Source organism: Xenopus laevis, chromosome 7L (genome assembly GCF_017654675.1).
Source record: "Xenopus laevis strain J_2021 chromosome 7L, Xenopus_laevis_v10.1, whole genome shotgun sequence".
NCBI lineage: Eukaryota > Metazoa > Chordata > Amphibia > Anura > Pipidae > Xenopus > Xenopus laevis.
Window position 1 is genome coordinate 137,505,619 of NC_054383.1, and position 60,948 is coordinate 137,566,566.

Consider the following 60,948-nt stretch of genomic DNA (forward strand, 5'->3'; position numbering starts at 1 on the left):
GCTCTACCTCTGCTCTCCTTGACCCGTCTGAACCACCCTCCACTCCGCCTTCCACCTTGACCACCTGTTCCCATTCCCAGTCATCTGCCACCAGCCAAGTTTCTGTGAAGGCCATGTTTGAGCGTAAGAAGCCAATGTCTGACTGTCACCCCCTTGCCCGGCGTCTGACAGCTGGCTTGTCTGCACTCTTAGCCCGCCAGCTTTTACCATACCAGCTGGTGGACTCTGAGGCCTTCCGCAAATTTGTAGCAATTGGGACACCGCAGTGGAAGGTACCCAGCCGCAATTTTTTTTCTAAAAAGGGAATACCACACCTGTACCAACATGTGCAGAGCCAAGTTACCGCATCTCTGTCACTTAGTGTTGGGCCAAAGGTCCATATGACTACTGACGCATGGTCCTCCAAGCATGGTCAGGGCAGGTATGTCACCTACACTGCCCACTGGGTGAACTTGGTAATGGCTGGGAAGCAGGGAATGGGTAGCTCAACAACAACAGTGGAGTTGGTGTCACCGCCACGGATTGCACGCGGTTCTGCCACCACCTCTACTCCTCCATCGCTCTCTACCTCGTCTTCTTCTTCTTCTTACTCTGCTGCTGGGTCCTCCTTCTCCTCCTCCACACCTGTGCACCCCCAGCTCCCCCTAGGCTATTCGACGTGCCAGGTACGCCGTTGTCACGCTGTCTTGGGGATGACGTGCCTGGAAAGCAAAAACCATACCGGATCTGTACTCCTGTCATCTCTGCAGTCACAGGCCGATCGGTGGCTGACCCCACACCAACTGCAGATCGGAAAAGTGGTGTGTGACAATGGAAGCAATCTGTTGGCAGCGTTGAGACTAGGCAATTTAACACATGTGCCCTGCATGGCACATGTGTTAAATTTAATAGTCCAACGTTTTGTCTCCAAGTACCCAGGATTCCAGGACGTTCTCACCCAGTCCAGAAAGGTGTCGGCCCATTTCAGACGTTCCTACACAGCCATGGCACGCCTTGCTGACATTCAGCAGCGCTACAACATGCCAGTCAGGCGTTTGATTTCTGACAGCCAGACTCGCTGGAATTCAACGCTCCTTATGTTGGAACGTCTGCTGCAACAACAAAGGGCCGTCAACGAGTACCTTTTTGAACTGGGTGGTAGGACTGGATCTGCACAGCTGGGGATTTTTTCCCCCGTTACTGGGTGCTTATGCGCGATGCCTGCAGGCTCATGCGACCTTTTGAAGAGGTGACAAATATGGTCAGTCGCACCGAAGGCACCATCAGCGACCTAATACCCTTCGCTTTCTTCCTGGAGCGTGCCGTGCGACGAGTGACAGATGAGGCTGTAGACCAGCGTGACGAGGAGCTGGAAGCGCACGATTTCTGGTCGGAATCACCAGAACGAACCCAGGCACCTGCTGCAACGCAGGGAGAGGTGCCAGAAGTGGAGTCAGAGGAGGAAGGTGGCTTTGTGGAGGAGGAGGAGGAGGACCAACAGGAGCAGGCTTCCCAGGGGGCTAGTGGTGACCTTTTGGGGACCCCTGGTCTTGTACGTGGCTGGGGGGAGGAGACCGTGGATGATGCAGTCCTTGATAATGAGGAAGCGGAGATGGATAGCTCTGCATCCAACCTTGTGAGAATGGGGTCTTTCATGCTGTCATGCCTGTTGAAGGACCCCCGTATCAAGAGGCTTAAGGAGAAGGACCTGTACTGGGTCGCAACGCTACTAGACCCTCGGTACAAGCATAAAGTGTCAGAAATGTTACCAACATACCACAAGTCCGAAAAGATGCGGCATTTACAAACCAGCCTGCAAAACATGTTGTACAATGCTTTTAAGGGTGATGTCACTTCAGGAACTCATCAACATTCCAGGGGCAGAGGTGCCAGTAATCCTGCCACGAGCACACCTGCAAGGACAAAGCCCTTTGGCCAGTCTGTAACGTCAGACATGCAAATGTTTTTCTGTCCAAGGCAGCGCCACAACCCTTCTGGATCCACCCTCAAAGAACGCCTCGACCGGCAGGTAGCGGACTACCTGGCATTAACTGCAGATATCGACACTCTGAGGAGCGATGAACCCCTGGACTACTGGGTGCGCAGGCTTGATCTGTGGCCAGAGCTGTCACAATTTGCCATGAACCTCTTGTCTTGCCCAGCCTCAAGTGTGCTCTCAGAAAGGACCTTCAGTGCAGCAGGAGGGATTGTAACTGAGAAGAGAACTCGCCTAGGTCACAAAAGTGTCGATTACCTGACCTTTATTAAAATGAATGAGGGGTGGATCTCGGAGGGTTACTGCACGCCGGAAGACTTGTTCTGACTTCTATGCAGCTGTCCTTCTCTTCAAGCCTCATGACTCCACACACAGCTGTCCTTTAGCGTCCTCCTCCTCCCTCCGCCACCGTTACAAACTAGGGTGCAAACCCTACTGGTTTAATTTTTCTGGCCTCTGTGCTTCAGTGGCTGCAACCAAAAAAACTGGGCAAACAATGTCTACAAGGTCAACGTATGGCAAAAAATGACTATTTTCAGCATTTATATGGCATATTTTTTCTGGCAACTGTGCTTCAGTGGCTGCATCCAAAAAAAATGCATATTTTCTGCATTTATATGGCATAATTTTTCTGGCCTCTGTGCTTCAGTGGCTGCAACCAAAAAAATGCATATTTTCTGCATTTATATGGCATAATTTTTCTGGCCTCTGTGCTTCAGTGGCTGCAACCAAAAAAATTTATATTTTCAGCATTTATATGGCATAATTTTTCTGGCAACTGTGCTTCAGTGGCTGCGACCAAAAAAATGACTATTTTCAGCATTTATATGGCATATTTTTTCTGGCCTCTGTGCTTCAGTGGCTGCGGCCAAAAAAACTGGGCAAACAATGCCTACAAGGTCAACGACGTTGACCTTGTAGGCATTGTTTGCCCAGTTTTTTTGGCCGCAGCCACTGAAGCACAGAGGCCAGAAAAAATATGCCATATAAATGCTGAAAATAGTCATTTTTTGCCATACGTTGACTCAACGTATATGGCAAAAAATGACTATTTTCAGCATTTATATGGCATATTTTTTCTGGCAACTGTGCTTCAGTGGCTGCGACCAAAAAAATGCATATTTTCTGCATTTATATGGCATAATTTTTCTGGCCTCTGTGCTTCAGTGGCTGCAACCAAAAAAATTTATATTTTCAGCATTTATATGGCATAATTTTTCTGTCAACTGTGCTTCAGTGGCTGCGACCAAAAAAATGCATATTTTCTGCATTTATATGGCATAATTTTTCTGGCCTCTGTGCTTCAGTGGCTGCAACCAAAAAAATTTATATTTTCAGCATTTATATGGCATAATTTTTCTGGCAACTGTGCTTCAGTGGCTGCGTCCAAAAAAACTGGGCAAACAATGTCTACAAGGTCAACGTATGGCGAAAAATGACTATTTTCAGCATTTATATGGCATATTTTTTTCTGGCAACTGTGCTTCAGTGGCTGCGTCCAAAAAAACTGGGCAAACAATGCCTACAAGGTCAACGTATGGCAGTTGTTTAAAGAGAACAGCAGATTACTAGCCAGCAAAGCTACCTAAGCTAAAATGTCCCTCAAATCCCTGCAGACTTCTGTCCCTCCAATACAGAGCAGTATCAAGCAGATTACTAGCCAGCAAACTTACTATCATCTGTCCCTGAAATCACTAACAGCTCTCCCCCTACACTATCTCTTCCAAGCACACACAGGCAGATTTTTCAGATACATTTTTGCCCTTGATCCCCCTCTGGCATGCCACTGTCCAGGTCGTTGCACCCTTTAAACAACTTTAAAATCATTTTTCTGGCCAGAAATGTCTTTTCTAGATGTTAAAGTTCGCCTTCCCATTGAAGTCTATGGGGTTCGCGAACCGTTCGCGAACCGCTCGCGTTTTTGCGCAAGTTCGCGAATATGTTCGCGAACTTTTTTTCCGACGTTCGCTACATCCCTATTTATATATAGTGATTATATCCCCTTATATATTTATATATATAGTCATCATATCCCCCTTATATATTTATATATAGTGATCATATCCCCTTATATATTTATATATAGTGATCATACCCCCATATATATTTATATATAGTGATCATATCCCCTTATATATTTATATTTAGTGATCATATCCCCCTTATATATTTATATATAGTGATCATACCCCCATATATATTTATATTTAGTGATCATATCCCCCTTATATATTTATATATAGTGATCATATCCCCCTTATATATTTATATATAGTGATCATATCCCCTTATATATTTATATATAGTGATCATACCCCCATATATATTTATATATAGTGATCATATCCCCTTATATATTTATATATAGTGATCATATCCCCCTTATATATTTATATATAGTGATCATATCCCCTTATATATTTATATATAGTGATCATATCCACTTATATATTTATATATAGTGATCATATCCCCCTTATATATTTATATATAATGATCATATCCCCCTTATATATTTATATATAGTGATCATATCCCCCTTATATATTTATATATAGTGATCATATCCCCTTATATATTTATATATAGTGATCATATCCCCTTATATATTTATATATAGTGATCATATCCCCCTTATATATTTATATATAGTGATCATACCCCCATATATATTTATATATAGTGATCATATCCCCTTATATATTTATATATAGTGATCATATCCCCCTTATATATTTATATATAGTGATCATATCCCCTTATATATTTATATATAGTGATCATATCCCCTTATATATTTATATATAGTGATCATATCCCCCTTATATATTTATATATAGTGATCATATCCCCTTATATATTTATATATAGTGATCATATCCCCTTATATATTTATATATAGTGATCATATCCCCCTTATATATTTATATATAGTGATCATATCCCCTTATATATTTATATATAGTGATCATATCCCCTTATATATTTATATATAGTGATCATATCCCCCTTATATATTTATATATAGTGATCATATCCCCTTATATATTTATATATAGTGATCATATCTCCCTTATATATTTATATGTAGTGATCATATCCCCCTTAACTGTCTCTTCTCCAGTGTAACCAATCACAACTTGCCTTTCCCCATAACTGATCCCTCCCATTCCCTTTATCAGCCCGTGTTTGTGCTACTTCTCTATGTGCAGGCAGGGCCGCCATCAGGGGGGGACAGGGGGGACAAGCGTACCAGGCCCGGGCATGAAGGGGGGCCCGGCAGCGCTGCATTTTTTTGAAGATCTGGGCCCCCCTTACGAGCGCCCGAGCCGTACGTCTTGCCTCTTCAGTGCCGAATGCGGAAGTGCCGAAAAGCCGAAGCCGATGCGACGAAAAGACCCGAAGTCACGGAAAAAGCCGAAGTCACGAAGCGCCGAAAAGACCCGAAGTCACGAAAACAGCCAAAGCCGAAGTCCTGAAGCGGTGAAAAGACCCGAAGTCACGAAAGGAGGCGAAGTTGAAGTACTGAAGCCATGAGTTCAATTCTACTGAACACCAGTTTGTGTTTTTTTTTTTTTTTAATCCCCTGGCCACCAATGTATTATTTTAATATTCTATAGGCCCCTGCCACCAATCTTTTTTTAAAACTTTTGTTTTTGGGGCCCCAATTTTTTTTGAACTCGTAAGGGGCCCCTTGCCACCATTGTTTTTTTTTGGGTTTTTTTTTTAAAAAAAAAATTAATTTTCTTTTTGGTGGCCCCAAATTTTTTTAACTTGTAAGGGGGCCCCTGCCACCAGTTTTTTTTTTTTTTCAAAAAAAAATTATTTTTTTTTAAAATTTTTTTGGGGCCCCAATTTGTTTTTAACTTGTAAGGGGGCCCCTGCCACCATTTTTTTTTTTTCAAAAAAATTTTTTTTCTCCAAATTTTTTTTTGGGGCCCCAATTTGTTTTTAACTTATAAGGGGGCCCCTGCCGCCAATGTTTTTTTTTTTTTTCAAAAAAAAATTTATTTTTTTTCAAATTTTTTTTTGGGGCCCCAATTTGTTTTTAACTTAGAAGGGGGCCCCTGCCACCAATGTTTGTTTATTTTTTAGTTTTTTTTACATTTTTTTTGTTGGGGCCCCAAGTTTTTTTTAACAGGGGGCCCCTGCCACCAATGTTTTTAAAAAAAAAAAATTTTAATTTTTTTTTTTTGGGGCCCCAATGTTTTTTATAAGGGGGCCCTGACCATCAATAGCTTTTTACAACTTGTGTGGGGGGGGTTACTTTTTTAGCGCTGATGTCTGTGTGGTCTTTTAACTGCGATGTGGGCGGGATATGGGGCGGAGCTTGGTCGTCAGTGTGGGCGGGGCCCAGGGGGCCCCAAAAATTTTGTTGTACGGGGCCCCGTGATTTCTAATGGCGGCCCTGTGTGCAGGAATAGAAACATTGTAGACTTAATAAAAACATTGTAAAGAAAAGGAAAACAAACACAAATCGCCACTTTATTTGCTCATTTCCTTGTCTCACACGTCGGTCGCTGGTCTGATTGTTTATAAGACAAACTGGTTTCACTTGACCCTGGACCCCCATTCCTGGGGCAGTTTCTCTCTCATGAGTCGTTAGTGTGAAGGACAAGCTGACCCTACACTCAGGGGCCCGAGGGAACTGACCAGACACAGGGACATCAGTGGACTCTGAGCTGCCACAGACTTTGGACAAACTTCTTACAAACAATAGAGCGACTCACAAGAAGAACTTGACCAACAACTTTCCTCTCATATCCTCCTGCCCCACGAGCCAATCTCTCGATCCCTCTAAATCATTATCTGAAAACAATATGAATATTCTTCTTTGTCATTAAAGGATAAGTATCATTTATTTCTATAACCGTTCCGCCTCTCTATTGCAATTGTAAATGACTTTGCCACTTGCAGTACCACTTTTCACCACTGCCGAGAGCAAATCTGTTTCATGGGACAGCGCCACTGCCTGTAGGTCAAGTAATGACTGGAAACAGAATCCTCCCAGAACTGGACAGAACCAACGGAGGAAATGAATAGGAATAAAGGTGAAACTTGCCCTTGACACCTGTATGAACCTATTTCAGTCGAGGGGAGATTTCCTGGTCCCCTGCACCTGCTCCGCGACTCTGCTGCTTCCTTCTCTTGTGGTTGGAGATGTATTTGCTTTAGATTCAGCTTTTATCCTTATCCTTCTCTCATGTTCCTGGCGCTTTGATGTCTGCAAGGAAATAATCTCTCCTTATATCCACCCTCTTTATCTGCCTTTGTGTGTCCTTTAACTCTGCCCGGCGTGACATTAAATAGTAGGGCTTGTCTGCCTGTGAGGCCTGGCACTGTTACCTGCAGCCCGGCAGTAAATACAGGTGTTACTCTGTTAGTGGATTAGGGGCAGGAGAGGGGGCTTTTATCTATTACTCATCTGATAATTCACTCTAATTGCCCCCTGGACAGTGTGGGACCGGGTTAAAGGTGGCGGCAATCAGTCCATTGGTTGGACTCTAATACATCACTGACCCATGGGTTTCAGAAGATACTTTAGTACAGGGCCTACTCACTAAGGGGCAAATTCATCAAGGGTCGAATATCGAGGGTTAATTAACCCTCGATATTCGACTGGGAATGAAAATACTTCGACTTCGAATATCGAAGGATTTTGCGAACGATCGAAGGAATAATAGTTCGATCGATTAAATCCTTCGATTCGAAGGATTTTAATCCAACGATCGAAGGATTATCCTTCGACCAAAAAAACGTAGGCAAGCCTATGGGGACCTTCCCCATAGCTTTTAGGTGGCGAACTAGGGGGTCGAAGTTTTTTCTTAAGGAGACAGTACTTCGACTATCGAATGGTCGAATAGTTGAACGATTTTTAGTTCGAACCCTTCGATTCGAAGTCGAAGTCGAAGGTCGAAGTAGCCCATTCGATGGTCGAAGCAGCCAAAAAAACACTTCGAAATTCGAAGTATTTTTTCTTCTATTCCTTTACTCGAAGTTAGTGAATTGGCCCCTAAGTGTTGGGCAGTGCCAGTGATCCACATCCAATGGGCCCAGGATCCACCAATGAAAACCATGCTCTGGAGCACAGCACATTGTGATTGGACAGGAGCCCCAGCTGTGGAATTAGTGCAGGAACTACTAGAGGTTTTGATGAAGATGGAACCCATGAGAGATTACCTGTCTCTCTTGAATATTGTATGGGGAATACTTGTGACCATATACATCCCCCCCCAGTGATTGGATGTGCACAGAACACCGAGAGAGGTTGTGTGACTCTAAAGTTGGATTTCAACTGCCCCTCTTGACCAAGTTGGTCATCTCTTTGCCTATGCATGGAGCCAAACCCATGCTCCCACCCAAGTGATATCATTAAGGCTTATCAAAGCAAGCTGTAACATTGCTATCAACATTGACCCCAGCACAAGGTTCCCCAAATAACATGTTGGCCTGGGATCCAGAGGATCAGATAGACCCAACTCAACTGGAAACATCTTCAGCCAAACAGACTGACCAATGAATGACTCTAGCAGAGGTCCCTGAGACACCATTTAGTGCTCAGCTATTGTGGGTGCAAAGATGGATATCAGTTAGGAACTGGCACACATTGGCCACTGCAGATGGGAGGATTATGGATCTGTGGGAGGAAAATATCTCATACGTTATAATTTAACAGCTGGTGAGTCTGTAGGATATTGCCAAGTATCTCCCTAGTGTCCAGCATCTGGGCTTAATTACTGCTCATTAAGACTTGTTTTACTGCAATGAGCTGGGCACAAACATAAGCTTCTCATCTCCTTCATGCCTTGCACCCAAATAACCTGCACCTCCACCTCATTGATGGCACCGATCACCCTAAAATGAATGTGGAAGATGTTGAGAGCAGACCAATAGTTGGAGAGTTGAAGGTTGGATTCTACAGGATGGGGCCCTTCGAGGGGATCTTGTTATCTGCGCCATTATCTGCTCCCCCCATGCTAGAGGCATCCTGGGAGCTCATTCCTTTCCTTCTGATGCCAGTGATCATGGCACCACCCAATGGGTCATTGAGGGGTGATGAGACAAGTGGACAACAAGGTCTGGTCTTCTAACCTGAGGGCCCCCACACCCAGCAGTTCTGTTCCAGATGGGGGCTGGTCACTAGGGTTGACACCTTTTTTGGAAATAAATACCAGCCTTCCTGTATATTTAGATTTTTTCCCTATTAATAAGATTGGGGTCAAGCATCATTTTTACCGGGGAGGCTGGTAAAATACTGGCCAGGTGGCAACCCTACTGGTCACCCCTTTACCTGCCATCTTAACCCTGTGCTCCCTGGGCCCCAGCAGCAGCAGCAGCAGGTACACAAAGACCTTTGTCTATTGAGTCCTCTGTGTGTCCCTAGGGCCCAATGGTTGTATAGGAAGAAGCAGCAACCTCAGGTTAGGGCCACACCTGCTGCCTGACTAGTACAGTAACAATGCCTGGAATTAGATATATATATCTCTAATAATGCACCTATATATATATACATATATATATCCCTGTTATACATTGATAGAAGGCCCTGCCTGAAATATGTTGGTGTAGAATGAGCCCCGTGTGTCATCAGACAACAAGTTCACCTGTTTCCAACCAGTGATGTTAAAGGGGCACAGAAATTTGCTTTTTTAACACCATTCTATAAATATGTCCCTTTCTGTGAGCAGTTGGGGAATGTAGGGGAATCTCAGCACTGCGCCCCATTATCTGATCCAAGTCCCGAGGGGGGGGGTGCATTAAGCTTTCCTGTGTCCCTTGTTCTACTGTGTTTGTTCAGGTTTCATTTACCTGCAGGTTCCACTTACCCTCCACTCACAGAGCCAAAATAAATAGCCCTCCCTTTGTTTAAGGTTTCAGGAAACAGTGTAAGTGGCTTTTCGTCGCTTTCTCTCCTTTCAGTAAAGTGTAACGTTGGCCACAGACGAAGCTTGTTGTGCAGGTCGGACTACGACACTCACCCCCCCGGGGGGCCACGCGCTGATAACTAACAGAAGTGTCAACTTGTTCAAGCGCCCCTGAGTATTGTTGGCTCCACGGCATGGGATCTGCTCATTAGCTGTTGCTAAACTACAATTCCCAGCAAGCCAGAGCTGGAGTTAGTGTAGAGAGCTATGGGTCTCCCCTGGGTGGGGGGGTTAAATAAGTCATCGGCATCTAACCTGTGGTCCCTTAGCTGTTGTGTAACTACAACACTTAGATTCTCTCAATACTGGTGAACCCGTAGCCAAAAAGAGCATTCGGAAGTTTATATGGCAGGTGAACCTGTAGCCAATCAGAGCATTAGAATGTGTATATGGCAGGTGAGCCCGCAGCCAATCAGAGAATTGGAATATTTAAAATGTCAGGCCAACCCGTAGCCAATCAGAGCATTAGAATGTTTATCTGGCAGATGAACCCATAGCCAATCAGAGCATTAGAATGTTTAAAATGTCAGAATATTTAAATATGAGCATTAGAATATTTAAAATGTCAGGCCAACCCGTAGCCAATCAGAGCATTAGAATGTTTATATGGCAGGCAAATCCATAACCAATCAGAAAATTATAATGTTTATGTGGCAGGCAAACCCGTAACCAATCAAAACATTAGAATGTTTATATGGCAGGTGAACCTGTAGCCAATTAGAGCATTAGAATGTTTATATGGCAGACAAGCCCGTAGCCAATCAGAGCATTAGAATGTTTATATGGCTGGCGAACCCGTAGCCAATCAGAACATTAGAATGTTTATATGGCAGGCAAACCCGTAGCCAATCAGAACATTAGAATGTTTATATGGCAGACAAACCCGTAGCCAATCAGAACATTAAAATGTTTAAAATGTCAGGCGAACCCGTAACCAATCAGAGCATTAGAATGTTTATATGGCAGGGGAACCCGTAGCCAATCAGAACATTAGAATGTTTATACGGCAGGCGAACCCGTAGCCAATCAGAGCATTAGAAAGTTTATATGGCAGGTGAACCTGTAGCCAATCAGAGCATTAGAATGTTTATATGGCAGACGAGCCTGTAGCCAATCAGAGCATTAGAATGTTTATATGGCAGGCAAAACCATAACCAATCAGAAAATTATAATGTTTATGTGGCAGGCAAACCCGTAACCAATCAAAACATTAGAATGTTTATATGGCAGGCGAACCCGTAGCCAATCAGAACATTAGAATGTTTAAAATGTTAGCCGAACCTGTAGCCAATCAGAGCATTAGAATGGTTATATGGCAGGCGAAACCCGTAGCCAATCAGAGCATTATAATTTTTATATGGCAGACGAGCCTGTAGCCAATCAGAACATTAGAATGTTTATATGGCAGGCGAGCCATTATCCAATCAGAACATTAGAATGTGTATATGCCAGATGAACCCATGGCCAATCAGAGCATTAGAATGTTGATATGTCAGGTGAACGCACATTCCTTGGTCCAGAGGGGGTGAGAATTTGGGGCTCTGTTTCTTCAATTAAGTTAGAAACTTTGTTTCTTTTTCTGGCTGTTCAGTGCAGAGAAAATAGGGACTTTCAGGTACAAATGAGGGACTGCAGGTTGAGCTGTCAAAAGAGGGACTGTCCCTCCGAAAAAGGGATAGTTGGGAGGTATGTTCACAGCATTTTTCTATATAGATTTAGAGACTGATGAATGCTGGGAGTTGTAGTCTCAAGGGGATCAAGGTTAAGAAACAAAGGTTTAGGAGAAAGAGAAGCACTTTGGGATGGATGTGGGTGGCCAATGAATCAAGTGACCAGGGCCAGATTTACATAGTGGGTGCCCCTAGGCCCACTGCCGTTCATCGCCCCTGTCCTCCCCTTCCCAATGGCAGTTCTTACACTAGATGTCCATGACACCCCTTATTGCTTGAGGTGTCGCCAACTATTCTTCCAAACTAGACAGACGCACGCCAACATCCCGTCACCATGTCAGACTCCGCATTCCAAAACTGTTGTCGTGCCAGTGCCAAAGCTCATGTACTGGGGCTGGGGAAGCCAAAATGCCACTCGCTGACACTTTATAAATCCAGCAAAGTCTCAGGGTGGGACTGGCACATGGTGATTATGAGCTGAAGCACCTGGTGCAGAGAAAGGACGGGTAAACCCATTGCTTTCTGTATAGGGGTGACCTGCAGCTCTCTGCCACTTGTCTGACTACAACTCCCAGCTGTCGGCTGCATGGACAATAAACCCTGTAGAGCTGTGGTTCACAGGCTGGGGACTGTGTGATCCATTTGATGGAAGTGGGGTTACCAGTCTAAGGCCAGTCAGAGAGAGAGAGAGAGACAGAGATGATAGATAGATAGACAGAGAGAGAGAGAGAGAGAGAGAGAGAGACATTATCCCCCAAAATGCAGGTGTGGGGGGGATGTGCAGGTGCCCAGACTATAAGCAGCTCCGGCTCAGCTCTGATCCCTGTATTTTCCAGTTTCCGGACACCTTGGAAGTGCACAGGAATCCGGGGCGGAACAGCAAATACAATGAGAAGTGTTTGTTGGCCCAGAAGCTTCTTTATCTCATGCCTGGGGGGGGGGGAATTGCTTTGCAAATAACACAGAGGTGGGGGCTGCTGTACACGGGGAGATGATAATTCAGCTCTTTGTCTGATCTGAGAGGAACTGGATGTTGTAGGAGAGGCTGAAATCTTATAAATAAAACACTTGTTAACATATATCCAACCTGCAGGCCTTCAGCTACTGATGAACTACAACTCCCACAATCCCACTGACATGTTGTAGGGACCACCAATCAAATGTGGTATATTGGCTCCCCCTCCACTGACCCCAGGCCTACAAGTCGGGTCCAGTCGAATGGGTTAAAATATAAGGAGCCTGGGCCCCTTATAGTCACAGAGTCTGCTCCCCCTATTGTTACAGAGTGTGATATATCAGTGGCACAAATAGAGATTATAGACCCCTGTGCACAATTATTAGCACCCCATGCAGGGAGATTCCTGGTCATGTAACTGATCCAACTGAAGTCAATGAGGTGAGAAAAACTTGGTCATGTGAAAAGAAAGCTCCTAATTGGGTGAGAATTAAGTGCAAGATGAGGAATAAGAGCCCAACAGGGGTGAGAATGAGTGGAACTCAGAGAAAGATTGGTGCTGATGGGGTGAGAATGAGTGGAGCTGAAGGGATGAGAGTGTGGAGTTTATGGCGTGAGAATGAGTGAAGCTGATCGGGAGACGCTGATTGGGTGAGAATGAGTGGAGTTTTTTGGGTGAGAATAAGTGGAGCTGAAAAAGTGAGAACGAGAAGAGCTGATTGGGTAAGAATGAGTGGAGCTGATTGGGTGAAAATGAGTGGAGTTGGTGTAGTGAGAATGAGAGGAGCAGCTTGGGAGAGAATGAGAGGAGCCAATGGGGGTTAGGATAAGTGGAGCTAAAGGGGTGAGAATGTGTGGAGTTTATGGAGTGAGAATGAGTGAAGATGATGGGGTGAGAATGAGTGGAGCTGATTGGGTAAGAATGAGTGGAGCTGATGGGGTGCGATTAAGTGGAACTGGTGGGTTGAGAATGAGTGGAGCTGATGGAATGAGAATGAGTGGAGCTGATTGGGTGAGAATGAGCGGAGTTGATGAAGTGAGAATGAGAGGAGCAGATTGGGAGAGAATGTGAAGAGCTGATTGGGTGAGAATGAGTGGAGCTGATTGAGTGAGAATGTGTGGATCTAATTGGGTAAGAATGAGTGGAGCTGATTGAGTGAGAATGTGTGGATCTGATTGGGTAAGAATGAGTGGAGCTGATTGAGTGAGAATGTGTGGATCTGATGGGGTGCGATTAAGTGGAACTGGTGGGTTGAGAATGAGTGGAGCTGATGGAATGAGAATGAGTGGAGCTGATTGGGTGAGAATGAGCGGAGTTGATGAAGTGAGAATGAGAGGAGCAGATTGGGAGAGAATGTGAAGAGCTGATTGGGTGAGAATGAGTGGAGCTGATTGAGTGAGAATGTGTGGATCTAATTGGGTAAGAATGAGTGGAGCTGATTGAGTGAGAATGTGTGGATCTGATTGGGTAAGAATGAGTGGAGCTGATTGAGTGAGAATGTGTGGATCTGATTGGGTGAGAATGAGTGGAGCTGACGGTGTGTGAACAAGTGGAGCGGATGGGGTGAGAATGAGAGGAGTAGAGGAAGAGAGAGGACAAATCAGGGACATTTAATGCATACAATATAAAACATATTATGAATAAAAAATATATTATGAATTCAGGGACAAATAATGAATAAAATATCAAATATATTGTGAATTTCCAGTTGGTCTTGTACTAAAATATTTATTGTTATTATTTTGTGTTACTGTCTTTCTATTCTGTCCCCTCTCATCCATCATCCATTTGGCCATTCTCAGCTCTTCCTGGTTGCTAGGTTAAGTTCAACCCTAGTAACTAGATACAAGTTTAAACTCCAGACTGCAAAGCTACAAAACAAACCATCATAAAGACCAACTGCAAATCTGACAATGCCATTTGTATCATTTAAAGTCCATGTAAAAGCCAACTTTAAAAGGTCCTATATAAGAGTTACCAGGTCTGGGCCCAACAGCTCAATTGGTTGCTGTGGGTCACTATTCTGGGGTAAATTTTTCTGCTGAACGGGGATCTGACAGATGTCCCTAAAATAAACGGACACAGATTTAACTGACCGTTACTTCCTCTCCTGCTTTATTGCTGCAGATCGTCCAACAAACAAGCAGATGTGATTGGCTGGGGAATCGTCAGATAAGAGATTAGGAAGAGAGAACCATATGCCTTTCCTGTGAGCTCCACTCATTATTAGCAAAACAATTGCTTGTCCCCCCCAACCCCCACCTGCCCCTATACAACTATGTGTCACCTGAGTCCCCTGAAAGACTCTTATTGTTTTACCCCAACACCTTCTCCCCCTGCCCCAGAACAATGTCCACTTCCTCTGCTCTTTCTTAGGAGGCTCCTGTTACACCCGGACACAGCAAGGGCTCTCTTTTGTTATGGTTGGGTCACATTCTGGAAACTACACGGCATAGCTGAAAGGTTGGACAACACTGTCTCCACCTTACCCTAATATATCTCCATCTTGCCCTAGGGTGAGATGGAAACAGTAGGACAAGATGGAGACAGTAGGACAAGATGGAGACAGTAGGACAAGATGGAAACAGTAGGGCAAGATGAAGACAGTAGGGCAAGATGGAGACAGTAGGACAAGATGGAGACAGTAGGACAAGATGGAGACAGTAGGACAAGATGGAGACAGTAGGGCAAGATGGAGACAGTAGGACAAGATGGAGACAGTAGGACAAGATGGAGACAGTAGGACAAGATGAAGACAGTAGGACAAGAGGGAGACAGTAGGACAAGATTGAGACAGTAGGACAAGATGGAGACAGTAGGACAAGATGGAGACAGTAGGACAAGATGGAGACAGTAGGACAAGATGGAGACAGTAGGACAAGATGGAAACAGTAGGACAAGATGAAGACAGTAGGACAAGAGGGAGACAGTAGGACAAGATTGAGACAGTAGGACAAGATGGAGACAGTAGGACAAGATGGAGACAGTAGGACAAGATGGAGACAGTAGGACAAGATGGAGACAGTAGGACAAGATGGAGACAGTAGGGCAAGATTGAGACAGTAGGGCAAGATGGAGACAGTAGGACAAGATGGAAACAGTAGGACAAGATGAAGACAGTAGGACAAGAGGGAGACAGTAGGACAAGATTGAGACAGTAGGACAAGTTGGAGACAGTAGGACAAGATGGAGAAATAAGGACAAGATGGAGGCAGTAGAGCAAGATGGAGACAGTAGGACAAGATGAAGACAGTAGGACAAGAGGGAGACAGTAGGACAAGATGGAGACAGTAGAACAAGATGGAGACAGTAGGACAAGATGGAGACAGTAGGACAAGATGGAGACAGTAGGACAAGATGGAGACAGTAGGACAAGATGGAGACAGTGTAAGATGAAGACAATTGAACAGTAGAAAAATCCCTGGGCCTCACTAAATCCCATTTTCCCAGGGCCCTCCATCACTAGAGAGCTCCTTGCAGAGAACTGAGCTGAGATAAACTTCAAACTATTTGCAGCTGGACCTGCCCAGTTATATGAATGAATGTGATACAACGTCCCCCACCCAAAAAAATGCCGATCCCCACACTCACGGGTGCTAATAACCAGCCCTGTAGATATGACTAATGACATTAATTACACTCATATTTCATGTGAAGTTTGTTAAAGGGAAACTAAAACTGAGTCACACCCAAAAAAATATCTTTCTTTTTGTTAAAAGCTTCCCAGTGAGGGGTGAGCAGCTCGGCGGCTGCGTGGGAAGGGTAAGTGCGGTTATTGTTGGGGCATTACACAACCCTTTGTGTCCCAGCCTTTTATAGCACCATTGTTGTCCCATAAATCTGATTAATTGCACAAGGCTGGCAGGATAAGAGTTAATGTGGGCACAGGTGGAGTTGGACAATGCTTACGGGTTGGGCCAAAGTTGTTATAATAACCTGCAAGTTTATCTGCAGAGAATGTGGGAGTTATAGTTCTATAGCTCTTGCCCTGTAAGGGTTAATTTAAAGGTGACTTTCCCTGTTCTGCAGTGTTAATAGGCGGTTTATCATTTTAGTGAGGAAGTTCTCTGTGCCCCATTCTTTCCTACAGGTGATTATTGCCCCTCAGTATAAATAAATGCCATGGGGCAATTGTCTCCCCCCTATCACCCCGACACTATCAGCCCCGACCTGTTCCGCACCCTGAGCCTCACGCTGACAGGCAGGATCTGGGCTCTTCATGGCCATCAAAGGGTAACTGCCATTAAATTGCCCAATGTGGAATTTCAACCTTTATGATTTGTTTATTGTGGAGCCATAAAAGGCTGGAGGGCACGTTGTCTCCAGGCTGGGAGGAAATTGGGCCAAACTGGGCGGGTTGGAAGGTTATATTGCCCTTTATTCTCACAGCCTGGGCCTGGTCTGATCACTGAGAGGTACAAGAAGGCTTTTGTTATGGAGACAATGTTATTACTCCCCAAATGATCACCCTGTAATCACCCCATCATTGTCTTGATTTCTAATTGGCTTCTCTTTTACACCGGGAGCTGCCATGTTGCATGTCCCACATCAGCTGAGCCTAATGCATTGTGTTTATTCATGTTATTGAGATTGTCTCATAAATTGGAATAATCCGGACAACTCGAATGCTTTTACCTCTTTGTCTTTAGATACAAGTGCAGCTCCATAAAGTCTCTGTGTGTTTATATGTCGTTTATACATGGGGCCCCCCAGGACCTTGTCACTCTAATACACGGTCTTATATGTTACCCTAGTGAGTATAGCAACAAGTATAGGTCTCTCATCCCCTTCATTTATACCTCTGCCAGGAAATGGTTAAACAGTGCTGTGCTGTGCAGTGTGATGGCCACCTTGAATATTGGATTTAGAAAGGGGAGTAGATACAGGGAACAGACTCCCAGCAGGGGTGGTAGGACTAATACAGTAAAGGAATAGGAGGGAGAGTGAAAGGGGGATAGATACAGGGAACAGACTCCCAGCAGGGGTGGTAGGACTAATACAGTAAAGGAATAGGAGGGAGAGTTAAAGGGAACATAAGGAAGTGATACTTTACAGAAAGGGGGTAGATACAGGGAACAGACTCCCAGCAGCGGTGGTAGGACTAATACAGTAAAGGAATAGGAGGGAGAGTTAAAGGGAACATAAGGAAGTAATACTTTACAGAAAGGGGGATAGATACAGGGAACAGACTCCCAGCAGGGTTGGTAGGACTAATACAGTAAAGGAATAGGAGGGAGAGTGAAAGGGGGATAGATACAGGGAACAGACTCCCAGCAGGGGTGGTAGGACTAATACAGTAAAGGAATAGGAGGGAGAGTGAAAGGGAACATAAGGAAGTGATACTTTACAGAAAGGGGGGTAGATACAGGGAACAGACTCCCAGCAGCGGTGGTAGGACTAATACAGTAAAGGAATAGGAGGGAGAGTTAAAGGGAACATAAGGAAGTAATACTTTACAGAGAGGTGGTAGATACAGGGAACAGACTCCCAGCAGGGGTGGTAGGGCTAATACAGTAAAGGAATTGGCTTGGCAGACTGATATTTTTCCAGCAACTTCTGTTTCCATATCAAGGGATTTTACTTGTAAAGTGAATTGGCCAATAAACACACACCGGATATCATTTCTTTTGTCCGGCCGTGCCCTTGGGTTTATGATTTTGGAAGGTAAATAATAAACTTATCGCAGCTGATTCATGAGTCAATCACATGTCACCCAGTTATTTCTCCCCGGGAACCTTGGAGACCAGGAATACAAAGTGACTCACCCCCGGCGCCTCTCATTGAGATACAAATTGGTAATGAGAAATCTCTTCCTTTTCCCACTGTATCTCCCTTTGTGGTCAGTGGCTGTGGCAATTCTTATTGTGGCCACAGAGTCACAGTATGAGGTGCGGCTGAGAATGGAATCTGGTGAATGATGAGCTGGAAATCTCCCATCAATACTGAGAATTTAAGATAAATTGTCTCTAAACCATCTAGATGGAGTAATAGAGACTCCAAATTCAGGCAATTTCCAACCATACCCAACACCTGCCCTAAATATTCTGGGACCCCATACAAAGCCCCATTTACACCGTGTAGAGCCGACATGAGCTACACACGTGCCTTCAGCTGTTGGAAGTCTGATCTCTCTCCAGTTTCAAGGGCAGGGGTGCGAGTAAAAGGTACAGCCTAATTCCTTCAGCTGTTTTTTTACTACTACTACTCCCAGCACCCACCAACTGAAGGACTGTAGGGTGGTTTGTTAAAAAAAATCTTGTTCCCAGGGGTGCAACTGCCATGAGGCAAAGTCCAACTTTCTCCATCTTGTCCTACTGTCTCCATCTTGTCCTACTGTCTCCATCTTGTCCTACTGTCTCCATCTTGCCCTACAGTCTTCATCTATTTCTATTGTCTCCATCTTCTCTTACTGTTTCTATCTTGTTCTACTGTCTCCATCTTCTCCTACTGTCCTCCATCTTGTTCTACTGTCTCCATCTTCTACTGCTGTCTCTATTCTTGTTCTACTGTCTCCATCTTGTTCTACTGTCTACATCCTGCCCTACTGTCTCCATCTTGTTCTACTGTCTCCATCTTGTCCTACTGTTCCCATCATGTCCAACTGTCTCCACCTTGCCCTACTGTGTCCACCTTGCCCTGCACTCTCCATCTTGTCCTACTGTCTTCATCTTGTCATACTGTCTCAATCTTACCCTACTGTCTCCATCTTGCTCTACTGTCTCCATCTTGCCCTACTGTCTCCATCTTGCCCTACTGTCTCCATCTTGTCCTACTGTCTCCATCCTTTTCAACTGTCTCCATCTTGTCCTACTGTCTCCATCTTGTCCTACTGTCTCCACCTTGCCCTCTGCTCTCCATCTTGTCCTACTGTATCCATCTTGTTTCTCTGTCTACTTCTTGTCCTACTGTCTCCATCTTGTCCTACTGTCTCCATCTGCCTTACTGTCTCCATTTTGTCCTACTGTCTCCATCCTGTCCTACTGTCTCCACTTTGCTCTACACTCTCTATCTTGTACTACTGTCTCCATCTTGCCCTACTGTCTCCATCTTGCCCTACTGTCTACATCTTGCCCTACTGACTCCATCTTGCTCTACTGTCTCCATCTTGCCCTACTGTCTCCATCTTGTCCTACTGTCTCCATCTTGTCCTAACTGTCTCCACCTTGCCCTACGCTCTCAGTCTTGTCCTACTGTCTTCATCTTGTCCTACTGTCTCAATCTTTGCATACTGTCTCCATCTTTCCCTACTGTTCCATCTGTCCCTACAGTCCCCACCTTGCCCTATTGTCTCCATCTTGCTCTACTGTCTCCATCTTGTCCTACTGTTTCCATCTTGCCCTACTGTCTCCATCTTGTCCTACTGTCTCCATCTTGCCCTACTGTCTCCATCTTGTCCTACTTTCTCCATCTTGCCCTACTGTCTCCATCTTGCCCTACTGTTTCCATCTTACCCTACTGTCTCCATCTTGCCCTACTGTTTCCATCTTGTCCTACTGTCTCCATCTTGCCCTACTGTCTCCATCTTGTCCTACTGTTTCCATCTTGTCCTACTGTCTCCATCTTGCCCTACTATTTCCATCTTGCCCTACTGTCTCCATCTTGTCCTACTGTTTCCATCTTGCCCTACTGTCTCCATCTTGTCCTACTGTTTCCATCTTGCCCTACTGTCTCCATCTTGTCCTACTGTTTCCATCTTGTACTACTGTCTCCATCTTGCCCTACTGTCTCCATCTTGTCCTACTGTTTCCATCTTGTCCTACTGTCTCCATCTTGCCCTACTGTTTCCATCTTGCCTACAGTCTCCATCTTGCACTACTGTTTCCATCTTTGCCCTACTGTCTCCATCTTGTCCTACTGTCTCCATCTTGCCCTACTGTTTCCATCTTGTCCTACTGTTTCCATCTTGTCCTACTGTCTCCATCTTGTCCTACTGTTTCCATCTTGCCCTAACTGTCTCCATCTTGCCCTACTGTCTCCATCTTGTCCTACTGTTTCCATCTTGTCCTACTGTTTCCATCTTGTCCTACTGTCTCCATCTTGCCCTACTGTCTCCATCTTGCCCTACTGTCTCCACCTTTTTTAGTTGTTTCCCTCTACACCTGCTTCTCACCAGAGTTGCCAGTGTGAACATCAACACTACAGTTTAAACAAACTGACTTTGTGCAGGAAAATGTTTTGATTGGATAGAAATGAAATGAAAATTCAAGAACAAGAAAACAATAAATGAATGTGAGTCCTATATGTCCTGTGACTCACCCTGGCCCAGTCTGGAAGTATTTGTCAGCAGGACTCAGGATTCCTGGACAGGACAGGTCTCACCATGGGGGGCTCAAGTTACTGAGTGATGGAGGGAGATCTGTCATTCAGTCCCATTGAGACCCTTACACTGTTGAGGGACAAACATGAAAGGTACAAGCCAGGTTTTCTGCATCTGTCAATCTTCCTATTCCCAAACAGGAGAGGGGGAGAGAGATGCCTGTGACACTCCTCAATAGACCCAAATGAGAACAGGAGATTAAATTCACTTTGTTTGCTAATAATGCTCAGTAAAACAGATTCCTCCTTTAACTTCCCCTTTAATATCACTGACTCATACATAATGTCTGGAAATACCTTTCTCTTTATATGTTACATTTCTGCTTCACTTGCCCAATCTTAATTGTCTGAAAAGCAGAAATGTTGCTTTTGCCTATTACCTGCGCCAGGTCACACGCAGGGTCTCACCTCTACCGGAAAATGCAAATAAAAAAAACGGGGTGGTTCACATTTATATTAACATTTAGTATTTTATAAAATGACTAATTCTAAGCAAATTTTCAATAGGCCTTCATTTTTTATTTTTTATAGTTTTTAAATTAGCTCTTGAGTGGGGACCACTGACCCCATCTAAAAAACAAATGCTCTGTAAGGCTACAAATATATTGTTATTGCTACTTTTTATTACTCATCTTTCTATTCAGGCCTCTCCTATTCATATTCCAGTCTCTTATTCACATCAATGCATGGTTGCTAGGGGAATTTGGACCATAGCAACCAGGTGGCTGAAACTGCAAACTGGAGAGCTGCTGAATAAAAAGCTAAATAACTAAAAAACCACAAATAATAAAAAATGAAAACCAATTGCAAATTGTCTCAGAATATCCCTCTCTACATCATACTAACAGTTAATTTAAAGGTGAACAACCCCTTTCAAATTATTCTCTGGGGGGCACAGTAACTTCTTGTTGGGTCACTGAATGTTTCCATGGAAAAGTCAGAGAAATGACACTTTATATTTCTAAGAAGGAAGAGTATCAGCTGTAAATAGATAATAGGGGGATTCAGTGTCCCCTTATTCAGCTGCTCTCTCCAGGAACCCCATCTCCTTTCCTGCACTACAAAAGAGAGATCCATCCGTCCATCTATATATCTATCTGTCCGTCAGTGTAACAGTGTCCACTTATCCTGGGGGTCTCGCAGTGCAAGGGGGTCGGCTGGGACGCCTGACGCGCTGTTACGCCTCTTTAGTTTTGGGGCCTTAGGGTGTGCGCGCCGCATGTCTCCTTCTTTATAGGCGCATGACATCAGAGCGCAATGGCGCGAAATTCAAATGGGTTTAAAGGGACATTTTTTATTTTCTAGTTGCCCGTTATAGGTTCATTCCTAGTGAGTTCCTGGTGCCTATCTGAGTTTATTCCTGTCTGATTCTGATACCTGTTTGACCCCTGCCTGATTCTGACTTCTGAAATCGTGACCCTGCCTGGTAACCGACTCTTCTATCCGTAACCCTCCTGATTGATCTCCTGGTTTGACCCTTGCCTGTTTGACTCCGCTTGTACTCTGCCTGCCCCGACCCGGCCTGATTTGACTTCGCTTTCCATCTACGCCTTGTACTGCGACCTGTTGCCCAAATACTTTACCTTGTGCCCCTTTGCTCGTTCAGACCCCTTCGCTTTGCACCTCTCTTAATAAGACCTGGCAGCATCCGATTAGCCGAGGGCTCCTCCCGAGGTGAAAGGCGGCTGTTAAAGGCAGAAGCAAGAGCCGAGACCAGGGTGCTTAGCATTGGTTCTGAATTTAGGGTGCCAACCGTGACAGTCAGTCTTGCACGAGCTTCCCTGCCTGTTCCTTTCATGACTCTGTTTCATCCATCACCCCATGTCTAGAACCCCCAGTCCTTCTCATTCTCACTCTCCCATGCGACTCTGACAATACCTGGAGCCTTACAGGCGGGGGCAGAGACACACGGCTGAATATTCTGCGCTGGAGGAATTCCTGAGCGAGTCTCTTCTAGCCAAAGGCACTTTAGTGTTGTCTTTGCTCAGCTCTTACCTAATGCTGCCGAGACAATATTTGAGCTGTCCCCAAAACCTGCTTTTTCCTGGGGGGGAATATCTGCGGTCCCTTGTGCCAGGTCTAAACTGGGAGACAAAATAGGCCCTGGCATTTCAAGAGTACAGCAGCCCCTCTGGCATTTGCCTGAACCCACAGATTGCCAGCCCATTGCCATAATGACCAGTACTAAAATATTACAGTAGGTTCCCACAGGTTTGGACAGGGACACAAAATAGGCCCTGGCATTTCAAGTAGACAGAGACCCAAACAGCTCCCCACTATCTAGTGACTGTCTATAGCAACTTATAGGAGCCCCACTGGCATTTGCCTGAACCCACAGATTGCCAGTCCATTGCTATAATGACCAGTAGTAAATATTATATTGGTGGCACAGTAGGGACCCATCAGTATCCTCTCTGCCATACACAATACAGACCATTCCTAGGCTGATAACCAGGATATCAGCCAATTACATCCAGTTATACGTCTCCCAATCTTATCATTACGCCACAAATTCTAATGAGTCTGAGTAAGAGAAATATGTGAAATATTCTTCCAATTGCGACAGAACGGGACAGACAGAAGGAAGATCTACCCCGCCTGTACGGCTCCAGGTATGAAGTCACTGCTTTGTGAAATTCACAAGAGACCGGTCTCTATTGTTTGCCTCAATGTCTTTCATCTGCTTTTCTTTTCTATTCTCCCCAACCAGAACTTCCAACAGTAATCACAAGGCCCAAGTTGTTAGCCCACTTGTCAACTGGGCCCCTGGGGGGGGGGACTTCCAACAACTTAAATGGATCCCCAATAATTAAAAAAATTGACCCTCAGACACAAACCCCTGATCAGGCCTGGACTGGCAATCTGTGGGTTCTGGCAAATGCCAGAGGGGCTGCTATAAGGTGCCATAGAAAGTCAGTATTTAGTGGGCTGGTGGGGGCTGTTTGGGCCTCTGTGTACCTGAAATGCCAGGGCCTACTTTGATTCTGAGCCCAGACTGGTCCACTCTAGCCATTCTTCAATTATACCTTAACTCCTCCCACAATCCACTCCCAGCCACGCCCAATCCCCATGTAAACCACACCCCTTTCGTAAAACTTTTATACATTAGTGATACCCACCGGGGCCCTATCCCCTAGGCCTATTTGGTTGAGAATTGGAAAGAAGACTGATTTACTGTCCTAAATCTTGTGGGGGTTTAGCAAAATGTCTGATAATTCACAATCACATACATTTTTTGAAGTTTGTGGGTGGGGCATGAACAAATGATAGGCCTCCAATCCAAACCAATAAATTAAAATGGCAAAATGATTGTATAAGTTCTATAATTCTCAGGCTACACTATATCGAACTAACTATTCATAGGGAACCCTGATGCCCCATAGAGGTTCCTAAATACAAAATGAGATTCTAATGGGGTCACGCTTGAGGAACACCCCACAACTGACTGGGACATTACTGCACCGTGATTGGACAACAGCAGTGAAGCTCCTGGAGAGAACTATTGTATTGCTAATTCTGTCCAAATGACCAGTAGACCTTATTGCAGACTGGAACCACTGGGAGATCCCCTGGTATCGCGGGTCCATCCTTTTGGGGTGTCAACCCCCCTTGTGACCTTGGGCTTGAGGGAGAATGGTTTGTGTAGTCGGGCACATTATCATTAGAGCGATTTCAGGGCTGCAATAATAACTGTACATATGGGATCAATTTACTCTAACCGCTCACCCATGAAATGCAAAGCGTTTAGCAAAATCCAAGAGCCATTTCACAAATCAAAAGAGTATGGGATTTCTCTTTCTTCCCATAGTAAAATCCCAAACCCCCCTTCCCGTTGCCATTGGCGCAGTCTGAGCTTTTATCTGCCTTTTCTGCTGTTCTGGCTATTTTTACACCCTGTGTTTAGGGGTGTTGGGACATGGGGCACAATAATTCGACATACTTTCCCGCAGTTACACCCCCTTCTCACTCTCCAACCCACAGATACAACCCCTTTTCCTGACACCTCAATATAAAGAAAATCCCCAGTCTTGCTTGTTTTTCCCATTCATTCACTAAAATGAATCCAAAAGCGAACTTCCCCTTTAAAGTGAATCAATAGGATCCGTGGGGCACGGGAAAGTCTTTGTAAGGATCTGAGATTTTCTCCCCCAGTAAACGATAACATTTCCAAGTGATTTCCCAATAAACCCGGACAATTTAATGAAACTTGAGAGAATAAAGGAATTTGCCGAACAATAAAAGGGAATAAATACAGAGATGGAAGATTTAGTCCAATCTATAGAAAAAGAAAGATTTCCCACCCCCTCGACTGAATACCCAGGAGTACACATCCCCCAATCCCCTGTCACATGCCCCGCTGGTCCCCTCTCAGTATTGTGCCCCATTGTATCACAGTGAATTGGAGAATGAGGGGAACGTGCTCGGTGGGAATGGGGTAGGGGCACTAATTAAAGGAGCCTCGGGGAGACATATTTCCTACAGGCCTGTGCAGGGTCCACAGGAGGGGGGCTGATTCGCCTCATGGGAGTCATTGAGGCAAAATATTAGAAAAGCAAACAAGTCGGATGTGTTTTCAGGCTGACATGAGAATCTTGGAACATTTTAGGGGAAGGCAGGCAGTGTGCAAAATGCAAATAACTGATGCAAATCCCCATGTTTTCCCTCTCTGCCCCTCCACCTACACGATGTAGCACCAAGCGCTTTCAATTTATGGAGTCACAAACTGCACACCCCTTACTTGCAGCCTTTATTATATATAGAAACAAGGTGGATCCAAAGGCCTGTATTTAATAAATGTTTAAGGTTGCTAGGATTAGTTCCCTTGACAACCAAACAGGTGATTGGGAAGCTGGATTTTTATTTACTTTTTACTCAGAGTTCTAGGTTCCCTGTCCAATCTTGTCTATCATTGGAGGACTGAAGTCTCTGAGAGAATCCACCCTTTTCTATTACCATTTTTCCTACCACTGGGAGAGTCCAACAATTTCTATAACTATGAGAGTCTAACTATTCCTATCATTAAATAAGTCCAGCATTTTAACTACTGGGAGAGTTTAATCTCTCCTTCCAACAATAGAGTCCAGTCTTTCCTACCACTTCAAGAGTCCAAACATTCCTGCTATAAGGGCAGTCTGTCATTGGAAGAGTCCAACCTGAACTATCATTAGGAGTGTTACTGGAAGAGTCCAACAATGGAAATGTCCAGCCTATCCACCCATAGGCAGAGTTCAACTTCTCTACCATTTTGTGAGTCCAATCTTTCCTGCCATTGGGAACCTACTTCTGGACTTCAGTTGGACCAGTTGGGAGACTCCATTCCATCATAAACCAGTTGGGAGACTCCAATCTTTTCTAGGCCAGTTGGAAAAGTCCAGTCTTCCCTAGACAATTGGGAGAGTTTAGTATTTACTAGACCAGTTAGGAAACTCCAGTCTTTCCAAGACCAGTTGTAAGAGTCTGGTCTTTCCAAGACCAGTTGGGAGAGTCCAGTCTTTCCTAGACCAGTTGTAAGAGTCCAGTCTTTCCTAGACAAATTGAGAGAGTCAAGTCTTTCCTAGACCATTGGAAGAGCCCAGTCTTTCCTAGACCAGTTGGGAGAGTCCAGTCTTTCCTAGACCAGTTGGGAGAGTCCAGTCTTTCCTAGACCAGTTGGGAGAGTCCAATCTTTCCTAGACCAGTTGGAAGAATCCAGTCTTTCCTAGACCAACTGGAAAAGTCCAGTCTTTCCTAGACTAGTTGGAAGAGTCCAGTCTTTCCGAGACCAGTTGTAAGAGTCCAGTCTTTCCAAGATCAGTTGTAAGAGTCCGATCTTTCCAAGGCCAGTTGGGAGAGTCCAGTCTTTCCTAGACCAGTTGTAAGAGTCCAGTCTTTCCTAGACCAATTGAGAGAGTCCAGACTTTCCTAGACCATAAGAAGAGCCCAGTCTTTTCTAGACCAGTTGGGAGAGTCGAGTCTTTCCTAGACCAGTTGGAAGAGTCCAGTCTTTCCTAGACCAACTGGAAAAGTCCAGTCTTTCTTAGACTTGTTGGGAGAGTCCAGTCTTTCCTAGACCAGTTGGGAGAGTCCAGTCTTTCCTAGACCAGTTGGGAGAGTCCAGTCTTTCCTAGACCAGTTGGGAGAGTCCAATCTTTACTAGACCAGTTTGGAGAATCTTTGCTAGACCAGTTGGGAATTATTTTCATACAGAAGATTTATAGAAGTTGGCAGAACTGAGCTAATTTGTTCAAATTGGAAGGACCCTAGCCCTTTTGGGAAATTGTTCTTACTCAGTAAAACCTCTTTTTTGCCTATATGCTCCTTTGAGCAGAGCTCAGATTCTCTTACAATAATTCCTACTGATACGTAAGATTGAGCGCTCGGTACCTACTATAGGCTGAGGCCCAGGTTGCCTAGACTATTAACATGGACATGGGAGAAAGAATGAAAGATTTTATAAGGTTTTGCTCCAGGGCAAAATTTATCTATAATTTTTAATGACTTTAAAAAAAAGTTTGAGCTGCCAAACTGGAATAAAACGTTAATAAATTCCACAGTGAGCGGCTAACAAGAAACACATGTGGCTCCTGTTTGTTGGGATGTTGCCGGCAGCCAAAGCTTCTAATCTAGAAGGTTGGAAATGTCTCATTTCTTTCGTTGCTATCACAGGCGCAGCCTCTGGGGGCGAATATTCTAAGGTGTTTATTTATTCTTCAAATAACTCCCAGAGAGGTGTTTGGCAGCAGACAATCGCAGGGATGTGTGTGACTTAATTGCTGAGAGGATCCCAGACTGTTCTGCTCCATTAGTGAGAGAAACTGTGAGCTCATCTCTTGTAACTGAAATAAGAGTGAGTGGAAAACAGCCTGAAAGGTACTGAGCAAAAAGCGAGAATTATGCAAATGTGTTTGGGGGACCAGGAACTCCTATAGTAGCAGTAACATCATAGCACAGCAGCACCTACAGTAGCAGTGGGATAGTAGCACAGCTACACCTATAGTAGCAGTGGGATAATAGCACAGCAGCCCCTATAGTAGCAGTGGAATAGTAGCACAGCAGCCCCTATAGTAGCAGTGGAATAGTAGCTCAGCAGCCCCTATAGTAGCAGCGGGATAATAGCACAGAAGCCCCTATAGTAGCAGTGGGATGATAACACAGCAGTCCCTATAGTAGCAGTAGAATAGTAACACAGCAGCCCCTATAGTAGCAGTCGGTTGGCCTCACGAGGAAACTTCGGGCAACTTTGGAAAAGTTAGGGGAAGGCAGTTAGGGGAGATTAGTTGCACGAAGAAGAGGCGATTTTTCGCTGGCGGCTTAATCTCCCCAAATCTCCACGTGTCTCTGTTCTTATTAAGTGACCAAGGCCAGTGTTTTGCCAAATGTCACAGAATAAGGAATCATTATTGGGGTACAGTAGGACACATTATTATGTTACTGGATCATCATCAATGGGTTTATTTCTATATCATCATCATCATTCAATTTTCATCATTTATTTATATAGCGCTGACAAGATACGCAGTGCACACATATATACATTTGTATACAGTATATTCCCAGTTTTACATTTTACAGAGACCAGAAAATATGGTGTAAAATCCTGGAAAATATAAAACCTGGGAAATGATCCATTATATATTGGTGGGACCACAAGAAAATGATGTAAAATGAGAGAAAACTAGAAATGAATGGAGGTACAATGGAGGTCTCACTGAATATACACTGATAGTGCTACTTGTATACACAGTGCTGTACACTGACACAATACACAACCACAACATAAAGAAACACAATAGGCTCTATTACAATAATCTTACAATCTATGGGAAAAGCATGAGATATTTCGATGGCTTCAGTCTCTTAACTTGCAGATATCACATTCCCTAGTTGCTGGAGTGTAAGCCTTTGGGACAAGGGAGGCACCAGCATAGAAATCTCACAACAAGGTCTGACAGTCAGTAAGAAACAGACAAAAGAGACAGTAGAAGTCCTTGTGCCCCGCCAGGTGGTATCAATGTGCCCCCCCAAACCCACATATGGGGGGGATGGGCTGTTTTGAGCTGAGCCGCTGAAGTGCACTCAGGGTGAGAGGAGCGCGACTCAGGAAGGCAGCAAAACGATCAAAGGGCTCCCAAAATAATTCTGAGGCATCAAAGGAACAAGGACAGCTCAACAGGTCCCTCACCCCTCCCCCTCCGGATCAGGTACACTGCGCCTTTAATGGGCGGGGCTGGGAGTTGAGATTGAAGGCGGAGTCTAGGCCAGTCACTCTGGCAGTATAGTTAGTGCAGGACGGGAACTGGCAGTTGGGCAGCGCACACGAGACAGCGCTGATCTGTCGCTAATATTGGTAAAGTCGCTGGGACTGGGACTGGCACCGAGAGGAGGAATAAAGGGACTGGCACTGACTCAGGACAGAGAGTGAAACTACTGGAAATCACCCGCGACTAGAGAGCAAGACGCCGACCCAAGAGGAAACCGAGCGGAATGAAGATGAGAGCGGAGCGGATTGTGCCCGTATTGACCCTGATCCTGAGCAACGTCTTTATTGTCCTACAGACCAAAGAGGGTAAGTACCAACGTCCTGGGGTCGGGGGGTCGGGAGAAGAGAGATGTGTGTGAGGAGCCGCCGGGGGTTGCCAGACCCAAATGACTGCTGGTGCTGCCAGGGACACAGGAGGGTGCCAGGAGTAAGGAGAGAGGGTGCCAGGAGTAAGGAGAGTGGGTGCCAGGAGTAAGGAGAGTGGGTGCCAGGAGTAAAGAGAGTGGGTGCCAGGAGTAAGGAGAGAGGGTGCCAGGAGTAAGGAGAGTGGGTGTCAGGAGTAAGGAGAGAGGGTGTCAGGAGTAAGGAGAGTGGGTGCCAGGAGTAAAGAGAGTGGGTGCCAGGAGTAAGGAGAGTGGGTGCCAGGAGTAAGGAGAGTGGGTGCCAGGAGTAAGGGGAGAGGGTGCCAGGAGTAAGGAGAGTGGGTGCCAGGAGTAAAGAGAGTGGGTGCCAGGAGTAAGGAGAGTGGGTGCCAGGAGTAAGGAGAGTGGGTGCCAGGAGTAAGGAGAGTGGGTGCCTGGAGTTAGGAGAGTGGGTGCCAGGAGTAAGGGGAGAGGGTGCCAGGAGTAAGGGGAGAGGGTGCCAGGAGTAAGGAGAGTGGGTGCCAGGAGTAAGGAGAGTGGGTGCCAGAGAGAGGCAAGTGGTACAGGGTGTAAGGATGGGGTGCCAGTGTTACAAGAAAGTTCAGAGATTACAAAGGGCAGTGCCAGGGATAAGGAGAGTAGGTTTTGTGCCAGGGATTAGAAATGGGGTGCCATGGATATAGGGGAGTTGAGAGCAGAGTGGGTAGAAGGAATGGACGGGTCAGGAATGTTGTGCTGGAGCTGGAGGATTTGCGTTAGGGGTAAGACTAGACTGGCATCGGGTGTTGGCACGAATGAGCCGGTCAGTGAGGGCACCACCAGGCACGTGAGATGTTAATAAAATGTACCAGTCAGTGGGCAATGGGCAGCTTCCTGGGCCGACATTTACTTTTATACAGCACCTGCCACCCCTCTCGCTGGAAACTGACAGTTGGAGATTTTTACGCTTTTAAGGTGTTTCATTTAGATTTCTCTTAAAACACCAGGTGTCTGTATTCGATTGTGGCAGAATTGCACTTGGTCCCATCTGCTATGGGGTGTTTATAATTTGGGGGTACACCCCTGGCACGCTGTGTGCTCACACATAGAATATGGGCATTCATCTTTGAGGATCGGACTTGATTGTAAACCAGTTGGTTTGGTTATGCGGATTCCTTCGAAATTCCTCACCATTGAGGCTCTGGCAATGAAAGAGTTGATTGCCTCATGTTTTAACCCCTTAAAGTCTTTAAGCTCCCATCTGATTTGCAGGCTAGTCCTCTCACAGCCTCTTTGTAGGCAGTTTCATATGTGTTAATAGTGGGTTATCCAGTCTATGAGTCTGTTGTTGTACTACAACTCCCAGCATCCTTCACTCTCCACTCCATCAAGCACCTCTTGTGAATCTATATCCGGCTGCGTGATTCATTAGCCATCCAGCTGATTACAACACATATAGTTAATTCTTTAATTAGGAATCAGTCCTGTCAGCATGAGATCACACGCTTGGCTGTGATTAGTGGAAAAAAAAGTGCCAGGTATATTTTAAATCTGAGTGTTAAAATATTCAGGATATAAAAATAGTCCACGGACTCTTGGGGGAGCGAGTTGCCTACTTCTTAATGTGTTCTGTGCGTCCGGGGAATCCGCAACTCCCTGCAACTTTATTCAGTTTAATAACCCTTCAGCTGCCGTAGAGTTTACCTGGGCTTGTGCTGAGGAGCAGGAATCCAGTATGGGGGGTTCCCATTCTATCAGCAGGGGTCCCCTGTTGAACTGTTGTAACTTGCTGAAAAACGTATCGTTTGTCGTTGAACTATAACTCTAACTGCTTTTCTGAAATGGCTTTATGGAGGGTGACGCCTGCATTAATATTAATTTAGACATTACTCTGGGTGATTAAAGTGCACGGAAGGTCCCACTGTAACTGTAGGTGGAATATTTCGCTAATTGTGTGTGCGGAGTCTTTACCTTTCCATTCTCTGCCGAGATTCATTGTTTTTCGCTCTCCCGGGGCCGGTTATCGTTTTCAAAAGAAATTGTTTCTGAACAATATCACTGAACCCTGTTGTTCCACAGCCAAATTGATACACAGACGACATCCCATAATGAGCGTTGGATAAGTACAGGGACAATGTGACTTTATTCTGGGCACTTCTTGCTTCTGGCACAATACAAAGTGTCTGTGTGTTTTCTCAATCAGTAGAACAAGAGCCTCCCATGTCTCTATGATTCTGACTCTCAAAGTTATTCTTTCACGATTCTGCTGGTTTTGTGTATGAGAATATTATTTCTTTACTGGGTGTATATAGTATGAACCTGGGGTGCAAATATACCTGATATATGGCTTGTAATTATCTGCCTTGCCTTTAATAGCAATACATGTCATTTCTGATTAAAGGAGAAGTGAGATCAGCCCCACACTTGCACTCTCTGTCCCTCAGTTATCCATTGATGGGATTGATCTATTTATCTCAATTTAAACACTTTTCTGCAGCCTTATCTGTTCTACAGCAAATACTGTCCCCCCTTATGTGTCAGTGTGTGAGAATCAATGTATTGAGTAGAAACAGATCACATTCTGCCCTTTCTGGACCTTGGATACATATATAGATATGTTATACAGTATCACTCGTGTATTATAAGGGATATGTACCCCCTACTTTAAATGATAAGGATATTAGAAGTCACTGAGGGGTTGTTCTGTGACCATATAAAGGCACAAGGCTGCAGGCTGAGTTATACAGGGAACTCTGAGTATCACTCATGTATTATAAGGGATAATGTACCCCCTACTGTAAATGATAAGGATATTACCGTAGAAGTCACTGAGGGGTTGTTCTGTGACCATATAAAGGCACAAGGCTGCAGGCTGAGTTATACAGGGAACTCTGAGTATCACTCATGTATTATAAGGGATAATGTACCCCCTACTGTAAATGATAAGGATATTACCGTAGAAGTCACTGAGGGGTTGTTCTGTGACCATATAAAGGCACAAGGCTGCAGGCTGAGTTATACAGGGAACTCTGAGTATCACTCATGTATTATAAGGGATAATGTACCCCCTACTGTAAATGATAAGGATATTAGAAGTCACTGAGGGGTTGTTCTGTGACCATATAAAGGCACAAGTCTGCAGGCTGAGTTATACAGGGAACTCTGAGTATCACTCATGTATTATAAGGGATAATGTACCCCCTACTGTAAATGATAAGGATATTAGAAGTCACTGAGGGGTTGTTCTGTGACCATATAAAGGCACAAGGCTGCAGGCTGAGTTATACAGGGAACTCTGAGTATCACTCATGTATTATAAGGGATAATGTACCCCCTACTGTAAATGATAAGGATATTAGAAGTCACTGAGGGGTTGTTCTGTGACCATATAAAGGCACAAGGCTGCAGGCTGAGTTATACAGGGAACTCTGAGTATCACTCATGTATTATAAGGGATAATTTACCCCCTAATGCAGTGATCCCCAACCAGTAGCTCGTGAGCAACATGTTGCTCTCCAACCCGTTGGATGTTGCTCCCAGTGGGCCTATAAGCAGGTGCTTATTTTTGAATTCCAGGCTTGGAAGCAAGTTTTGATTGCATAAAAACTAAGTATAGTTCCAAGCAGAGCCTTCTGTAGACTGCCAGTCCACATAGGAGCTACCAAATAGCCAATCACAGCCCTTATTAGCCACTCCCTATGACTATTTTCATGCTTTTGTTGCTCCCCAACTCTTTTTACAGTTGAATGTGGCTCACGGGTAAAAAAGGTTGGGGACCCCTGCCCTAATGTAAATGATAAGGATATTGGAAATAACTGAGGCATTTTGCATCATGATAAATACAGGTGGAACGATTATCCTGCTTTATGAGCGATGCCACAATTGTTGTTTAGTATTGGCAACATCAGTTGCAACATCCTCAGGATTATACCATAAATATTTACAGCGTTTATAACAGTATCAATGTTACACACGTATTATATAAATAATCAGACTTCAGGATAATTGCCCGTGGAATTCTAATAAATGCGGAGCCTCAGATTCCATACGGCCGGATGTTACCAAGGTGTTTACACAATAAATCTCACTTGCTGGATAGTTACAGGTTATTTTATTCCTTTTACGCCTCAGTGTGATTCTGATTATTGTTGGTGTATTGGAAAAGGGAATGAGATAAAGGTGGATATTTTCCCATGATACATTGTGATATATAGAGGGGCCCAGTGACCCTGCTTAGAAATGTGGGGAACTGAATGAAGTCAGGGAGGGGGGCAGAGCGGTTACTGATTCAAGCTCAGGAATTCGGATATTCATTCAGTGACGTATTCCTGCTCTCCAGGGCTGTAAATGCCATTGTTCTGCGCATACCTGTTATATCATGATCTGTGTCCCAGTGCTCTAACACCTTCATGAGGAACCACTTAATTGTGGCTTTTTATTGCTCTCTATAGTCAGCCACTTTTATTGGCCACTGAACCAGGCTAGCAAACCTGTTCCAACCAGCCCCGGAGGAAAGCAGGTGCTGCCAAGCGGCACTATATACAACTGCTGAGTATCTGTATTGGGGTAACTAAGTGGGGCCTGTGTCTCTGTTGTCAGGTTAGGGTTAATCCCGTCCAGTGTCCACCTGGGAAAACCTTTCAGCTCTTGGAAATAGTTTTTAATGAAAAAGCGAATAAATTGTGTCTCACATTCTGAGCGTGGGTTGAGGAATATTGGGTAAAAGCGTCTTGCTTACAGGGAGAGCAGACTTTTGGCAGATCCTTATACCTTTGTCTGGGGTCACAAGAGACATGTTCTAAGATGCTGTAATACAAGAGGCAAGGGAATGTGGCCAAGAAGCAATCTAGTATCTTCTCTTCTCATCCCTTGCACATTACACCCCCACCAGCTTTTAGATATAATAATTTTATTACTTAGTTACCTATTATTCTAGTCTCCTGATTACTTTTATTATTATTTTCATGGCCAAGTCCTTGCCTCGTGGCTATGGACAATTTATCTAAATTGGTTACAATTTAGATAATCACTCCCTACATTATAATTCTCAATTCATGTTAAAGTTAACTTCCCCTTTAATTTAAAAGAAAAGGATGAATGGGGGCCTATCCAACAGGATACACTGAGTATCACCTGATCTTGGGCATCTTCTCACCCCATTGATTCACTAATGAGGCAGATTCACAGCCCTGATGTTTCATCCGCATAATAAAGGGGTGTTAGAGTCCCTGCATATGGTCTTGTCGCCTCTCTTGTCACCTCTCGGGGAAGTGTTGTTTATGGCATTTTCTCAGGTTCCTGTGGATCTTTCATATGAATCCCACTTCCCTGGATGAGGCCTGACTTGTACTGAGTCATAACCGGGTGATTGTTGCCTTTTATTATTATAATTAAAGGGCTGATGGTTGCCATTAAAGTCCCTTTGTCCTGATTCTCACGGTTACTAAATGATATGCAAACCACAAGCCTAACCACAACTCCCAGTATTTTGGGATGGGTTTTTGGAAGGTGCTGGGAGTTGTAAAGTCAGCTAAACGATCATAATGTAGTTGGCCTAGTAATAACTGCCACCAGCACAATTGCACAAGCTCCTGTTAGACATCCCTTTAGGAAGCGATTATCATTTCCCTACGCCCAAGAATATTGACTAAACACTCATTTGGGGCTTTACTTGCCCTTTAAATTGGTGGTATGGGACTGAAATGACGATGGGTTGGGGCTGCTCAATTGAGTAGACAGGGATACCTTGTAATATCTTCTTTCATTTCATTGATGTAATACCCCAAGCACTTCTTTTATAACAGGTAGTTTGAGTTGGCACCGTGCCCTTTCCTTTGTACATGTTCCGACATTTACCTGCCGTACCTCTAATTACTGTTGGTTTTGGTGAATCGGGACATTGTAGTGCAGCCTAGCGAGATTCCTCTGATTCTATTCGCTAATCCCCTGATGACTAGTCACATACCCAGCATTCACGGCTGGGCAGTACCCCATGTCACATACCCAGCTGCGACTGGGCAGTACCCCTATTGGCATGTGGTTATGAGGCAATGGGGAATTTGGGGGCCTGGGAATGAGTCAATAGAGGAATGTGATGGGCCATTGAGAAGCATCTGGGGCAGGAATGGACTTGCAGGTAGGGACGGCAGGAGAAGAAATAGAGGTTACATGGAAGGTTTGAGCAAGACTTTTTGTCTTTCTTGGTCGGTGGCACATTCCTGTAGCCGTCACACTGGTGCCCATGGAGATGGGTCTAATACTGGACCTTCTAAGAACCTTCAGCCACACCAATCAGATGTAGGAGCAGGAGGCAGAGTTGAAAGTTATAGTTGTGACACAGCACAGGATAATGCTACTCTGGTGGGCCAGCTCTGGGTGCCAGGCTCTATTTTACCAAGTAGGGCAATGCCAGGCAGGCTGATTTTTAGTGTTGTGTCACCTGTAGCTCCATGGAATGGTAACAAAATGCTCAAAAATGAAAGGGAATCTGTCTGGTGTGAGAAGCAGTATGGCAGCCCCATGAGTTGGGATGGGGCAGTTCAAGCTGATTCCAGTAAAGGGGAAATTCCAGCACAGGAAAGCAGAGCTCAGTATCCTGTTTGGACTCAGTCTTTTCCCCCTGCACTGGCCTTGAGGTCTCGTCTTCCTTCCCCTCGGGCCCGTGTCAGAACGATGGAATTGGAGCAGGTTTCCTCCTCACTGCAGTGTTCTCAGCACCTTACATAGAGTTAGTGGGGGAGGGTGCTGTTCCCTGAAATAGAGTGTAAGCTCTGTGAGACAGGGTATTATGCAGCAAGTCGGGGCAACAGATCTCCCATTTTTGTTATCGTGGTGTCTTAATTCAGCCGCAGCCCTCCAGTTTGGGAATTGGGAACTGTTATCTGGTTGCTAGGGTCCCACTAAACCTAGCGACCATACTTGATTGGCAGATAGAAACATGACAAGGGAATGTCTGAATTCACAATAGTAGAAATAATATTACATCTATAAATCGCTATTCTGGTTGCTGGAGGCACTGACCCCGGCAACCAGATTTAAATTACAGTAGAAATCTGTATGTCCCACAGTAAGTGTCCCGGCTATTCCCTAGAGGAGAATCCTATTATTCGGAGTGAAAGGCAACACTTGAAGTGAGCGGCGCCAATTCCACGTTTATTGTTCGTACCTGCTGTGATTTTACTTTGCCCCTTCAGGCAACTTGGAGTCTGTGGCTTGTTCTGCGCAATCCTGCCCTGATCTTCCCAAATTGCATTTCCATTAATTCTGCTTCAAAAAACCTCCCAATTCATTGTGCAACATTAACCCTTTCATGTCCCAGGCCTGGGCGGTACAGATTAGACATTACCTGGTGCCATAAACTGTCATCATAAAATTTCCCTTTTTGTTTAAATTTCTGTTTCGCTTACTGATATTTGTACAGGTTCCTGTAACTAAACATATCCAAATTCCACACTGTTGAATACATTTGTTTGCCTTGCAGAGCTTCCTTATCTCATCTTCTTAATAGAAACTGGTTGGGGGTTCAAAATCCAGTTGGCTTTTCGGGTGGAATTTGTGTCCACTGGGACAGAATGTTCTGTTATACAGATAGCTAGAATCTCAGCTGCCATAAAGCAGGACAGGACTGCTGCTTACAATGGGGATCAGATAGGATCTGTGCAGCCACTGGGACAGAATGTTCTGTTATACAGATAGCTAGAATCTCAGCTGCCATAAAGCAGGACAGGACTGCTGCTTACAATGGGGATCAGATAGGATCTGTGCAGCCACTGGGACAGAATGTTCTGTTATACAGATAGCTAAAATCTCAGCTGCCATAAAGCAGGACAGGACTGCTGCTTACAATGGGGATCAGATAGGATCTGTGCAGCCACTGGGACAGAATGTTCTGTTATACAGATAGCTAGAATCTCAGCTGCCATAAAGCAGGACAGGACTGCTGCTTACAATGGGGATCAGATAGGATCTGTGTAGCCACTGGGACAGAATGTTCTGTTATACAGATAGCTAGAATCTCAGCTGCCATAAAGCAGGACAGGACTGCTGCTTACAATGGGGATCAGATAGGATCTGTGCAGCCACTGGGACAGAATGCTCTGTTATACAGATAGCTAGAATCTCAGCTGCCATAAAGCAGGACAGGACTGCTGCTTACAATGGGTATTAGGCTGTAAGATAAGGTGTATTACTTGGGGTCTATTCCATGTAGAGTCATTTTTAGGGGACTGAGTGTCCTTCACCCCTGGATATTGGCTGAAAAAGGTCATTCTTCAGTCCTGCACTGTATCATTGTTGCTTACAGACTGAGTTGCCCAGGGAGGTGGAGAGACTGTACAAGGGTTGGTTACACACATAATACTGCGGCCTACAGACCCCCCCCCCCATACACACGCGTGTGTGAGTGGCAAGGAGAGGAGTGGGTTACTCTGCACTTTTGGGGAGACTAAATCTAGAAAGTATATTGTGTCACTTCATATTAATGTGACCACTGGGGGCGCAGTTTGTCTGGAGCTGAGATTCCCTATTGCTGTGGGTGCAGAGTAACACACAAATGATATATAATAGGATTCGGATCAGTAAAACCTCCCACATCTGTATTGGATCATTTCACTGAAATCCCCGAAACCTACGTGCGTCCCACGTGAATGTACCGGCTCCACGGAATTCCTGCCAGGACTCCCTGACCTTCCTGCAACCAGGAGGAACATGTTGGCTGAGGTTGCGGGGAGTTGCCCGGACTTGTACAGGAATCTCTGTCCGAGTGATACAATGTAACACTGACGCGTTCCTTTCCCAAGAAGTCATTGCATTTCTCCTCTTAAAAACCCGAAACGCCAGTGCCAGTATATGAATCAGAGTTTCGCCTCCTTCCACGTAAGAGGCACTCGAGAGGGAGACACGTCCTTAATATTATGTTCATTCATAATATTTTTATTTGCGCCTACAACTTCTGTTATGATCACAGGCCGCTATTTAAAATTTATGTTTATTCTCACTTTCTCTCCCATAAAAAGGCATCCAATCCTTTCTTAAAGGAGAAGTAAAGTTGCAGAAGCCAGTTTATTGCCAATAGATTAGCCACAATAGTGCAAGCTGTAACACTATATTTATTCTGCAGAATGCTTTTCCATACAGCTCTAGATGCTATCAGTTTGTTTAGGATAGCAGCTGCCATATTAGCTTGGTGTGAAATCACTTCCTGCCTGAGTCTCTCCCTGCTCACTCATAGCGCTGAGCTCAGATTACAGCAGGGAGGAGGAGAGAGGAACAAACTGAGCATGCTCAAGCCCTAGCCCTGGAGGTTTAAGCTGAAAACAGTTAGTCTGATACAGAAGCCCATGAGTACACAATAGAAGGAAAGAAATGTGCTGTTTCTTTTGACAGAGGACTCAGAGCAACATTACTTTGAGGGGTTACTGGTGTATTTATATAGACCTTTCTGATAAAGCTTACTTACTTTTAGCCTTTCCTTCTCCTTTAACGTTATCATTTGTATTAATTAGTGAATGCTATGGTAACATGCTCCCTCTCCCTCTCTTTCAGTTGTGCTGCTGGATTTCGAGAAGACTCAAGGAGAACTTGGCTGGCTCACCCACCCATATGGCAAAGGGGTAAGTGCAGAGGAGCCATGTTTGTGCAAGTTACCCCATCCCTGTCCCAAGTTGCCCCACACTGTAATACAATCGCTGGAAAAATAGAGGGAGCTAGAGGACACTGTGGGGCCCACAGCTAGGATTGCCACCCAATAAAACCGATAAAACACTTGCCGGGGCCGGTATTACAAATTTTTTTAATAGCCTTAAGAAAAAGCCCTTGTCCCGCCCCCAATTCGCTCAGTACTTACCTTTTTCACGTTTCTGTCCATCACACGTGTTGCTCCACCCCTTTTGCATGACTGTGTTTGACTCCACCCCGTTTACATCACGGTCCGCCCCTTTTTGTTCCAACCTACCCACCGGCCAGTAAAACTTTTTAGAAAAGGTGGCAACCCTACCCACAGCTGACCCTATAAATCAAATGTCATGAGTAAAACTAATGTATCTATAGGTTTAATTGTGACATCAATACAGTTTTTTTACTATACTAATGTACCTATTAGGGATGCACCGAATCCACTATTTTGGATTTGGCCGAACCCCGAATCCTTTGCGAAAGATTTGGCCAAATACTGAACCGAATCCGAACCCTAATTTGTATATGCAAATTAGGGGTTGGAGGGGGAAAATATTCTTTACTTCCTTGTTTTCTGACAAAAAGTCAAGCGATTTCCCTCCCTGCCCCTAATTTGCATATGCAAATTCGGTTCGGCTTAGCAGAAGGATTTGGCCGAATCCTAGCTGAATCCCGAACCAAATCCTGGATTCGGTGCATCCCTAGTACCTATAGGTTTAATTGTGACATCAATGCAGTTTTTCTATACTAATGTATCTATAGGTTTAATTGTGACATCAATGCAGTTTTTCTATACTAATGTATCTATAGGTTTAATTGTGGCATCAATGCAGTTTTTCTATACTAATGTATCTATAGGTTTAATTGTGACATCAATGCAGTTTTTCTATACTAATGTATCTATAGGTTTAATTGTGGCATCAATGCAGTTTTTCTATACTAATGTATCTATAGGTTTAATTGTGACATCAATGCAGTTTTTCTATACTAATGTATCTATAGGTTTAATTGTGGCATCAATGCAGTTTTTCTATACTAATGTATCTATAGGTTTAATTGTGACATCAATGTAGTTTTTACTAGGGATGCACCGAATCCACTATTTTGGATTCGGCCGAACCCCCGAATCCTTCGCGAAAGATTCGGTCGAATACCGAACTGAATCCTAATTTGTATATGCAAATTAGAGTTGGGAAGGGGAAAACATTTTTTACTTCCTTGTTTTATGACAAAAAGTCACGTGATTTCCCTCCCCATCCTTAATTTGCATTTGCAAATTAGGATTCGGTTCGGCCTGACAGAAGGATTCGGCCGAATCCTGCTGAAAAAGGCCGAATCCCGAACCGAATCCTGGATTCGGTGCATCCCTAGTTTTTACTATACTAATGTACCTATAGGTTTAATTGTGACATCAATTTAGTTTCTCTTTTACTATGGGGTGATGAGTGGCAGCATATTTTTCCTGCCCCAGTGCCACTTGCTTCTGATTGTGTGTGTAGATATATATATTAATGGTGTGTTTTTGTCTGGCAGTGGGACCTGCTGCAGAACGTGATGAACGGCAGTCTGATCTACATCTACTCGGTGTGCAGTGTGCAGGAGGGGGAGCAGGACAACTGGCTGCGCACCAATTGGATCTACCGTAGCGAGGCGCAGCGCATCTTTGTGGAGCTGAAGTTCACGGTGAGAGACTGCAACAGCTTCCCCGGGGGCTCGGGCACCTGTAAGGAAACCTTCAACCTGTACTACATGGAGTCCGACATCGATTACGGCACCAACTTCCAGAAGCGCCAGTTCCGCAAGATCGACACCATCGCCCCCGATGACATCACAGTGCCGGCCGACTTTGCCTCGCGCAACGTGAAAGTGAACGTGGAAGTGCGCTCCGTGGGGGCCCTCAGTCGCAAAGGCTTCTACCTGGCGTTCCAAGACATCGGGGCCTGCGTGGCGCTGCTTTCTGTGCGTATTTACTACAAGAAATGCCCGTCTGTGGTGCAGGGGATGGCGCAGTTTCCAGAGACCGTTGCTGGTGCCGACTCTCAGTCCTTGGCGAAGGTTTCGGGCAAGTGTGTGAATAACGCTGTGTCGGTCAACAGAGACGATCCCACAATGCACTGCAACACGGACGGAGAGTGGCTGGTACCCATTGGCCACTGCTTGTGCCAACCTGGCTATGAGAAAGTGGGAGACACCTGCCAAGGTAAGTCAGGGGCAAAGATCCAGTATGTTGCACAGCACCCATTGGAGTAACTATTCTGCTCCTCGTGTAATTGGGAGGGGCGAGATTCAACCTGTAGCCAATCAGAGCAGTAGAACAGTCAAGTTGACCCAATTGTCTCTGTGTATATAAAGGGAACTTCATTGTTATATGCAGTCAGTCGATGGGAGGAGGATGAAGAAGAAGGATTTGTTCGGTAGCAGTGAAATTTTACTGTCATGGAAATTTTTTTTTTATTAAAAACGTATCAGTTAATAGTGCTGATCCAGCAGAATTCTGCACTGAAATCAATTTCTCAAAAGAGCAAATAGATTTTTTTATAATTAATTTTGAAATCTGACATGGGGCTAGATATATTGTCAGTTTCCCAGCTGCCCCCAGTCATGTGACTTGTGCTCTGATAAACTTCAGTCACTCTTTACTGCTGTACTGCAAGTTGGAGTGATATCAACCCCCTCCCTTTCCCCCCAGCAGCCAAACAACAGAACAATGGGAAGGTAACAAGATAACAGCTGCCTGGTAGATCTAAGAACAACACTCAATAGTAAAATCCAGGTCCCACTGAGACACATTCAGTTACATTGAGTAGGAGAAACAACAGCCTGCCAGAAAGCAGTTCCATCCTAAAGTGCTGGCTCTTTCTGAAATCACATGACCAGGCAAAATGAGCTGAGATGCACCTACACACCAATATTACAACTAAATACACTTGCTGCTTCAGGAATGACATTTTATATTGTACAGTGAATTATTTGCAGTATAAACAGTGTCATTTAGAAATAAAAACAACATCATAAAAATCGTGATAGAATCCCTTTGAGTCACGAGGAAGCTTGGGGCGACTTCGGAAAACGAAGCGCCGCGTGTGCCCTAGGCGATTTTCCTTTTAGCTGGCGGAGGGCAGGCAGTTTGGTGAGATTGTTGCCCTGAAGAAGAGGAGATTTGTCGCTGGAGCGACTCATTTCCCTGAATGTGCTCGTGTGGCCAGACCCTAAGTAGCCAAGTAAAGGCTTTTGTCTGGAATCAATAGTCTTGTCTGGCCAGTGGGTGCCTCCCATGTTTATTTAGGTGGGGCAGGTCGGGGAACCCGCTCTCTGTGATCTCTATTCATCTCCTCGCTGCTCACATCCCACCCCCCTGCTGGTCCCACACAGACCCGGGCCTTGTGCTTCATTCATGTGCAAAATGTCATTTAGCCCCATTCAGAACTGGCAGTTAGTGGAGCAAATCAGCACATTGGCCGACCGGGTGGCACTTGGGTGGAATGTGTCTGTCAGCTCCGTAACTGCACTGTGGGCAGATTTAATCTCTCAGCTGGAGGGAGGGTGGATTTGGTTTCCGAATTTTTAATGTTTTGTTGTTTCTGGGAACCCCAATGCTGGCACCAGGGCACTGTCACTTTATATAGGGAGTATGTTGGGGTGTCCACATCTCTGGGTCACTATTATTCATTAGTAGCCAAGTCACAGCTTTGCCAGTTGTGCGTCGGAACAATAGCCGTGACTGTTCCCAGGGCCGCGTTGGGGCCAACTCCCAGTTTACGGCAGGTCTATGGAATGCAGGAGGGTGTGCACTGAAACCAACTGCACTTGCAAGTAAAGGTGCCCTGGGCTCTGCGGGGAGTTGAACTTTGGGGCGCCCGCTTGCATTTTACTGCAGATTCAAAGCCACTAAACTGCTCCTTATGGGGAAAGGTCTCTGAGGCAAAAGAGAATTTGTTACAGGGAATATAAATGCAAGTCCTTAAAAACAAGCAGGGGAAGGTGCAAAAATGTCCTTGACTCAGTAGGCCATGTGAAGAACTAGACCACAATGATTTCTGCTATTCTGGACTAAAGGTGGCCATAGACGTAACAATTACGATCTTTCTTGGAAAAGATGTTTCCAGGAAAGATTGTTTGTTTCAATACACACGTGTAGAGCTGAATTATAAGATATACAATAGAAACAATAGAATTCTACCTGTATCTGACGATTCAGCACTAACAATGGCCAATGTTTGGGTCCCTTCAAAGGCAACCGATCAAAATTTTCTGTCCAGCCCGATCGACGAGCCGACCAATATCCAAGTCTTCTGCCGATATGAGTCGGCTCTTTTCCCACCATACACGCACTGAATATCGTACGAAATTTGTTTTGTACGATATTATCTGTGCGTCTATGGCCACCTTTAGGGTGCAGGCAGGGATAGGCAGCCTACTGATCTAGAATTGTTACCTCTCCCCTTTAAAACTCAGATTGCATAATACTGAGATCCCGCAGGCTGCAGAGTAATCTATATATTTGCTACAGACTGCACTGGATTCTGTGTGGCCATGCAGTAGGCATCTGAATGAACTGCTAATCAGCCATGAGTTTAAATGTGCCCAGATGTGCCAGGCTAGGCCTGGGGGGGTGTTTGTAGATAAATGTGTCTGTCCTCCGTGTGGCTGTAAGGGTTAATACTGTCGGTCTCTGGTTTCTCTGGGGTTGTGTAGGGGCAGGAGGCTGACACAATCTGCTAGTAGTTAAACACTGGGGGGGGAGGGGAAGGTGCAATGAGGGGTAATGGCCCCGTGTCCCCTGTCACTGATCACACAGGATTATGGGATTACTTTTATCTCTTGTGTTACACTCCCGACCCCAAAATCTGGTTCTGTTTTCTCCTTCCCTACCCGGGAATTTCCATACCGTCTGCATAGGAGGCTTTGCTTCCCCTTTAATGGCTGTTGGTATCATTTACCCTCTCTCAAATGGTTCCTTCCAGCAGGACCCTCAGTGGTGGTTGATCCCGTCTCCTGAGAGTACGGGGGGGGGGGGGGTAGTTACAACTGCCAGGAGGGTTTGGGAAATCACCTCCCTATGGCAGAGACACCCCAGGACCCACAGGAACAGAACAAAAGGGCCCCGGCATGAGATTTATGCCCCTCTTCTTCCCAAGTCTTAATGATTGTTTGATTAGATCCAGATTCTCCCTGTCTGGCCCCCCCAGAATAGAAACAGGGGTCAAATGCCCCATTCAGGGCAGGAGAGGGGGCCAGACAGAGACAGGAGGGGCCCTGCAGGTGTCCTTAACCCTGAGCCTGTGAGAGCAGGAGGGAGGTATGTGCGGAATGAGAGGCTTTTTAATCACCCCCCCAAGCAGAGGTGCAAAAAGACACAGGAATTTGGCACTGGGTGGGGGGGGCAGATGTTTCTGCCCAAACGACCTGATTCTGACTGATAAAAAAGGGTTGTTTTTGGTCTATGAAGAGAATCTGTAGGGGCTTCAAGTTAAAGGGGAACTAAACTCTTCCAGCAAATTTAAAGAGATATAGTCTCTCTGTGCTGTTTCATGTTAACTACGTGTTAAAGGTAATGTTGTGCCCCACACGCGCGTTCCTGCCAATGATTCACCCCGGGGCTGCGTTACACGGCCGCACTTCCGCTGCACTGGGATTAGGGATCACAATGGGGCTTAATTAAAGGTTCGTTAGAGCGTTAAACCGCCCGTAATCGTGTGTGGTTGGCAGGAGACAGCTTGAATCAGCAGGTGACTATTGGGGAAGGTGATTGGCTGGTGGATCTCCTGCTGTTTTGTTATTCTAGTCTGGGAATGTGCAGACTTGTGCAATTATAACTCTCAACCCCATAAACTCTCCAGCTAATGCAGGAAGGCTTAGCACAGGATACCATAAGTCATTTGTCAGATGAACTTCCCCTTTAGATATCTCTGTTGCTATTTGGAGCCCATCCCGGAGAGGCGCCTGTTTATAGAGGGGGAGGAGCTTTATCTCAGGTCTTTTCATCTCTGGGGTGAATGAAATGAGGTTACTTGACCCCATCCAGGTCCATAGCCATTGGCTTTGGAAGGTGAGGGGCCTCTCGTTATCGTTAGTCTGTTTCATGCAGCCCCTATCCCTAATTTATCTCCCCCGCTCCCTGACAAATAGGCCTGTGTCTAAATAAAGACTTTCTGAGGCCCCACAAGGATCCCCTGCCCCGTGATCCCTACGTGCTGTAACTGCCCCGCAGGGAGCTGACCCCGAGGTTCTGGGAAACAGGACACTGGTTATTTTGGAGCTGATGTTAAATCTCATCTGTATACTGGCCAGCGCCGTCCCGTCCCACTTTGCTAGCATTCATGTTACAGAGGGTCTATGGGAATGAATGGGTTAAATCAGCCTGCAGCTTGTACAGTTAAAAATTAGAAGTTGCATCTGGTTGCTAGGGGCTCGGTTCATGGTAACTTGTAAGCAGCTAGTTATTTCTAAAACTCATTGTTGCTATCGGCAACTGTACTGGGTAACTTGTTCCCAATATCTGGCAGGTCAGATAGATAATCTAAATGTCAGCCCATCTTTATCATTGGACCACACAAGTGACCCGGTTGCCCAGCATAGTCCTATTTGCTGTTCTTTGCTCCAGTGAGAAGAAATTGCAGCCTCCTCGTGGACGTCACAATTGACATTCTGGCTTGGCTTTGTGCATTAGATTGCATTATACAATTGCTGTTCCACCTGTCTCAGTGTGCCCATTCCCCAGTGCTAGCTGTGATTGGTCAGTTGTTATTTTCCAAGGTGAGGGCACGCTACCTCTGTTAGTTACTAGTTAGTCTCGCTTGTGACATCATCTCTTATTGCCATGCCTTAAAATCACACCCACAGCCTGGTGCATTGTCCACCGCTGGGCACTGTAAGTGCCAGATATTTATATCATCGAGATGCACAAGCGGCTGCCAGTCCTGTTTGCCAGGAAATGATTCAGGGCCGACAGGTGATCTGGGTGCTGTGTATCATGTAACCTGCAAAACCGTGGGAACCGGGAGGGGCTGTTACTAAGCAGGGCGGGGTGGTTAACTTCCTCCTGCCAGTAGCCATTATCTTTTTTGCCTTGCCACAAGGTATGAGCCACCGCCGGCTCTCTGTCTCCCTACTGCACTTGCCCTGCTGCACTATTGTGACATCACTCTTTTTAAAGTTCTGCCATGGTCTGTCCTATTAAATGTGTGTTTGACCTGTTGGCTGATACTTCGCTAAATGCCAAATCCTGAGCCACCCAGGCTAGTGCCGCAATGAGGGGATCCTGCATCTCTCACTCCGCTTTGTGGGTTCACTCTTTCTTTGTGCTGCTTCAGAGGAAGAGCAGGAAGAAGAATGCGCCCGGGCAGCAAACAGGAAAGGCTGAATTGTGTGGGATATCCGATGTGGATATGATGGAATTTGTACCGGATAATCGGCTACCGGTGGGGACCCTGCGGCAAAAGCCCATCTGGTGCTGTCAGGATAGAAGCAGGCACCGTGCCTAGAAACGTGTCTGTATATGTTTTATATAAAGAGATCAGTAGTTTTGTTTCCTCTGCCTTATCTCTCCCACTCTCCTAGTTGGACGTGCCGATGGAATCTCCCGGCAGCAGTGCTGTAAATGTACAATGTAATAATAAGGGGTGTTTCCAAGGTCACTATGAGGCCAAACACTGATTCTGCCCTGTAAACTACCCCTGCTCTATTATGTCCAATACAGGGAAGGGTGTGAAAATGATAAATCTATATATATATATATATATATATATATATGAGTTGTTTCGCTTTGTTCCCACAGCGTCACGCTAGAACGGAGCAGGAATTCTCTGTTTGATTTCGCCGCTCACCTGCGCAGCACATGGGGCATTTAGCAATGGGGCTTTACTGAATAAATGTTGATTTAAGGCCGTCGCACGGGGAGGGAGGAGAATAAACTGGAAGAAAGGTGAATTCCTTTTACAGCAACACTAAAATCGGTGTTTACAGCATTGCTGCCTGGTGAAGCCTGTGACTGATTTTACTTGGAGAGAGGGAGACAGAACGACTGGGGGGCAGCAGATGATTCATCCCCCCTAGATATTAACAACTAACAATCCCAAACCCTCCCAATAGCAAACATGGCTGAAACAATGACGGAGGGGGGTATTTAATTAGATCGGAGCGACGATTGCCGGAACTGACTCCACTTTATGGCCTCGTATTCTGGCAAGTAGGGACCGGCCAGGAATCCGCGTTACTCATACCCCCAACCATTCATTTTAGAGCGCAAGCCTGTAAAACTACACCTTCATCTCTGCTCCCTTCTTTTCATAGGTAGAAACGGCCATAAAATGATACGTTGGCCCGGAATCAAGAGGCTGCTTGTTCTCTTATGGGAACCAGACATAAATGTGACTCTCCAGCTGTGAGCGTGGGCTGCTCCTACTGGAATGGGGGGGCACCGAGGTCTGGGAATAATTGACCTTGATGACTGTTCACTGTCTGCTGTCCCTGAAATAGAAGAAGCCAAGAACTGAGTTTTTAAAAAGGAAACTTAACCTTAAAGCTAAATATTAGTAAACAGTTGGAAGGGTTACTGTCTGCTCTCTCTCATTTCCCTACAGAAATAGGGATTGGTAACACTAGATAGGTACCTAATATATAGAGACAAGAGGAAAGTGTTGGAAGGGTTACTGTCTGCTCTCTCTCATTTCCCTACAGAAATAGGGATTGGTAGCACTAGATAGGTACCTAATATATAGAGACAAGAGGAAAGTGTTGGAAGGGTTACTGTCTGCTCTCACTCATTTCCCTACAGAAATAGGGATTAGTAACACTAGATAGATACCTAATATATAGAGACAAGAGGAAAGTGTTAGAAGGGTTACTGTCTGCTCTCTCTCATTTCCCTACAGAAATAGGGATTAGTAACACTAGATAGATACCTAATATATAGAGACAAGAGGAAAGTGTTGGAAGGGTTACTGTCTGCTCTCTCTCATTTCCCTACAGAAATAGGGATTGGTAACACTAGATAGGTACCTAATATATAGAGACAAGAGGAAAGTGTTGGAAGGGTTACTGTCTGCTCTCTCTCATTTCCCTACAGAAATAGCGATTGGTAACACTAGATAGGTACCTAATATATAGAGACAAGAGGAAAGTGTTGGAAGGGTTACTGTCTGCTCTCTCTCATTTCCCTACAGAAATAGGGATTGGTAACACTAGATAGGTACCTAATATATAGAGACAAGAGGAAAGTGTTGGAAGGGTTACTGTCTGCCCTCTCTCATTTCCCTACAGAAATAGGGATTGGTAACAGTAGATAGGTACCTAATATATAGAGACAAGAGGAAAGTGTTGGAAGGGTTACTGTCTGCTCTCTCTCATTTCCCTACAGAAATAGGGATTGGTAACACTAGATAGGTACCTAATATATAGAGACAAGAGGAAAGTGTTGGAAGGGTTACTGTCTGCTGTGCTCTCATTTTCCAATGGATATAGGGACTGGTATCACTGGGCAGGTGTCTAATATATACTTTCAGACAATGTTCTATTCTTTTTGTTGTGCTGTTGGGTATTATTAAGTTTGATTTAATAGGAGAGGCCTAATTTTGGGTTTAACCTGACTCTCTGTTTCTATTTTGTGATACAAGCAGAAGGATTATAGGTGTATGTTCTAGTGACACTGCTATTGCACAGAAAGGGTAAAGGCGTTACTAAAGGGGAAGTTAAACAAGAGACTTTATGCACAGCCGGCATTTCTCTTCTCTCTCATTAATTCCCCAGTTGGGAGCGGGTTCCATTCCTCATCCTTTCTAGATAATATTAAACGGAAAGTTTGTGTTCTGTAGAACAAATTGGGGGCAGAGGTCAGTGTGAGGAGGAGGAGGAGAGGGGTAAGTCGGCCCCTCAGGGGAAACGGTGTTTTCATTCAGGACAGAGGCAGCTTCTGAGACCACCTTGCTGTCTGTGCCTGTGGACAAGGTGGGGATTCCTGGGGTGGATAAATCCGGGTTTCTGAGCAGCAGGGGGTTTAGAAAAGGAAAAAATGAGTTAATCTTTGGACAAGGGTAGGGGGTTAATGTGGGGCAAGTGACTTGGGACCTTCACACCTCTGGGGCTGTTGTAGAATTATATATGTGTTACAATCAGTAAAACTTCTAAATGTATCTTTGAGTGCACAGGCAGCCCCTATAGAAACGCTGCACTATGGAAAGTACAACTCCCAGCACCCACCGACTCGACCTATAGGAACGGCTGTGACAGAACCGGAATTGCTCAGAAGTATGAGCGGCATGTGCCTGTTTACTGAGCCCTTTGTCCCACTCCGGAAAGAAGCAGTTTAAAGGCCACAATGACTGTTCCCAAATGAGCACATTGTTATTTGTTGTCAAAATGGGACAATTCAGTGATTGGTAATGTTGGGGCAGTGCTGGCAGTTGGTGTGAGTGGTAGTGTTCTGGCAGTGCTGAGAGTTGACAGTTGGTGTGAATGGTAATGTTGGGGCTCTGCTGGCAGTTGGTGTGAGTGGTAGTGTTGGGGCAAAGTTGGAAGTTCAGGGACGGTGCTGGCAGTTTGTATGAGTGTTAGTGTTGGGGACAATGCGGGGGAGTATCTAGCTGGCAGGTGTGTAGGAATTGCAGTCAGAAGCCAAACAAGCCATGAGTTCCCCCAGCAGGTTGTTTAGAGAATCCTGTTTTCAGATAAGTCACTGTTGCTATAGTTACAGGAGTCTTTGTAACCCCCATGGGGCATGAAAAAATTCAAAATGTCCATCTGCCTATGGGGCAGACAAGACTGGCAGAAAGGTTGCCCAGGAACTCCCCCGCTGTTGGTTGAGAATAGAACGATCCATTGTTCCCATTCTAACAGCCATGGCAGCTCCACTCTCCCTATTAATCAGCTTCTCCACCTCTCGCTCCATGTCCTTAATATTCATTATCTCTCCCTGCCCAACACCCGTGCTTTGGGGGCCCTTTGGGGGTGTGACTGCACCAGCGTTTGTTCCATAAGGCTCAGCAGCCTGGGGGGGGGCTGAATTAATTCCTCCAAATTAAATCATTGGCCATTTGGGCTCTAATGTGCATGAAAATGTACTGATCCTCTCTCTCTACGATGGGGGGCCCCTACTGCGGGCAGATGCTCTGAGCCCCCATTCCCCCTCAGCAGCATTTCCCTTTTGTGCCGCGGCCCATTCATGGCAACACAAAGGCTGACACTTAGTCTGGGGAGCGCAGACCTCTCCATCCTCTACTGACGACTTGTCAGGTCAACACTTGCTTTTGACCTTTCATTAATCTGCCTGGGAAAATGCAGAGGGGGGGGGACTTGATAAGCTGTCGGGGGGGCCTCTTCACACTGGGCCTCTTGGGTATTTATAGAGATTTGTTAAAAAAATTAAAAAACAGGATATTGTGCAACTCCCCGCAGGCCTGTGGCCCCAGAGAGCCAACATGGAAGGAGCAGATCCTCAGTCCCCCCCCCCCACCCGGTGTTATTTGGCCGGTCAGGGGCAGATCACTGAGGGCAAATAAGTGTTATTGTGTTAGTTCAACCCTGACCCCCAGGATCATAGAGGTTTATGAGACACGGGGTCGGATTAGCTGCAAATCCCTCTAAATATTGATAAATCCCATGTTAAGGTCACGGGAAATATAGAATATAGAGCTGGGCAAACACTCGGATCCCTGACGATTCTTTATTTATTATTATAATTAGCTTTGCCTTTATCTTATCTACTGACCCCCCCCACTGCCTTCTCAAGGGCCCCTCTCGCTCGTTGCCAGTGAATAAGAGCAGGGGATTAAGTTGTAATTCTTGGTGCCTTTGGTTTATTTTAGCAAACTCATTTTCTTTGGGTCCCAACCCTCAGCCTCAGGCAGGAGACGAGCTGGTGGAGCCCCCACTGCAACCTTTTTCCATCCCTATTGATATTTCTGGGTTTTTTTTGTCCTTAATCCTCTGATCTGGTCGTACTTGCCCTTTTGTCTCTGTGCAAATCACCTGTGTCCCACCTCCAACCTGAGGCGCATGAAAGAATGTGGTGAATGTGGTGGGAGCCCAGTACTGCAGTCCAGTGAGTCTGACTATTGCTGCCTTTCCTTGGAGGCCGGCCGGGACCCCACTGAGCTTTAGAAATGTAAATACCCCCCCCCCCCGCCACAAGGAAGGGCCACATCTGTTTTTGCCTTTGATGCCCCATGTGGAATGTAAATACAAGGGTTTAACAAGCTGGTGCTTTATTATAGGCCATTTGATGTTATTGCTGCACCTCCTGTATTTGCTGGTCCCATTCCTGCCCACCTCAGTCGGACCCTACGGTTGTTCTCTTTGCTGCTCACGTCTTTGAGAAGAAGTTATTTCTAAAGCGAGGGGACACTGGTTCCCCCCCTCAATGCTGCCGTTTGTTAGATTTTCCCATCGTAAGTAGATGAACCGGTTGAGCAGGAGCCGACTGCTCCTCACCTTCTACCCAGAGAGGCCTCATGTGAGGAGAAGTATCTGTAGAACCGGATACCCACGTGGCTTTTTCTGCCCTTCGGTCACAGTGATTAATGACACACTGAGCTCTCTCTCTTGTGTTTGGGGGTGGGGGGGGGGTTTAAACGGGCACATTGCTCCCCCTGTCTTCTCATGGGGCCCCTAAACACTAGTTGGATGCAGAGAAAAAGTAAAGAAACTCGCATTGTACCCCACAGATTTACTGTGCACCAGTGACTCTCTATATCAGGCCTCATGATTAAACTACAACTCCCATCATCCTCAGGGATACTGAGCCTTGTGATAAAGAAAGAGCCAGAGATCTTCTGATTAGAGTGTAGGTTATTTACCCGGGGCCCCTTGGCTACTATACAGCTCTGTTGATTGGAGCTATGGCCAAGTGGGGAAAGGGGTTAAATTCCCCCTCCCCCCGGGTTCCTCAGCCCCCTCCTCAGCTTCTATTAAATCCAGTAATAAGGGAGCCTGGCGCTGTAAAACCACCAAATAAACGGATCCAGACAACAAGCGCTCTGTGCTCACCAGCGAGGGTCCTCATTTATCACAGCCGGTTACTCAGTGCTGTATAGACTGGGGGGGGGTGATGGACTCGGTGCTGTAGGGGCATGAGGGCACCTTGCTCTGACTCCTCTTGTGATGCTAAAATGATCCCTGCTCTTGTATAATCCGTATGGCAGTTCCTTTCCTAGCTTGTGATTGGCAAATACTCAGTGGCCTCTCTTCTTCCACAGCTTGCCAGCCAGGATTCTACAAGTCAGAAACCTCCAACGGACCCTGCCAGCTCTGCCCGGATCATACAGAACCCACCAGCCAGGCTGCCACTTTCTGCCCCTGCAACGATGGATTCTTCCGCTCCACCTCCGACCCCAGCTCTGACCCTTGCACCAGTAAGTCATGGGAGATTGGGGTACCCTTTTATTAGTAAGGCACCAGCAGTTGGTATAATTGGGTTTGTAGTAGAACCGGATCTGACCCATGGTTTTTCCCTCAGGTTTCCCATCTGCCCCCCGTGACCTCACTGCAGTTGACTTAGGATCAAAGGTGATGCTGCGCTGGTTGCCCCCCAGTAACTCCGGGGGCCGCAGTGACATCACATACACGGTGACGTGTGAGAAGTGTGCGCCAGAGGCCAGCGAGTGCACCCCCTGCGATCATAACAGTATCCGTTTTTCCGAAAACCCTCTGGAACTGAAAGGCACCACCATCACCATCATGGACCTGGAGCCTCATCTCAACTACTCCTTCACAGTAGAAGCACGGAATGGTGTTTCTGGTTCCGGCTCCAGCCGCAGTTACGCAACTCTGAGGATCAGCCTGAACCAAACTGGTAATGAATTCGGGCCCCTGACCGCCCCACTTATACCTCCATAGTGTTGTGTTTATCTGTGTGGGGTCTGGTTGTCCCATGAGCAGGTTCTAACTCTTATGTCTTCTGCAGAACCCCCAAAAGTCACCTTCATAACCCTGGATAACCAGGGGACCAACTCCCTCAGCATGTCCTGGTCGGTGCCTCCTCGCCAGCAGACCCGCGTCTGGAAGTACGAAGTCACCTACAGTAAGAAGGTAAGTTGTGTCCTTCAGAATAGGTTACTGTTAAAGACCAAGATGAGTAGTACAGCACAGATCTGCTTCCCAGAGGTAGTGGCCTTGTGTAAAATGAGTTCTCCTCCTGATACGCCAGTTTCCTGATTGGTGAATGTTTTGGTTTGGTTGCAGCACGATGCCAACAGTTACTCGGTGCAGCGGTGCGAGGGCAACTCCGTCACCCTCCTGAAACTCACCCCAGGGACCACCTATGTCGTCCGGGTGCAGGCGCTGACACAAGAGGGAGTCGGGGTTTACAGCAGGGACTATGAGTTTGAAACTTTGTCTGGTGAGTAACGGTGATCAGATCATTGTCCTTAGCCTGGTGGGGCCCTGACGCTAAGATCCTGGGGCCACCAGCATCATGTAGTGACTGTAAAGTGAATTCCCTGGTGCTCCTCGCTTTATGGCATGAGACACAAGGAAGAATTACTTCTCCTTTATGTTTAATGTTGGTGTTTGTACTTGAACTTGCCCATCGTTTGCTTGAATCCGTTTTGCTTGTGGTTTCTCCTGCAGTTGAGGAAAGCTCTAACAAGGCCGCTGTTATTGGTGGTGCCATCGCCGGGTCCATTATAATCGCCATCTTTGTGGGCGTCATTATCTTCATGCACCGGAGGTACCATTACTGTCTTACTCTGTTTCTCAATCCTCCCTGACCCCCAGTTCTCCATAACCTCTAGTTGTCCATGACCCCCAGTTCTCCCTTTCCTCTAATCCTCCCTGACCCCCCAATACTCCATAACCTCCAGTCCTCCCTGACCCCAAATCCTCCCTGACCCCCATTTCTCCATATCCTCCAGTTCTCCATGACCCCCAATCCTCCCTGAAACCCCAATCCTCCTTGACCCCCAATTTTCCAAATCCTCCCTGACCTCCAGTCCTCCTGACCTCCAGTCCTCCTGACCCCCAGTTCTCCAAAACTTCCAGTTCTCCATGACCCCCAATTCTCCATAACCTCCAGTTCTCCATAACCCCAATCTTCCCTGACCCCCAGTCCACCATAAGCTCCAGTTCTCTGTGACCCCCAATTCTCCCAATCCCCCTAACCCCCCACCAGTGTCTAATCTTCCTCTCTAATAATCCTCTCCCTCACCAGCCGGAGGAACCCCAATATCCGCCATAGTGAGGAGGACATCTACTTCTCCAAGCCTGGTAAATATTTCATACATTGAGAGTTTTTACATTTTTTGTTGTCCTAATATCTTCACTCTCTAACACCGCTTGTTCATTCTCCCCTCTCAGATCAACTGAAACCCCTTAAGACCTACGTGGACCCCCATACATATGAAGATCCCAACAAGGCCGTGCTGAAATTCACCACTGAGATTTCGCCCAACTCCATCACGCGCCAGAAAGTAATCGGAGCAGGTGAGGCTTTGCATGCCCATTACCCTCAGTAATTTTATGACATTGCAGTAAAGTGTGATGATGAGAACAGGCAGTAAATACGGAATATTTTGCAGGTGAATTTGGGGAAGTGTTTAAAGGAATCCTGAAGCTGCCGGGGAAGAAAGAATCAACAGTTGCCATTAAAACCCTAAAGGCCGGCTACACGGAGAAGCAGCGCAATGACTTCCTCAGCGAGGCGAGCATCATGGGACAGTTCTGTCATCATAACATTATCCGCCTGGAGGGGGTGGTCTCCAAATGTAAGAAAAACCCCTCCCATTTCCTTTTTTTTGACAGTCTCTGTATATCCCCCTCTCTCTTTCTGACCGACCCCCTCACATGTGCTCTCCCCCCGCAGATAAGCCAATGATGATCGTTACTGAACACATGGAGAACGGAGCCTTGGACAAGTTCTTAAAGGTATAAGCGTTCAGTCCCTCCATATAACCGACTGGCTCTGCTGTCTCTCTGGGCCCTACAACATGAGTCTGCTTCTCTATCCCATAAGCTTTAACTAATATGATGGAGTGTTGGTTGCCCAAGTCTCACACCTCTTTGTCCGTGTCCGCAGGATAATGACGGAGAGTTTAGCCCCATCCAGCTGGTGGGAATGCTCCGAGGTATCGCCGCCGGTATGAAGTATCTTTCGGAGATGAACTACGTGCACCGCGATCTGGCTGCTCGGAACATTCTGGTGAACAGCCAACTGGTGTGCAAAGTGTCTGATTTTGGGCTCTCTCGAGTGCTGGAGGATGACCCCGAGGCTACTTATACCACTAGTGTAAGTTCCACTGTAGTGGCCAGTGGTGGGATTGTCTTGCTGAGAATGCTGGGAGTTGTGGTCTTTTCCTATAGTATACACCAGTCCTGAGTGGAAGTAAAATAGAGTACAGGACAGTAAATTGGGTTGGGGCAAGAACTTGAGGGACACTCCTGTACCCCCGTCCTGCCCTTAAAGCCAAAGGCTACACTAGCAGGGAGTTCTGATCATGTGCTTTCACTTGCAGGGGGGAAAGATCCCGATCCGTTGGACGGCCCCTGAAGCCATCTCTTACCGGAAGTTCACCTCCGCAAGTGACGTGTGGAGCTACGGAATTGTCATGTGGGAAGTGATGTCATACGGGGAACGACCTTACTGGGAAATGTCCAATCAGGAGGTGAGTATGCTCTCTGGGCAGACTGTAGGCTGTTCCTGCTGAACTGTACTTAGTACAAGGCAATAGCTGGGCTGTTCCTGCTGAACTGTACTTAGTACAAGGCAATAGTTAGGCTGTTCCTGCTGAACTGTACTTAGTACAAGGCAATAGTTAGGCTGTTCCTGCTGAACTGTACTTAGTACAAGGCAATAGTTAGGCTAGCTAAGTCATACAGGCTTCTGTGAGGGGGGTTAGGGTGTTACAGAAGGAAAGTGGAAACAATAGCAGCTGAGACAAGGCTGAAACTGCAGGTGGAGGTGGATGTTTAATTAGTGTATAACAGTCTGTAGGGTGAACCGACTGTGCCTAACACCAGGGTGACTATTGCAGGTCATGAAGGCCATTAACGAGGGTTTCCGACTCCCGGCCCCCATGGACTGCCCGTCGGCCATTTACCAACTAATGATGCAATGCTGGCAGCAGGAGCGCAACCGCCGGCCCAAGTTCCCCGATATCGTCAGTATCCTGGACAAGCTGATCCGAGCCCCCGACTCTCTCAAGACATTGGCTGATTTTGACCCAAGGTTTGTGATGTAGTAGTGCTCCCCCTGGTGCTGGGTGGGAGGGATTATCTCTGAGGCTCGGGAGTCCGTATTAGTGGCAGTAGGTCTGATTTAGGGAACTCATTGATTTACTTTGGGCCTTAAACTAAAGGCTATCGCCCCCTGCCCCAAATACAAATCTCAGTACCAACTTCTGATTGGCTAGGGGATCATCTAATCCCAGCAGGGAACTATATTGTCTGTTTAGGTTGAGAGAGTGACCCCCAGCTTCTCTTGTTGCCCCCTCAGAATCTCCATTCGGCTGCCCAGTACCAGCGGGTCGGAAGGAATGCCATTCAGAACCATCGCTGAGTGGCTGGACTCCATCAAGATGCAGCAGTACACCGAATTCTTCATGGCCTCCCCCTATAACTCAATGGATAAGATCATTCTCATGAACCAAGAGTGAGTGTCCTTATCCACCAGAGGGGGGCACAGTCACCCAGAATGTACTTCTATTTAAATTAGAGGTCTAGCTCTGCTGCCTAGAGGTGCCTGGGCCAGATTTAGTAAGGAAGATAGGAGAAAATAAACGTATTAATGACCATTACAAAATACATAGACCCTCTGTTACTCCTTTGTTACTCCTGTATTACTCCTCTGTTACTCCTGTATTACGCCTTTGTTACTCCTGTATTACTTCTTTGTTACTCGTGTATTATTCCTTTGTTATTCCTCTGTTACTTCTGTATTACTCCTCTGTTACTCCTGTATTCCTCCTTTGTTACTGCTCTGTTACTCCTGTATTACTCCTTTATTAATCCTGTATTACTCCTCTGTTACTCCTGTATTACTCCTATGTTACTCCTGTGTTACGCCTTTGTTACTCCTGTATGACTTCTTTGTTACTCCTGTATTATTCCTTTGTTATTCCTCTGTTACTTCTGTATTACTCCTCTGTTACTCCTGTATTCCTCCTTTGTTACTGCTCTGTTACTCCTGTATTACTCCTTTATTAATCCTGTATTACTCCTCTGTTACTCCTGTTTTACTCCTGTATTACTCCTATGTTACTCCTGTGTTACGCCTTTGTTACTCCTGTATGACTTCTTTGTTACTCCTTTGTTATTCCTTTGTTATTCCTCTGTTACTTCTGTATTACTCCTCTGTTACTCCTGTATTCCTCCTTTGTTACTGCTCTGTTACTCCTTTGTTACTCCTGTATTACTCCTTTATTAATACTGTATTACTCCTCTGTTACTCCTGTTTTACTTCTTTGTTACTCCTGTGTTACGCCTTTGTTACCCCTGTATGACTTCTTTGTTACTCCTGTATTATTCCTTTGTTATTCCTCTGTTACTTCTGTATTACTCCTCTGTTACTCCTGTATTCCTCCTTTGTTACTGCTCTGTTACTCCTGTATTACTCCTGTATTACTCCTTTATTAATCCTGTATTACTCCTCTGTTACTCCTGTTTTACTTCTTTGTTACTCCTGTATTACTCCTATGTTACTCCTGTATTACTGTGAAAAGGGCGTTGTTCTAACGGCATCCACCTGCGTTGCTGCTCTCTCTCCTTGTTAGATCACGCCAGCCAGACCAATGCAATACTTTAAAAACGAGGGATACATTGGAGCACACAATCCGCAGGCTCTGCTGCAGAATATTTTATTTGATCAAATAAAATATTTTGCAGCAGAGCATGCGGATTGTGTGCTCCAATGTATCCCTCATTTTTAAAGTACTCCTTTGTTACTCCTGTATTACTACTGTATTATTCCTTTGTTACTCCTTTGTTACTCCTGTATTACTACTGTATTATTCCTTTGTTACTCCTTTGTTACTCCTGTATTACTCCTGTGTCTAAGCCGCCATGTTTTCTTCCTCCCAGAGACATCAAGCACATGGGCATCCGGCAGACAGGGCACCAGAAACGCATCGCATTTAGTATCCTGGGACTGAAGGAACACGCCAGCACTATGGGCATCCCCATCTGAGGACCAACTGCACCTGTAACCACGGCAATATCCTCCATCCGAGGACCCCACCGTCTGCATTTTTATTGCCTTTGCGTTATAAAGGCAGAAGACCCCCCCCTCTCTGTGGACCCCCCACAAAATGTTGAACATACTTGAAGTGTAAGGTCAGCAGGGAGAGACTGAAGCTTTTACATATAACGCAGCTTCTCCCCCTGCTGACGTGCACATGGATTCTTCCACCTGTGGTGCTTGTGCTGGGGTTCACTGCACTTTCTAAATGCAGGGGGGGGGGCATGTAGATGAACTGCCAGTGGTGGGTCCTGGAGATGCCCCATATCAGACTGATGCTGCTAAATAACATCTCACTATGGCAACAGCCGCCCGGCCTATGGATGAGAAATACAAAGCAATGAACCATTTTAGGAACTTGCTTTCTCATTGGTCAGAACCTGCGGTGCTGAGACGTGGCCCTTGCGGACCGTGGGGCTATAAAGGGGCAGCGTCTTTGCTGGACTTGGCAGAGCACTTTGTGTTTATACATACGGAGATTAATGAAGCGACACCCCCCTGGTCTAGGACTCCCAGATACCCTGTGACTCGGAGCTGCTGGAGACGTGAAACATCTGGTTGGGGGGGGGGTTGATAAATTCCGAGCTTGGTCGCTCATTACCCTTTTTATTGTATTTATAGACTTTTTACTGTTTTCAGATTTATTTTAGCCTCGGTACCAGAATGGAAATGGTGGGGCGGCTCTCCCTGAATGCTGAGCCCCCAACAGCCACCCCTCCCCCGACTGCCCAATTTAGATCATTTGCCATGAAATGTACATTTTGTTATAATTAAGACGACATTTTGCAATTGATCTTTCTTTTTACAATATTTGTAGAATTATAGTTGCCAGGGCCAAAGGCCTTAGCAACAATACTGTAATTTTCTAATCTATATATAGTACAAAGTAGAAAGACCCATTGCAAAGCTGCTTAGATCGCTCCTATCTAAGTGAACTTCCTAGATCATAAACCAGAGAAATTCATGTTATACTACAGCTCCCAGCGTCATAGATTGTGGGAGAATGCTGGGAAATGTAGTTTAAACAGTGCGCTTCCCTCCTTAGTTCACATAGTCGGGTATTGGCGCTCTACTGGCTGAGGAATTAGATCTCCCAGAATCCATTGTGCCAACTAATCTGGCTGGGATTGCTGGGAAATGTAGTCCCGCCATAGCTGGAGGTTTCCTCTCCTTCCGTTATAAAATTGTACATTCAGTTGAACACAAGAGGCATTTAATGGCATTTAGTTATCTGTTCCTAATCGTTTAGATTCATGTCGATATTTCCAAGTGCCTTGTTACTCGCCCGGGAGTTTCCTCACTGTACCCCCCACCATTCCCCTCTAATTTATTTCTGTGCCTTTCTCTATGTAGGACGGGGCCTCTCTCAGTGTTATTATTGTTCTATATGCCATAATTATTTATTTTTTTATATTTATTGATAGAATGTCGGCTGTCAGTTTCTCCGAAATAAACCCGCACATTAGTTTTTCAGAGGAATGCGACTTGTGTGTTATTTAATCATTTGAGGGAGGGATTCTTTTTATTTTGGGAGTGTGTGGAGCTACATATACTGGAGAAGACTGGATATGATCACTATATATAAATATATAAGGGGGATATGATCACTATATATAAATATATAAGGGGATATGATCACTATATATAATTATATAAGGGGATATGATCACTATATATAAATATATAAGGGGATATGATCACTATATATAAATATATAAGGGGATATGATCACTATATATAAATATATAAGGGGATATGATCACCATATATAAATATATAAGGGGATATGATCACTATATATAAATATATAAGGGATATGATCACTATATATAAATATATAAGGGGATATGATCACTATATATAAATATATAAGGGGATATGATCACTATATATAAATATATAAGGGGGATATGATCACTATATATAAATATATAAGGGAGATATGATCACTATATATAAATATATAAGGGGATATGATCACTATATATAAATATATAAGGGGATATGATCACTATATATAAATATATAAGGGGATATGATCACTATATATAAATATATAAGGGGGATATGATCACTATATATAAATATATAAGGGGATATGATCACTATATATAAATATATAAGGGATATGATCACTATATATAAATATATAAGGGGATATGATCACTATATATAAATATATAAGGGGATATGATTACTATATATAAATATATAAGGGGAATATGATCACTATATATATAAATATATAAGGGGATAGGATCACTATATATAAATATATAAGGGGATATGATCACTATATATATAAATATATAAGGGGAATATGATCACTATATATAAATATATAAGGGATATGATCACTATATATAAATATATAAGGGATAGGATCACTATATATATAATATATAAGGGGGATATGATCACTCTATATAAATATATAAGGGGGGACAGTAATGAAATAGAGAAAGTACAGATGTACAGAACCAAAATTAGAAAAAAGTTGTCTGTGTCCAAAGATTTATGGACCTAACTGTATATATAGTGATCATATCCCCCTTATTTATTTTTGCTGAAAAATTTGCATACATTTTGGCAGAAATCTGTATTTATTTGCCCTTTATTAAATCTCACCCTGTGCCCCAATTCTGGGTGTGATTCAGAGGCTGTATATACAGTAATTATACATATATATATA

General features: G+C 45.2%; 1 protein-coding gene across 1 annotated transcript; it reads left to right on the forward strand.

Moving 5' to 3' along the window:
* Nucleotides 1-29,122: 29,122 nt before the first annotated feature.
* epha2.L (EPH receptor A2 L homeolog) lies at nucleotides 29,123-59,735 on the forward strand. Its single transcript, NM_001087611.1, is given in 19 exon segments — nucleotides 29,123-29,387; nucleotides 38,966-39,033; nucleotides 40,628-41,294; nucleotides 52,285-52,440; nucleotides 52,545-52,880; nucleotides 52,992-53,116; nucleotides 53,270-53,426; nucleotides 53,657-53,756; nucleotides 54,237-54,292; nucleotides 54,383-54,460; nucleotides 54,462-54,489; nucleotides 54,492-54,508; nucleotides 54,604-54,789; nucleotides 54,888-54,949; nucleotides 55,101-55,310; nucleotides 55,537-55,686; nucleotides 56,056-56,249; nucleotides 56,517-56,672; nucleotides 58,100-59,735. Coding segments are annotated over 19 exon segments (2,934 nt in total). The 5' UTR covers nucleotides 29,123-29,305; the 3' UTR covers nucleotides 58,206-59,735.
* The last annotated feature ends 1,213 nt before the right edge of the window (nucleotides 59,736-60,948 follow it).